Genomic DNA, 72089 nt, shown 5'->3' with positions numbered 1-72089 from the left:
AACACAGACAATATTTATTCAATTAAAGTGAAATGCTGATGAAAGTGTTTTGTGGTTTGACTACCTTGGCTGCTTTTTGAATGTGGGTCCCTGTATAGGTTTCCATTTGCACTTTCAGCAGATCAGCGCAGTACCACTTAACATCCCCCAGTACATTATGGAAACAGCTAACTAGCAGGTTTAACACATATACATATATAGTACCTGAAAAACTTTAGGGCAACGCACTGTTGAATCAAGAAATATTTCATAACAACCTTACTGAGTCATCAAATTCATGACTGACTAGCGAAAATCAAATGTGAATAACATATTACTTGGTAGACTTCACCAGGAATGTTCCAGACTGCCTTTTATAAGTAAGACATGCTATTTACAGATAACAGTCATAGTACGGTAGTGAAATATTAGCAAAAAAATTACATAAATATTTTACATTAAACCTTTGGATAGTTTCAAATTGACAGGTAGCAGCTCACGTCTAGTCAAGTCCTACAACATTTGTGTCCATGACATAAGTTGACACATTTCTTTGTATGGGATTGGGCTATTACTCTCAAGGCTGTATTAGGCAGAATTACAAATTAATAGTTGTGAATTTTTTGCTGCTAAGAGTTCAGGCACATAATGTAACTATCAAGCTATTTGTGCATCATCATCATCAGCCCCCATTTTCCATTTTCTACATTGGGTAGGAGTATTGTGTTAACTGTCACCACCTCTCTTGACTCAGTGCCACACTCCTGCTTTCTTCGACACTCATGCCTGACTGTCACAGATCTTTCACGTCTATATCAGAAGATTGAATACTAAAAATAGCGAACGGTCTTTCATCAAACTTAAAAATGCGAAACCTTAAAACATCGAAGGAACAAATCAACAAATTTTTTCCCAGGGATCCAAAAGAAAAAACAATATATAGGCAAAATAAAGTGGGGGGGCTTCATCCCCCACACTCCCCCAACTTAAATATACCAACTCTGAAATTGTACTACAGTGGAGAAAACAGCAAAGTCCAGAGAATGGCCCATCGATTTTTTTTTTTCCCTGGGGAAAAAAATCAATGTTCCGTGCTGAGCATCCAAGTGCTCCAGATTATGCAGAACACTCCGCATTTAATGAAGAGTGAAGCCACTGTTCCACTGTTCTGCTTTGAACAGCTGTGGCTCCGCTACAAAGCTTCTGATTGGCTTGTATACCGCAATTACTGCCAATCAGCACTGCAGTATACAAACCAATGTATAGCTTTGCTACCCTTTCGCATTGGCTGTGCTCTGCAGTTTTTGATTGGCTCGTAGACCGCATTTATGACCAATCGTGAACTCGGTCTACGAGCCAATCAAGTAGAGAGTCTGAGGAGGATGGGAGCCAATGAGAGCTCCGAAATACAGGCCAATCATGTTCCTAGAAGCCTTTTCACTCCAAAATAATGGCTTGAAAAAGGCTTCCAGGAATCAGGGATTTTACTTTTTAGGTTCGACTGACTAGATGAAAACACTTGGCTGGAAGAAGGAAGGAAGGAGCAGCCGGCTGCAGACAAAGACATTGGGGGAGAAGACGGGAGTCGGAAGTGGAAGTTAGCCTGCCTGCCAGGAGAGGCGACTCGGCGAGAGGAGCCTGTTTGCTGTGTCAGAACAGAAGGGCTGAGGTTTATCTTTCTGCTACGCTGCTCGACAACCGGGAGGAATATCAACTTTGTGACATGGTGGAATTGGATTATTTGTGCTTGAATTGTATTGCTGAAGTGGAACCGTGTATATAGGCAGAGCAGAGGTAAGTGTTTTAGTCTTTTAGCTGTAATGGTTGAAAATATTTCCCTTTGTATGCTAGTACAGATCCTGTTATTTTAGCAACTTTCTAAGTGTGTAAGTCACATTTAGTCTCAGTATTTTTGTGCTGCTTGTCCCTAGTATGTCTCTGAAGTGATAGATAGTAATGTTGTATCCCAACACAGATCCTGTTATTTTAGCAACTTTCTAAGTGTGTAACATTTAGTCTCAGTATTTTTGTGCTGCTTGTCCCTAGTATGTCTCTGAAGTAATAGATAGTAATGCTGTATGCCAACACAGATCCTGTTATTCTAGCATCTTTCTAAGTGTGTAAGTAACATTTAGCCTCAATATTTTTGTGCTGCTTGTCCCTAGTATGTCTCTGAAGTGATAGATAGTAATGTTGTATGCCAACACAGATCCTGTTATTTTAGCAACTTTCTAAGTGTGTAAGTAACATTTAGTCTCAGTATTTTTGTGCTGCTTGTCCCTAGTATGTCTCTGAAGTGTGATAGATAGTAATGTTGTATGCCAACACAGATCCTGTTATTCTAGCAACTTTCTAAGTGTGTAAGTAACATTTAGTCTCAGTATTTTTGTGCTGCTTGTCCCTAGTATGTCTCTGAAGTGTGATAGATAGTAATGTTGTATGCCAACACAGATCCTGTTATTCTAGCAACTTTCTAAGTGTGTAAGTAACATTTAGCCTCAGTATTTTTGTGCTGCTTGTCCCTAGTATGTCTCTGAAGTGATAGATAGTAATGTTGTATCCCAAAACAGATCCTGTTATTTTAGCAACTTTCTAAGTGTGTAACATTTAGTCTCAGTATTTTTGTGCTGCTTGTCCCTAGTATGTCTCTGAAGTAATAGATAGTAATGTTGTATGCCAACACAGATCCTGTTATTCTAGCAACTTAAGTAACATTTAGTCTCAGTATTTTTGTGCTGCTTGTCCCTAGTATGTCTCTGAAGTAATAGATAGTAATTTTGTATGCCAACACAGATCCTGTTATTCTAGCATTTTTCTAAGTTTAAAACAACAATATTTAAAGTGTCTGTTTCTACTGATTGTCCCCCTAGTGCGTCTACTTTTTTGGGGGGAGAAACTGTATACCAAGACAGGTCCTTGTTCTAACAACCTTCTAGGTTTATAAGAGCAGTTTTTAAAGTGTTTATATGTTTCCTCTGCTTGTCCACTAGTACGTCTCTGAGAGGGATTGTCTTTTTTTTTTTGAGAAACTATGCCAAGACAGGTCCTGTTCTAGCAACTTTCTAGGTTTATAAGAGCAATATTTAAAGTGTTTGTATGTTTCTGCTGCTTGTCCCCCTAGTACATCTCTGAAAGTAATTGCCTTTTTTTTTGAGAAACTGTATGCAACTTCGTGTGAATTGCAATATGTCTGTTTAGAAAATGTAGTAAATGTGATTTTTATTTTTGCAAAGTGCTGTTTCATTTACTTATGGTGTGGTTATGGTATTGTAGATTATCAAATAAATGTTTTTAGATCTGAGAAGTGTGTGTTATTGAATTTTACAGTTCTACCATGCTCCATGGCAATGGCACGATTCACGCAGTGCGAAAATAGGGTGTCCAATGTTTTGACCATTTATTACACATTGTTAGGGTCTGTGTTCCACACTGGCCACTTAAAAGGTTGAGACCAATGGTTCCATGCCTTCGACATTTTCAGGTTTCGCGTTTTAAAGTTCAATATAAGAGCGTTCACTAATTTAAGCATTTGCTCCTCTGATATGAATCCCTTCTTTCACACAATCCATCCACCTCTTTGCCGGACTTCCTTGTTTCCGCTTACCTTCTTCATGTCTGTCCCAAATCTTCTTCACCAAATTGTCTTCTGCTTTTCTGAATGTGCATAAACTGTATGTGCATGATATTCTGTGTCAAATGCACTGCTACTCTGAAAAGGGGATTCATAAATGAAACCATGTACAGGTGGACAGCATGCTCACCAAGACGCTCAGAAGAATGTTATACCATATAAGTTACTGCTCATAAATAATCATGTTTGTTCTTTTATAATATACTGAGGCAGTGAATCAGATATTTATTTGCAAGATAACTTATTGGTATGCTATCTGTACTGTTATGTTACTTGAAGTAATAAACCCAGGAAAACGTGACTTGTTGACACACAAGACAATGTCACTCATTTGATTATTTTCCTTCTTCAATGGAACTATTGTTGGTTTTAACAAACCTACAGCCAGCTTTCTTTCTTTCTTTCTTTCTTTCTTTCTTTCTTTCTTTCTTTCTTTCTTTCACTGGTTACATTTTTATAAATAAATACTAACATAGCATTTATTTCTCATACAGCAAGGAGATTCATAGTTTGGCATACCATCAGATAATGCCTCCATGTGCTTGATAAAAATGTACTGATTTCATAATGTAGAGGGCAAGTGCATTCGCGAGTCCTGTACAGAAGAGCAGCAATGCACCCCTGAGAGATTTATAAATTATTCGCATTCTTAAATGGCTAAGATGCATTACGCAAACTGCCATTTTCAGGGGTATCACTGGAGGTTGGTTTAGTTGAGTGACTTATCAGTGGCTAAGCAGTTTGAGCAGAAAGATCTCAGTTCTATCCCCACAGACCAAGCACTTGGATTTATGCTCCAGTTGTAACACTGCAGCATAGCATTAGGTGCATGCCTGAGGAATTGTTGTTTTAGGATGATGTATTAAACCAAAGTTCCACCTGTCTGTGATAGTGGTATCTTAGGCTGCTGCTAAAGATCCTATGGCAGTTATCAAAAATAGTAGGGTTCATGTCTTTATAATAGTAAAAATGTATCTTATACAGAACCGAAAACCTAAATTAACTTGTTGACAGAGGAAAGCACAAGACTGGACATACTAGAAGTTCCAACAAAGACAAAACATCCAAACCAGTCCTTACTTTAAGGAATGCGAGGTCAAGGCATTCTTTTGTAGTGCTGGTAATCTATGGCTGACAAGTGACTTGAGGGTGCTTGTGGAACCACTTGGGTGGGATAGGCTGAAACAGATGACAATGTAAACTCCACGCCTCGCCAGTACGGTATGCCCGGCCAAACCACAATCGAAAAAAACACCAGAGGCCAGCAAATGCAGCTATAAACTGTTTAATTGAAAATAACTATAATTCAGGCATGAAATGCCAGTAAATACATAGTAATCCTGTTCAAACCGGTTTTGGCATTGCAGCCTTCCTCAGTGAAAAAGCATTTCTCATGCATAAAACACTCATGAATATTTATACATACCACCAACCAATGGAAAGATGGCATGGTCCAACCCTAAGGCTGGTGTTTCAATCCTAATAATATATAATATATATGTATATACATAAGTATCATCATCAAAGTTATGTAAACCTCCATTGACAATATATATTAACATATATGGTAAATAAAATACAAGAAACATAAAACAAAATGAAAAAGAGTATAAATGTAAATAGTATACATAAATAGTAACTCACAAATATAAAAATAAAAATGAGCTATAAATATTGTACTGTACTGGGGACATACTGAGACAAACCATAAAGTCCCCAGTAACATAGAAATGAGTATAATATAATACCAATAACAAGTAATTCACAAAAACAGGAATGTAATACATACAGTTGATCTACAGAATAAAATAATATAATCTTGCAGAATATTGTAAAAACATGTGCTGTGGGCAACACAAAATCCTGAATAATATAATTGGGATAATAAATATGTAACCTAATCTTGATGCACCATATACCTTCTAAATAGTGTATATGAATACAGGGAGTATAACTGACTTCCACTAGATTTGAACACACAATTATTCTAATAAACTGGAATATGAACCCGTTTTTATAAAAAAATATATAAGAATAAACACCTATACTGGCAATGATATGTTGATAAACGAAAAAACAAAAAAAGGGTTAATGACATGTAACTGGACAATGTAGCCTATGGTAATGTAAAAGTGCATAGCTTGGGCTATTAATTTATTTGGATTCATAGTTCATAAACCAATGTAATCCCCACGTCTATAGGCTGGTTCCAGTATTTACAATCAATCCCAATTATAAATGGTCGTTAAGGCCAGGGGGGAAAAGAGCCCCAAGGTGAATAATCCAATATTTCTCATAGGTTCATAAGTAGGTACTAGGCTATCTGCCCTAGGGCATTTATAAGCCTAGCCAGAATGTGTTGGCTTTCACCACCCTTTTAGACTAGATTCCTGAGCCTCTGTCCAGCATGGCCACAGAAGTGATCCCAGGAGTAAATTTATGATTTCCCATCCACTCATCAAGATTTCTCTTGAAGAGGGTCAGCGAGGGGGCTCTGCCTAACATGAACTGGGATTCTATTCCAGACCGAGGGAAGCCTCTGGGATATGAATCTATCCCTCCAGCATGTCCTATTTATTGTTGTGCTGAGGTTTAAATCCATGGAGCATGTAGCTCTAATGGAGTTGTCTTTCTTGAGGTGGAGCATGTCCATCAATTCCGGGTTAGACATGGCCTTGTATGCCAGTCAGAGATCACCTCTGAGTAGGCGCTAAGCAACTGAGTAGAGCTGGAGTTTCTTTAGTCGAGTAGCATAGGGCATCTGTTTGAGGCCCACGATCTTCTTGGTGAGGTACTTTTGAGGTCTCTCCAGCTGTTGCAGGTGTCGGGTACGATACATCCCAAATGGGGTGTTGTATTCAATTAAGGGCCTGATGAGCGATGAGTAGAGGGGCCCAATGGCCTCGCTTGATCTAGATGTGAACCCTTTTGTGATTAGGTGAGCTATATAGAAGGTTTTTCTAACCACTTTGGCAATGTGGTTGTCAAAGGAAAGGCTACTGTCTACTTGGGTCCCCAGATCCCTAATTACTTCTTCCGTACTTAGTGGATTACCTCCTATGTGGTAGTTTGTGGGCACTCTGTTTTTCCCAAAAGGGATGACTATGCACTTCTTGGCATTCAGCTTAAGGCCATGGTTTTGACACCAGGTATCCATCTCTGTAAGACCCTTTTGGAGGATGCTTGAGTCAGCTGGAGAGTTGATTATGGCTCCCAGCTTGCAATCATCTGTGAACTTGGTCAGCCGCAGTCCTCCTGTGCTTGCCAGTACATCAGAGAAGTATATACCAAACAAGAGGGGTCCCAGGACTGAACCCTGTGGGACATCATTTGTAACCAGTTTAGAGATGGACATGGCACCCCCAACTCTGACCATGTGAGTTCTATCCCTGAGCCAGTTTGCAACCCATCTTGTGACATATGGGTTGATATGTAAGCTGGTAAGCTTATTTATGATGCCAGAGTGGGGTATTGCATCAAAGGCCTTTGCGAGGTCCAGGTAGGCTGTGTGGACTACCTTTCCCTCATCTATGGCTTTGGTAGCTATTTCAAAAAAGTCAACTAGGTTTAGGAGGCAAGATCTACCTTTAACAAAGCCGAATTGGATAGGGCCCAGTGTCTGGAGGTTCCCAATGTCTTTGTTTATGAGATCCATGATGATGCGCTCCATAGCCTTCCAGACCAGGCTAGTCAGGCTTATGGGGTGATAGTTTCCGGGATCCATTGTGGCGCCACCTTTGTAGAGTGGGATAACTGTTGCTGTATGCCATTCTTTGGGTACATAACCTGCGGTAAGGCTGAGTTGAACAGTGAGTTTATGTGAGGGTTTAGTTCTTTTTGGAGCTCGTGTAAGACGCAGCCTGGGATACCATCCGATCCCATTGATGCTGTGTTTTTTACTTTGGAAAGAGCTGCTTTTACCTGTGTGTCTGTGATGACTGGAGGACTGCATTCTTCTGGGATAGACACAGACCCTTTTAGGGGGGAAGGGGGGGTAAAGTTTGCACTGAACCTGTCCGCCAGGATGTTGGCAATGTCCATGGATTCAGTGTATTTTGTACCATTTTGCACCAGCTCAGAGCAGATCTGAGAGTTGCCACCCAGATTCTTGACGTAGCTAAAGAACGCCTTGTGATTATCTTTAGAGTCTTTGGTGGTTTTTCTTTCAAAGTTAGCCTTCTATGATTTTATGATTGAGTGAAGTTTCTTGCTAATACTGATCAGGGATGCCTTCCCTTTTTGGGATTTTGCCCTATCATGTAATAGTTTTCTCCTTCTGTTGTATAGCTTATTTATGGACGGGGTCCACCAGACTGGTCTCCTGTTTTTGGAGGAGTGAGTCTTGGTTTTGCTTGGGATGGCACAATCAATGCATTCCTGTAGGTGCCCATAGAGTGCATTTGTAAAGGATTCTGCGGTTTGGATAGCATTTTCCATTTGCCCAGGGGCTTTGCAACTTTCCACCTTGGTCTTAAGAAGTGTGAAGTTTGCTTTTGAGAGATTTTTCACAGTGGTTTCCTTGGCTGGGGGTGGGGTCGGGATGTGGAAGGCCATTGTGATTAGTTTGTGGTCTGACGAGGGGTTTACCTCTGGTGTGGAACAATGATCCCCCATGTTGGTGAAGACCAGGTCCAATATGTTGTCCCCTCTTGTGGGAGTGGTGACCAGTTGTTCCATGGTGTTTGAGTTTATAAACTCCAGGAACCGTTGGGCAAAGGAGTTGAGACTTGAGTAGTTTTCCCAGTCAATGTTTGGGTAGTTGAAATCCCCTAATATCATAGTGTTTGATTGGACCTTCATATTCTCCAATGTTCTCAGGAATGCCAAGTGGGGATCCTGAGACAAGGTGGGTGATCTGTAGCAGGCTACAAACTGAAAAGCAGTTTTGCCCACTGTTAGTTGCACAGGGATGGTCTCCAATGCCTCATGCAGTGACACTAACTTGGAGATGTGGGTATCCTTGATGAAGATGGATACTCCCCCGCCTTTAGTATTTCGGTCCGAGTTCTGGGGCTGAAAAGTATAGTGTGAGTTGAATCCTGTTAGTGCTGGGGTGCTCTCTGGAGCCTGGAACCAGGTTTCTGTTACTGCACAGATATCGATTTTCTCCATACTGAGGAGTGCCTCGAGTGCATGCATCTTAAGGTGTAGCTACTTAATTAACTGTTTATACAGTCACAAAATGTACCTACTCATTGTAGCCACTTTAACTGTTATACAGCCACAATATGTATCTACTCATTGTAGCCACTTAACTATTATACAGCCACAATGTGTATCTGCTCATTATAGCCACTTAACTATTACACAGCCACAATATGTACCTACTCATTGTAGCCACTTAAACTGTTATACAGCCATATGTACATACTCACTGTAGCCACTTAAGTATTATACAACTAGAACGTATACCTACATCTTGTAGCCACTTAACTGTTATACAGCCACAATATCTACTTACTCATTGTAGCCACATAACTATTATCCAACCGCAATATGTACCTACTCATTGTAGCAACTTAACTAACTATTATACAACCACAATGTGCACCGACACATTATAGCCGCTTAACTATTATGCAGGCACAATATGCACCTACTCATTGAAGCCACTTTAACTATTATACAGCCACATTATGTACCTATTCATTGTAGCCACTTAACTAACTGCTAAACAGCCACAATATGTACCTACTCATTGTAGCCACTTAACTGACAAGTATACAGCCACAATATGTACCTATTCATTGTAGCCACTTAACTAACTGTGATACAGCCACAATATGTACCTACTCATTGCAGCCACTTAACTGTTATGTAGCCACAATATGTACCTACCCATTGTATCCACTTAACTAACTGGTATACAGCCACAATATGTACATATTCATTGTAGCCACTTAACTGTAATATAGCCACAATATGGACCTACTCATTGTAGCCACTTAAGTAACTGTTTTACAGTCACAATATATACTTACTCATTGTAACCACTTAACTACTATACAGCCACAATATGTGCCTACTCTTTGTAGCCACTTAACTAACTGCAATACAGCCACAATATGTACCTCCTCATTGTAGCCACTTAACTATTATACAGCCACAATATACACCTACTTGTTGTAGCCACGTAACTGTAATACAGCCACAATATGTACCTACTCATTGTGGCCACTTAACTAACTGTTATGCAGCCACAATATGTACCTACTCATTGTAGCCACTTAACTATTATACAGCTACAATATGTACCTACTCATTGTAGTCACTTAACTAACTGTTATACAGCCACAATATGTACATACTCATTGTATCCACTTCACTGTAATACAGCCACAATATGTACCTACTCATTGTAGCCACTTATCTAACAGTTATACAGCCACAATATGTACCTACTCATTGTAGCCACTTAACTAACTGTTATACAGTCACAATATGTACCTACTCATTGCAACCACTTAACTATTATACAGCCACAATATGTACATACTCATTGTAGCCATTTAACTAACTGGTATACAGCCACAATAGGTACCTACTCATTGTAGCCACTTAACTAAGTATTATACAGCCACAATATATACCTACTTGTTGTAGCCACTTAACTAACTATTATACAGCCACAATATGTAGTTACTCATTGCAGCCACTTATCTAACTATTATACAGCCACAATATGTACCTACTCATTGTAGCCACTTAACTATTATACAGCCACAATATGTACCTACTCATTGTAGCCACTTAACTAACTGTAATACAGCCACAATATGTACCTACTTATTATAGCCACCTAACTGTTATCCAGCCACAATATGTACCTACTCATTGTAGCCACTTAACTAATTGTTATACAGCCACAATGTGTACCTACTCTTTTTAGCCACTTAACTATTATACAATCACAATATGTACCTACTCATTGTATCCACTTAACTAAATGTTATACAGCGAAATATGTATCTACTCATTGTAGTCACTTAACTCTTATGCAAGGCAGATGTCTGACTTGCCATCACCAAGGCCAGCCTTAAGTGATATTGAGTTTAGACAAAGTACTCCATGGGCCCCCCTATTGCACCATATTCCCCCTTGCATTTCAACAGTGTCCTTCTCACATTTCCTGCACATCATGGCCATGCATCATCCAGATATATTACTTTTTTCTTGTATTTTAATACTTTTTCTCCCCCGTGCTTTTAACAAGGCCTAACTGGCCATAGCTGAGTTAAGGTGGGGTGCCGAATCCAGTAGGCCTCCAGAAGTCATAGGGTACTAGATTTTTTGAAGTGCATCTTAGAGCCTTTTAACAAACTTTTGATTTAATGATAACCTAAAAAAATCAGACATATTTTTCCTTTCAAAGAAAAATAAGCTATGTCTAAAGTTTAATGTTAAAAGGTTAAATAAACAGTAGTTCCCCAATAAACTGAGAAGACAAATTTAGAGTATATAAGTCATACCTTTGAATAGTCTCTGCCTTCCTGACCCTCTAAAAAGGCATAGTTACCTTATGTATCCCTCTCTGGTGTTAGATTGGGATGAAAGCAAAAGAACAAATGGCCAGACGCATAAATTATACAGCTGACAGTCTGGGAGAAGAAACAAAAGCAGATGGATAAAACCCAGACAGAGACAGTGAGTGCATTCAGACTCCACTCAAATGGAACAGCAGACAAAAACTCCACCAGAGAACCAAGTGCTACTAGATGGCAACACTAATCAATGTGGATTCACTAATGTCAGAATAAATGTGCAACACATTGCAATGCTTCCCTCCCCACACACATATATGTCAAACCTCTTATCTCACAAAATCAAGGAAAAAGCTAAAAAGTAATGGCAGATAAAATACCAAAATCAGTGAAAGCTACTGCCTTTATATACTTAGAAACTTGCTAGAATAGCAGGCTTTGAATTAGAATTCCTTTTTGAAGACTGTTAAGTCTGAAACTCAAATGTCTGTCATCTCAATGTAGTGACTGCAATCCTCACTGATTTGCCAACAAAATCAAAGACATTAAGAGGAATAGATCAAAATATGACTCCACAAAATCAAAGAAATTTTACAAAATAAACCACAATTGAAAGTATCTGTATCCCCCACACACCTGTGACCACACACACACACACACACACACACACACACACACACACACACACACACACACACACACACACACACACACACACACACACACTTTAAGTGCATATCTTCCTACATGCTGGCCGTATCAGGCAGCATTCCTGTAATACAAAATACTTTAAAAAAGTAGTTGAAAAAATATTCACACACTGATTTCTCTGCATTCATGCAACTTATAATCACTTCCCTTTACACTTAGGCTGTCTCAGTCACCTGAGGTAGCCTGAGCCAATAGGAAGGGCTCCACGCTGCTTCCTACTGAAGCCCGATGAGCTGCTTTTTATGATGTTTCTGTCTTCTGTAGAAAGCAGGAAGACCTGTCATAAGATGTAATTGGCTTATTCCTGGTGTGGAGTAGATGGCATGCTGGGCTGTTTTTAAAGCAGCCCACCAAACTAAGTTTCAGGACAACTCTAATCACTGTATTGGTACTGGTAAAATTAATTTTTAAAGGAAAGAAATGAAATTTAAAAATATGCTTTTTGTATGGGTGGGGAGCTGTAGCCCACTAACCAGTATCACAGGCTGCCACTGCTGTAGAACCTTATAATCAGGAAAATACACATAAATTCATGCTTACATTTAAAGCTAGTGTTGCTTTAACTAAGAGTTTGTCATTGTTCAATGTGTGAAGTTAAAAAGTCTGACAGAAAAATCAGCACAATGACTGGGTGTTATTTTTTCAAGCAGATAAGTCTTGAAATAGGACTTTCACTTAGTCTTACCTTCCCCAAGGTACCCCCTATATTAAAAGCCGGAACACTTCAGAACACTAAACCATATGACCTGGTTGTAATAAAGACAGAGAAAGTCCACAAACTCATACTACATAAACTGCTAAACACTAAATAATGAATTCTTAATAAACCATGGTGTCATATATGGGCTTGTTCTTGCTTTCCAGGAAGTGTCACTTTACTGTCATTCCTATTATGAAGGATAGAAAATTTGTAACATGTATTATCTCACACAATCCCCATATGGCAAGTTATGAAACCATCTAACATAATAATATTGTGTACAAATAAAAACAAGTGAACCTAATGTCTGCCCCAGCTGATGCCTCCAAACAAAGAATATGCCTTGCATTTTGATTTAAACTTTTTCACCAAATGGCTTGAACAATAATAATAAAACCTCCTTCTGAGGTGATGGTAACAAGTATACCTTCCCCACATAAATTAAAAAGGGTAACAGAGAACATTTTATCAGGAACACTTTTTACTATGTCATTTAGAGATATCCAGCTCTTAACAGACCTTTTCTCTTTTACAGGATAATGTTCCAATTTACCGCAACCATGTCCGAATCGAGTTCATAGTATCCAGTCTCAGGAATCTGAAAACTGTATACCAAGCAAAGATGCATCATCACCCTCTGGCCTGCAACCTAAAATCCCATTCTTATTCACAACACCACAATGCTTATTTTCATATCTTAATAAAATGATAAAGCTCATACCTACAACAATGCTCCCTTGTATATTCTTGCCCTTGAATGGTGTTGGGAGGGTGGCCTAATGGCTAAGGTGTTTGCCTTGCAAACACAAGGTGCAGGGTTTGGATCTCACAAGGGATAATTGGCTCAGCTTGCAAGGGCAGTTAGCTTAGTACTAACCTATGAACCTAATTCATGTATGAATTTACATATGTTCTTGAGGTCATATATTAAGTCATGATGTCACCTAATACAAGAAGCAGAAAACCATCATAAAAATAAAGGTGAACTTTTTAAAACAAATATAATTCTGTCATTTTGGGACTGTTAGTGGTATACCCTGATAAGATCAATAATCCAACATTTTCCCCAACCCTGGACCATGATTCCACAAAGTATTGCAAGAGATCAAAATCTTACTAATGCAAGTAAATGGACCAAAAGTGGTCCAGAAAATCTGATGTTTCAAAATTCACATCATATACATATTCATGTAATATGCAGATGAGCACATTTATACATACCTCTCAACGTCTTTGTTCAAGAATTCTAGATAAAGTTCTAAGTAATGGCAGGCAGGGGACAAAGACTCAAAATCAAGAAAAAAATTAAATATCACTCTAATTCACTTAAAAGTTAATAGAAGAACAGATTTTGCATTAATATGCATTTTCTGAATAGTGAAAAGTATGAAACTCTAATATCTGGCATTACTGACTGATTGTAATCTTTAGTGATTTACTAGAAAATTAGAACATTTGCAAGGGAAAGAGCAAAATTATGAAGTAAAATCAGTGACATTCTGTGAAATTAGGTGCACCTTTATATCCTGTGTCCTAAACCACAAATTACTAAAATAAATGGATTTACAGATCTGTCATTCATGTTGTTAATGCAGCTGTTCCTTTATAACAAAGATGAACCTCACCATATCTGTGAATGTGTACACCATTATTACCATTGGCAGCATACTAACTACTTATAATCTGTGCCTTACACTTCTGGCACAGCACCTCCTACTGTAACAGAAGAATAATGCAGAGGTAATAGGCCTTATATTTTTGTCACAGTAGGATGCAGTATGCAGCTTGTGTCTGACTTTCATCTTCCCAAAGCTGTTTTTCTGCTGATACTCTGATGCAGTGATTTAATGGTCCCAAGAGCAGGAATGGAGTCAGTTCCAACCATAGGTGTCTGGAGTGGCTCATTACAATTGGTCTTTTCCATTGCATCTGACTATTGGATGAGGTAAGGTCTCTAAAAGCAGAACTTGGCAATCAAATAGAAGCCACTGCAGTGACTGATCACTAAAATTTAGCAGCTTTTGGGTCACTCTACAACTCCAAGCTCACCACCACCATTATCTGTTATTTCCCTCCCAGAAATGAAAAGAGTAAGGACATTTTCTTGATGATAATTTTACTCATTTGCATATATAAAAAAATTGCATCGCTCCCTGAACATAGGCCACAGACCTCAGAGGACTAAGACAGTCAACCAAAAGTAAATAAATAAATAACTAAATAAATAAATAGAGTCACACAGTTTGCAGTCAGAGATCAAAAAGTCAAACAGAAGTTATCATAATAACTGTTTTTGAACTCTTTTTGAATCTCCTGCTTCATCATTATGTGGCCTTCTACCCCATCCATCAATGGATCTACCAGCTGTCCTTAACTCCCCTGGCCTATCCTGATTAAGCTGAGATGGGTCAAGGAACCTAAGGATGGCCAGGTTGATCTGACTGTCACCTTCTGTCGTTTTTTTTTTTCAAATCATTTGACCAATCTATTTTTCCCTTCCCATTAGGGTTTGTGTGGGTGTGTCTGAGGCGTTGGGCTCAATGGGGATGTGCATCGCTTTTCCCTGCCTCTACAGCAGCTCAGCCATGTCCCTATACCACCCATGACCCCATACTACTCCACTCTTTGGGCTACACCAATAATGTCATAATTTCTCGCCTCCATCAGATATCAGTGAGGTGAATATTCATATAGCTCCTCTACCCTCTAGATGGCCACACCTATCCTTCCATGTTGCTCTGTCTGTCACCTGAGCCAGTAATCAACCTGGGTCAGCTGGGACATAGTCTGGGCTTAGTCCATCTATACCGCCTGTGGCATAACTGTTTATTAGTAGTTCAGTTCATTAAATGCAGAGAAAAAAACAAAGAAAATACTGACAGAATACTTATCTCACCTGTAATATGCAATGGCCTTTCTTTTTTAAAACCTCTTACTGGTTTAAACAACTTTTTTCATAGATACAATTTATAACTAACTCGTTAAGAATTAAGTTTCCACCTCTATATGCTGTCTGGGCTGAGGCTGAAGTTGATCCAGTTGGATCAGTGCTCTACCTCAGTTGGCAATTGTATAAATAAATAAATAAAATATATTTCTAAGAACATAATTCCTTCATGATATGCATGCAAACTATACATACCAGCTTTATTTACTCACACAGAAAACAAAGGTTAACAGACTATTAAAGGTAGTGTGAACTTAGCAAAATAATGACATGGTACCACCTTTCCTTCCCATTCTTACTACAAAGTACAATTGCTACTTTTAAAATTGAAGTGTAGCTGTGATGTAGCTCCTTTTAACATTCAACGGTACAATTTGTTCATTTTTAGCACCCGTAGGCGCTATAAATGTCAACAGATATTGTTCACACCAAAACAGAAAGCATAGTCTGTGTCTTCACAAGTAAGTGCTGGATCTCATAATGTGCAAGAGTGGAGAGGAAAAAACCACTAATTCTGCTATTTGACATTGTTTTCTCACTTAATTAATCATAAAGGAAAACAAGGGTGACATTGCTAAAAACAAATCACTCCTAGAATTTTTTACAGCAAGCTCTGACCTTGAAGTTTGCCAAAGACAATGCCAGGCATTAAGTAACATAGTACAATCTACAACAAGTCCTTATCAGTCAGGAAACTTTTAAACACCTTTTTGTTGGGGCAACCGCATTCACTCCACCAGGAAGCTGCATCCTGCACTTATAATCAACTCCCAGGTCACTACGCACTGAGACTAAAGCAATGTCTTGTATTGCTATGACACCTTTCAAGGATGACAGATTATCATTCACAGAAAACACTCCGCAATACACATAGGACTTTCCCCAGGTAACTAATTTCACTCCACAATACACATAGTACTTCCCCCCAGGTAACCAATCTCACTCCACAATACAAATAGGACTTCCCCGAGGTAACTAATCTCACTCCACAATACATACAGGACTTTCCTCAGGTACCTAATCTCACTCGACAATACACATAGGACTTTCCCAGGTAACTAATCTCACTCCACAATACACAGAGGACTTCCAACAGGTAACTAATCTCACTCCACAATACACATAGGACTTCCAACAGGTAAATAATCTCACTCCAAAATACACATAGGACTTCCCCAAGTAACTAATCTAACTCCACAATACACATAGGACTTCCACAGGTAACTAATCTCACTCCACAATGCACATAGGACTTCCACAGGTAACTAATCTCATTCCACAATACACATAGGACTTCCCCGCCTAACTAATCTCACTACACAATGCACATACGACTTCGCCAAGTAACTAAACTCACTCCACAATACACATAGGACTTCCCCCAGGTAACTAATCTCACCCCATAATACATATAGAACTTCACCCAGGTAACTAATCTCACTACCCAGTACACATAGGACTTCCCTCAGGTAACTAATCTTACTCCAACACACACATAGGAATTCCCCAGGTAAGTAATCTCAATCCACAATACACACAGGACTTCCCCAGGTAACGAATCCCACTCCACAATACACATAGGACTTCCCCAGGTAATTAAACTCACTCCACAATACACATAGGACTCCCCCCAGGTAACTAATCTCACTCCACAATACACATAGGACTTCCCCAGGTAACTAATGTCACTCCACAATACACATAGGACGTTCAACAGGTAACTAATCTCACTCCACAATACACATAGGACTTCCAACAGGTAACTAATCTCACTCCACAATACACATAGGACTTTCCTAGGTAAATAATCTCACTCCACAATACACATAGGACTTCCCCAGGTAACTAATCTCACTCCGCAATACACATAGGACTTCCCCAGGTAACTAATCTCACTCCACAATACACATAGGACTTCCCCAGGTAACTAATCTCACTCCGCAATACACATAGGACTTCCCCAGGTAACTAATCTCACTCCACAATACACATAGGACTTCCAACAGGTAACTAATCTCACTCCACAATACACATAGGACTTTACCAGTAACTACTCTTCACTCCACAATATAACTTCCCTGAGTAACTAACTAATCTACCCTCTTATACACACAGGACTTCCCCCAGGTAACTAATCTCACTCCACAATACACATAGGGCTTCCCCTGGTAACTAATCTCATTCCACCTCCAGAATAACATAGTACTTTCCTCAGGCAACTAATCTCACTCAAGAATACAAATAGGACTTTCCCAGGTACCACAATACACATAGGACTTCCCAGGTAACTAATCTCACTCCACAATACATATAGGACTTTCCCAGGTAACTAATCTCACTCTACAATATACATAGGACTTAGGTAACTAATCTCACATGACAATACAAATAGGACTTTCCCCATGTAACTAATCTCATTCCACGATACATACAGGACTTCCCAGGTAACTAATCTCACTCCACAATACACATAGGACTTCCCCAGGTAACTAATCTCACTCCACAATACATATAAGACTTCCCCAGATAACTAATTTCACTCAACATTACATGTAGGACTATCCCCAGGTAACTAATCTCACTCCACAATACAAATAGGACTTCCACAGGTAAATAATCTCACTCAACAATACACAAGGTAAATAATCTCACTCCACAATACACATAGGAATTTCCCCAGGTAACTAATCTCACTCCACAATACAAATAAGACTTCCCAGGTAACTAATCTCACTCCACAATACACATAGGACTTCCCCCAGGTAACTAATCTCACTCCACAACACATATAGGACTTACCCCCAGGTATCCAATCTGTCTCCACAATACACATAGGGCTTCCCCAGGTAACTAATGTCACTCCACAATACACATAGGATGTTCAACAGGTAACTAATCTCACTCCACAATACATAGGACTTCCAACAGGTAACTAATCTCACTCCACAATACACATAGGACTTTCCTAGGTAAATGATCTCACACCACAATACACATAGGACTTCTCCAGATAAATAATCTCACTCATAATGCACATAGGACTTCCCCAGGTAACTAATCTCACTCCACAATACACACAGGACTTCTCCAGGTAACTAATCTCACTCCACAATATACATAGAGCTTCCCTCAGGTAAGTAATCTCACTCGGCAATACAAATAGGACTTTCCCCAGGTAACTAATCTCACTCCACAATACACATAGGACTTCCCCCAGGTAACTAATCTTACTCCACGATACATACAGGACTTCCCCAAATAACTAATCTCACTCCACAATATACATAGTACTTTCCCCAGGTAACTTATCTCACTCCACAATACAAATAGGACTTCCCTCAGGTATCTAATCTCTGCGGCAATACAAATAGGACTTCTCCAGGTAAATAATATCACTCCACAATACACATATGACTTCACCAGGTGACTAACATCACTCCATAATACACATAGGACTTCCCCCAGGTAACTAAAATCGCTCCATAATCCATATAGAACGTCCCCCAGGTAACTAATCTCACTCCACAGTACACATAGGACATCTCCCAGGTAACTAATCTCACTCCACAATACAAATGGCACTTCCCCCAGGTAAGTAATCTCACTCCACAATGCACATAGGACTTCCCCCAGGTAACTAATCTCACTCCACAATACATATAAGACTTCTCCAGATAACTAATCTCACTTGACAATACATATAGGACTTTCCCTGGGTAACTAATCTCACTCCACAATACACATAGGACTTCCACCAGGTAACTAATCTCACTCCAAAATACAAATAGCACTTCCCTCAGGTAACAAATTTCACTCCACAATACACATAAGACTTCCCCAGGTAACTAATACCACTCCACAATACACACAGGACATCCAACAGGTAACTAATCTCTTTCCGCAATACACATAGGACTTCCAACAGGTAACTAATCTCACTCCACAATACACATAGCACTTTCCCAGGTAAATAATCTCAATCCACAATACATATAGGACTTCCCCAAGTAACTAATCTCACTCCAAAATACACATAGGACTTCCATAGGTAAATAATATCACTCCACAATACACATAGGACTTTCCCAGGTAAATAGTCTCACTCCACAATATGCATAGGACTTCCCAGGTAACTAATCTCACTCCACAATACACAGAGGACTTCCCCAGGTAACTAATCTCACTCCACAATACACATAGGACTTCCTCAGGTAACTAATCTCACTCCGCAATACACATAGGACTTCCCCCAGCTAAATAATCTCACTCCACAATACACATAGGACTTCCCCAAGTAACTAATCTCACTCCACAATACACATAGGACTTCCCCCTGGTAACTAATCTCACTCCACAATACATATAGGACTTCCCCCAGGTATCGAATCTCACTCCACAATATACACAGGACTTCCCTCAGGTAACTAATCTCACTCAACAATACAAATAGGACTTTCCCCAGGTAACTAATCTCACTCCACGATGCATACAGGACTTCCCCAGGTAAATAATATCACTCCACAATACACATTGGACTTCCCCCAGGTAACGAATCTCACTCCACAATACAAATAGCACTTCCCCCAGGTAAGTAATCTCACTCCACAATACACATAGGACTTCCCCAAGGTAACTAATCTCACTCCACAAAACATATAAGACTTCCCCAGATAACTAATTTCACTCAACATTACATGTAGGACTTTCCCCAGGTAACTAATCTCACTCCACAATACAAATGGGACTCCCCCAGGTAACTAATCTCACTCAACAATACACATAGGACTTCCCCCATGTAACTAATCTCACTCCACAATACACATAGGACTTCTCCCAGGTAATTAATCTCACTCCAAAATACAAATAGCACTTCCCCCAGGTAACAAATTTCACTCCACAATACACATATGACTTCCCCAGTTAACTAATCTCACTCCACAATACACATAGGACATATAACAGGTAACTAATCTCTCTCCACAATACACATAGGAGTTCCAACAGGTAACTAATCTCACTCCACAATACACATAGGACTTACCCAGGTAAATAATCTCAATCCACAATACATATAGGACTTCCCCAGGTAACTAATCTCACTCCACAATACACATAGGACTTCCCCAGGTAACTAATCTCACTCCACAATACACATACTACTTCCCCAGGTAACTAATCTCACTCCACAATACACATAGGACTTCCCCCAGCTAAAACATCTCACTCCACAATACATATATGACTTCCCCTGGTAACTAATCTCGCTCCACAATACACATAGGACTTCCCCCAGGTAACTAATCTCACTCCACAATACACATAGGGCTTCCCCCTGGTAACTAATCTCATTCCACAATACATATAGGACTTCCACCAAGTAACTAATCTCACTCCAGAATATACATAGTACTTCCCTCAGGCAACTAATCTCACTCAAGAATACAAATAGGACTTTCCCAGGTAACTAATCTCACTCCGCAATACACACAGGACTTCCCCCAGCTAAATAATGTCACTCCACAATACACATAGGACTTCCCCAGGTAACTAATCTCACTCCACAATACACATAAGACTAATCTCACTACACCATACACATAGGACTACCACCTGGTAACTAATCTCACTCCACAATACATATAGGACTTTCCCCAGGTAACTAATCTCACTCTACAATATACATAGGACTTCCCTCAGGTAACTAATCTCACATGACAATACAAATAGGACTTTCCCCATGTAACTAATCTCATTCCACGATACATACAGGACTTCCCCAGGTAACTAATCTCACTCCACAATACACATAGGACTTCCCCCAGGTAACTAATCTCACTCCACAATACATATAAGACTTCCCCAGATAACTAATTTCACTCAACATTACATGTAGGACTATCCCCAGGTAACTAATCTCACTCCACAATACAAATAGGACTTCCACAGGTAAATAATCTCACTCAACAATACACATAGGAATTCCCCCCCATGTAACTAATCTCACTCCACAATAGACATAGGACGTCCCCCAGGTAAATAATCTCACTCCACAATACACATAGGAATTTCCCCAGGTAACTAATCTCACTCCACAATACAAATAAGACTTCCCAGGTAACTAATCTCACTCCACAATACACATAGGACTTCCCCCAGGTAACTAATCTCACTCCACAATACATATAGGACTTCCCCCCAGGTAACCAATCTGTCTCCACAATACACATAGGACTTCCCCAGGTAACTAATGTCACTCCACAATACACATAGGATGTTCAACAGGTAACTAATCTCACTCCACAATACACATAGGACTTCCAACAGGTAACTAATCTCACTCCACAATACACATAGGACTTTCCTAGGTAAATAATCTCACTCCACAATACACATAGGACTTTCCCAGATAACTAATCTCACTCCGCAATGCACATAGGACTTCCCCATGTAAATAATCTCACTCCACAATACACATATGACTTCCCCAGGTAACTAATCTCACTCCACAATACACATAGGACTTCCCCAGGTAACTAATATCACTCCACAATACACACAGGACTTCTCCAGGTAACTAATCTCACTCCACAATACACATAGGACTTCACCCAGGTAACTAATCTCACTCCACAATACATATAGGACTTCCCCCAGGTAAATAATCTCACTCCACAATATACATAGGACTTCCCCCAGGTAAATAATCTCACTCCACAATATACATAGGACTTCCCTCAGGTATCTAATCTCTCTCGGCAATACAAATAGAACTTCTCCAGGTAAATAATATCACTCCACAATACACATAGGACTTCCCCCAGGTGACTAACATCACTCCATAATACACATAGGACTTCCCCCAGGTAACTAACATCGCTCCATAATACATATAGAACTTCCCCCAGGTAACTAATCTTACTCCACAGTACACATAGGACTTCCCCCAGGTAACTAATCTCACTCCACAATACAAATGGCTCATCCCTCAGGTAAGTAATCTCACTCCACCATGCACATAGTACTTCCCCCAGGTAACTAATCTCACTCCAAAATACATATAAGACTTCCCTAGATAACTAATCTCACTTGACAATATATATAGGACTTTCCCCGGGTAACTAATCTCACTCCACAATACACATAGGACTTCCCCCAGGTAACTAATCTCACTCCAAAATACAAATAGCACTTCCCCCAGGTAACAAATTTCACTCCACAATACACATAAGACTTCCCCAGGTAACTAATACCACTCCACAATACACACAGGACATCCAACAGGTAATTAATCTCTTTCCGCAATACACATAGGACTTCCAACAGGTAACTAATCTCACTCCACAATACACATAGCACTTTCCCAGGTAAATAATCTCAATCCACAATACATATAGGACTTCCCCAAGTAACTAATCTCACTCCAAAATACACATAGGACTTCCATAGTTAAATAATATCACTCCACAATACACATAGGACTTTCCCAGGTAAATAGTCTCACTCCACAATATGCATAGGACTTCCCCAGGTAACTAATCTCACTCCACAATACACAGAGGACTTCCCCAGGTAACTAATCTCACTCCACAATACACATAGGACTTCCTCAGGTAACTAATCTCACTCCGCAATACACATAGGACTTCCCCCAGCTAAATAATCTCACTCCACAATACACATAGGACTTCCCCAAGTAACTAATCTCACTCCACAATACACATAGGACTTCCCCCTGGTAACTAATCTCACTCCACAATACATATAGGACTTCCCCCAGGTATCGAATCTCACTCCACAATATACACAGGACTTCCCTCAGGTAACTAATCTCACTCAACAATACAAATAGGACTTTCCCCAGGTAACTAATCTCACTCCACGATGCATACAGGACTTCCCCAGGTAAATAATATCACTCCACAATACACATTGGACTTCCCCCAGGTAACGAATCTCACTCCACAATACAAATAGCACTTCCCCCAGGTAAGTAATCTCACTCCACAATACACATAGGACTTCCCCAAGGTAACTAATCTCACTCCACAAAACATATAAGACTTCCCCAGATAACTAATTTCACTCAACATTACATGTAGGACTTTCCCCAGGTAACTAATCTCACTCCACAATACAAATGGGACTCCCCCAGGTAACTAATCTCACTCAACAATACACATAGGACTTCCCCCATGTAACTAATCTCACTCCACAATACACATAGGACTTCTCCCAGGTAATTAATCTCACTCCAAAATACAAATAGCACTTCCCCCAGGTAACAAATTTCACTCCACAATACACATATGACTTCCCCAGTTAACTAATCTCACTCCACAATACACATAGGACATATAACAGGTAACTAATCTCTCTCCACAATACACATAGGAGTTCCAACAGGTAACTAATCTCACTCCACAATACACATAGGACTTACCCAGGTAAATAATCTCAATCCACAATACATATAGGACTTCCCCAGGTAACTAATCTCCTCCACAATACACATAGGACTTCCCCAGGTAACTAATCTCACTCCACAATACACATACTACTTCCCCAGGTAACTAATCTCACTCCACAATACACATAGGACTTCCCCCAGCTAAAACATCTCACTCCACAATACATATATGACTTCCCCTGGTAACTAATCTCGCTCCACAATACACATAGGACTTCCCCCAGGTAACTAATCTCACTCCACAATACACATAGGGCTTCCCCCTGGTAACTAATCTCATTCCACAATACATATAGGACTTCCACCAAGTAACTAATCTCACTCCAGAATATACATAGTACTTCCCTCAGGCAACTAATCTCACTCAAGAATACAAATAGGACTTTCCCAGGTAACTAATCTCACTCCGCAATACACACAGGACTTCCCCCAGCTAAATAATGTCACTCCACAATACACATAGGACTTCCCCAGGTAACTAATCTCACTCCACAATACACATAAGACTAATCTCACTACACCATACACATAGGACTACCACCTGGTAACTAATCTCACTCCACAATACATATAGGACTTTCCCCAGGTAACTAATCTCACTCTACAATATACATAGGACTTCCCTCAGGTAACTAATCTCACATGACAATACAAATAGGACTTTCCCCATGTAACTAATCTCATTCCACGATACATACAGGACTTCCCCAGGTAACTAATCTCACTCCACAATACACATAGGACTTCCCCCAGGTAACTAATCTCACTCCACAATACATATAAGACTTCCCCAGATAACTAATTTCACTCAACATTACATGTAGGACTATCCCCAGGTAACTAATCTCACTCCACAATACAAATAGGACTTCCACAGGTAAATAATCTCACTCAACAATACACATAGGAATTCCCCCCCATGTAACTAATCTCACTCCACAATAGACATAGGACGTCCCCCAGGTAAATAATCTCACTCCACAATACACATAGGAATTTCCCCAGGTAACTAATCTCACTCCACAATACAAATAAGACTTCCCCAGGTAACTAATCTCACTCCACAATACACATAGGACTTCCCCCAGGTAACTAATCTCACTCCACAATACATATAGGACTTCCCCCCAGGTAACCAATCTGTCTCCACAATACACATAGGACTTCCCCAGGTAACTAATGTCACTCCACAATACACATAGGATGTTCAACAGGTAACTAATCTCACTCCACAATACACATAGGACTTCCAACAGGTAACTAATCTCACTCCACAATACACATAGGACTTTCCTAGGTAAATAATCTCACTCCACAATACACATAGGACTTTCCCAGATAACTAATCTCACTCCGCAATGCACATAGGACTTCCCCATGTAAATAATCTCACTCCACAATACACATATGACTTCCCCAGGTAACTAATCTCACTCCACAATACACATAGGACTTCCCCAGGTAACTAATATCACTCCACAATACACACAGGACTTCTCCAGGTAACTAATCTCACTCCACAATACACATAGGACTTCACCCAGGTAACTAATCTCACTCCACAATACATATAGGACTTCCCCCAGGTAAATAATCTCACTCCACAATATACATAGGACTTCCCCCAGGTAAATAATCTCACTCCACAATATACATAGGACTTCCCTCAGGTATCTAATCTCACACGGCAATACAAATAGAACTTCTCCAGGTAAATAATATCACTCCACAATACACATAGGACTTCCCCCAGGTGACTAACATCACTCCATAATACACATAGGACTTCCCCCAGGTAACTAACATCGCTCCATAATACATATAGAACTTCCCCCAGGTAACTAATCTTACTCCACAGTACACATAGGACTTCCCCCAGGTAACTAATCTCACTCCACAATACAAATGGCTCATCCCTCAGGTAAGTAATCTCACTCCACCATGCACATAGTACTTCCCCCAGGTAACTAATCTCACTCCAAAATACATATAAGACTTCCCTAGATAACTAATCTCATTTGACAATATATATAGGACTTTCCCCGGGTAACTAATCTCACTCCACAATACACATAGGACTTCCCCCAGGTAACTAATCTCACTCCAAAATACAAATAGCACTTCCCCCAGGTAACAAATTTCACTCCACAATACACATAAGACTTCCCCAGGTAACTAATCCCACTCCACAATACACATAGGATATCCAACAGGTAACTAATCTCTTTCCACAATACATATAGGACTTCCAACAGGTAACTAATCTCACTCCACAATACACATAGCACATTCCCAGGTAAATAATCTCAATCCACAATACATATAGGACTTCCCCAAGTAACTAATCTCACTCCACAATACACATAGGACTTCCCTAGGTAAATAATATCACTCCACAATACACATAGGACTTCCCCAGGTAACTAATCTCACTCCACAATGCACATAGGACTTCCACAGGTAACTAATCTCATTCCACAATACACACAGGACTTCCCCAGCTAACTAATTTCACTACACACTGCACATAGGACTTCCCCAGGTAACTAAACTCACTCCACAATACACATAGGACTTCCCCCAGGTAACTAATATCATTCCATAATACATATAGAACTTCACCCAGGTAACTAATCTCACTCCCCAGTACACATAAGACTTCCCCCAGGCAACTAATCTCACTCCACAATACAAATAGGACTTCCCACAGGTAACTAATCTCACTTCAAAATACACAAAGGACTTCCCTCAGGTAACTAATCTCACTCCACAATACATATAGGACTTCCCCCAGGTAAATAATCTCACTCCACAATATACATAGGACTTCCCCAGCTAACTAATTTCACTACACACTGCACATAGGACTTCCCCAGGTAACTAAACTCACTCCACAATACACATAGGACTTCCCCCAGGTAACTAATATCATTCCATAATACATATAGGTCTTCCACCAGGTAACTAATCTCACTCCACAATACACATAGGACTTCCCTAGGTAACTAATGTCACCCCACAATACACATGGGATGTTCAACAGGTAACTAATCTCACTCCACAATACACATAGGACTTCCAACAGGTAACTAATCTCACTCCACAATACACATAGGACTTTCCTAGGTAAATAATCTCACTCCACAATACACATAGGACTTTCCCAGATAACTAATCTCACTCCGCAATGCACATAGGACTTCCCCAGGTAAATAATCTCACTCCACAATACACATATGACTTCCCCAGGTAACTAATGTCACTCCACAATACACATAGGACTTCCGCAGGTAACTAATCTCACTCCACAATACACACAGGACTTCTCCAGGTAACTAATCTCACTCCACAATACACATAGGACTTCACCCAGGTAACTAATCTCACTCCACAAAACATATAGGACTTCCCCCAGGTAAATAATCTCACTCCACAATATACATAGGACTTCCCTCAGGTAACTAATCTCACTCGGCAATACAAATAGAACTTCTCCAGGTAAATAATATCACTCCACAATACACATAGGACTTCCCCCAGGTGACTAATATCACTCCATAATACACACAGGACTTCCCCCAGGTAACTAACATCGCTCCATAATACATATAGAACTTCCCCCAGGTAACTAATCTTACTCCACAGTACACATAGGACTTCCCCCAGGTAAATAATCTCACTCCACAATACAAATGGCTCATCCCTCAGGTAAGTAATCTCACTCCACCATGCACATAGTACTTCCCCCAGGTAACTAATCTCACTCCAAAATACATATAAGACTTCCCTAGATAACCAATCTCACTTGACAATATATATAGGACTTTCCCCGGGTAACTAATCTCACTCCACAATACACATAGGACTTCCCCCAGGTAACTAATCTCACTCCAAAATACAAATAGCACTTCCCCCAGGTAACAAATTTCACTCCACAATACACATAAGACTTTCCCAGGTAACTAATCCCACTCCACAATACACATAGGATATCCAACAGGTAACTAATCTCTTTCCACAATACATATAGGACTTCCAACAGGTAACTCATCTCACTCCACAATACACATAGCACATTCCCAGGTAAATAATCTCAATCCACAATACATATAGGACTTCCCCAAGTAACTAATCTCACTCCACAATACACATAGGACTTCCCTAGGTAAATAATATCACTCCACAATACACATAGGACTTCCCCAGGTAACTAATCTCACTCCACAATACACATATGACTTCCCCAGGTAACTAATCTCACTCCACAATACACAGAGGACTTCACCAGGTAACTAATCTCACTCCACAATACACATAGGACTTCTTCAGGTAACTAATCTCACTCCGCAATACACATAGGACTTCCCCCAGCTAAATAATCTCACTCCACAATACACATAGGACTTCCCCAGGTAACTAATCTCACTCCACAATACACATAGGACTTCCCCCAAGTAACTAATCTCACTCCACAATACACATGACTTCCCCCTGGTAACTAATCTCACTCCACAATACATATAGGACTTCCCCCAGGAAACTAATCTCACTCCACAATATACATAGGACTTCCCTCAGATAACTAATCTCCTCGACAATACAAATAGGACTTTCCCAGGTAACTAATCTCACTCCACGATATATACAGGACTTGCCCAGGTAAATAATCTCACTCCACAATACACATTGGACTTCCCCAAGGTAACTAATCTCACTCCACAATACAAATAGCACTTCCCCCAGGTAAGTAATCTCACTCCACAATACACATAGGACTTCCCCAAGGTAACTAATCTCACTCCACAAAACATATAAGACTTCCCCTGATAACTAATTTCACTCAACATTACATGTAGGACTTTCCCCAGGTAACTAATCTCACTCCACAATACAAATGGGACTGGCCCAGGTAACTATTCTCACTCAACAATATACATAGGACTTCCCCCATGTAACTAATCTCACTCCACAATACACATAGGACTTCCCCCAGGTAAGTAATCTCACTCCAAAATACAAATAGCACTTCCCCCAGGAAACAAATTTCACTCCACAATACACATAGGACTTCCCCAGGTAACTAATCTCACTCCACAATACACATAGGACATCCAACAGGTAACTAATCTCTCTCCACAATACACATAGGACTTCCAACAGGTAACTAATCTCACTCCAGAATACACATAGGACTTCCCCGGGTAAATAATCTCAATCCACAATACATATAGGACTTCCCCAGGTAACTAATCTCACTCCACAATACACATAGGACTTCCCCAGGTAACTAATCTCACTCCACAATACACATACTACTTCCCCAGGTAACTAATCTCACTCCACAATGCACATAGGACTTCCCCCAGCTAAAACATCTCACTCCACAATACATATATGACTTCCCCTGGTAACTAATCTCGCTCCACAATACACATAGGACTTCCCCCAGGTAACTAATCTCATTCCACAATACATATAGGACTTTCACCAGGTAACTAATCTCACTCCAGAATATACATAGTACTTCCCTCAGGCAACTAATCTCACTCAACAATACAAATAGGACTTTCCCAGGTAACTAATCTCACTCCGCAATACACACAGAACTTCCCCCAGCTAAATAATGTCACTCCACAATACACATAGGACTTCCCCAGGTAACTAATCTCACTCCACAATACACATAAGACTAATCTCACTACACCATACACATAGGACTACCACCTGGTAACTAATCTCACTCCACAATACATATAGGACTTTCCCCAGGTAACTAATCTCACTCTACAATATAAATAGGACTTCCCTCAGGTAACTAATCTCACATGACAATACAAATAGGACTTTCCCCATGTAACTAATCTCATTCCACGATACATACAGGACTTCCCCAGGTAACTAATCTCACTCCACAATACACATAGGACTTCCCCCAGGTAACTAATCTCACTCCACAATACATATAAGACTTCCCCAGATAACTAATTTCACTCAACATTACATGTAGGACTATCCCCAGGTAACTAATCTCACTCCACAATACAAATAGGACTTCCCTCAGGTAAATAATCTCACTCAACAATACACATAGGAATTTCCCCAGGTAACTAATCTCACTCTACAATACAAATAAGACTTCCCCAGGTAACTAATCTCACTCCACAATACACATAGGACTTCCCCCAGGTAACTAATCTCACTCCACAATACATATAGGACTTCCCCCCAGGTAACCAATCTGTCTCCACAATACACATAGGACTTCCCCAGGTAACTAATGTCACTCCACAATACACATAGGATGTCCAACAGGTAAATAATCTCACTCCACAATACACATAGGACTTCCAACAGGTAACTAATCTCACTCCACAATACACATAGGACTTTCCTAGGTAAATAATCTCACTCCACAATACACATAGGACTTTCCCAGATAACTAATCTCACTCCGCAATGCACATAGGACTTCCCCAGGTAAATAATCTCACTCCACAATACACATATGACTTCCCCAGGTAACTAATCTCACTCCACAATACACATAGGACTTCCCCAGGTAACTAATATCACTCCACAATACACACAGGACTTCTCCAGGTAACTAATCTCACTCCACAATACACATAGGACTTCCCCCAGGTAACTAATCTCACTCCACAATACATATAGGACTTCCCCCAGGTAAATAATCTCACTCCACAATATACATAGGACTTCCCTCAGGTATCTAATCTCACTCGGCAATACAAATAGAACTTCTCCAGGTAAATAATATCACTCCACAATATACATAGGACTTCCCCCAGGTGACTAACATCACTCCATAATACACATAGGACTTCCCCCAGGTAACTAACATCGCTCCATAATACATATAGAACTTCCCCCAGGTAACTAATCTTACTCCACAGTACACATAGGACTTCCCCCAGGTAACTAATCTCACTCCACAATACAAATGGCTCATCCCTCAGGTAAGTAATCTCACTCCACCATGCACATAGTACTTCCCCCAGGTAACTAATCTCACTCCAAAATACATATAAGACTTACCTAGATAACTAATCTCACTTGACAATATACATAGGACTTTCCCCGGGTAACTAATCTCACTCCACAATACACATAGGACTTCCCCCAGGTAACTAATCTCACTCCAAAATACAAATAGCACTTCCCCCAGGTAACAAATTTCACTCCACAATACACATAAGACTTCCCCAGGTAACTAATCCCACTCCACAATACACATAGGATATCCAACAGGTAACTAATCTCTTTCCACAATACATATAGGACTTCCAACAGGTAACTAATCTCACTCCACAATACACATAGCACATTCCCAGGTAAATAATCTCAATCCACAATACATATAGGACTTCCCCAAGTAACTAATCTCACTCCACAATACACATAGGACTTCCCTAGGTAAATAATATCACTCCACAATACACATAGGACTTCCCCAGGTAACTAATCTCACTCCACAATACACATATGACTTCCCCAGGTAACTAATCTCACTCCACAATACACAGAGAACTTCACCAGGTAACTAATCTCACTCCACAATACACATAGGACTTCTTCAGGTAACTAATCTCACTCCGCAATACACATAGGACTTCCCCCAGCTAAATAATCTCACTCCACAATACACATAGGACTTCCCCAGGTAACTAATCTCACTCCACAGTACATATAGGACTTCCCCCAAGTAACTAATCTCACTCCACAATACACATATGACTTCCCCCTGGTAACTAATCTCACTCCACAATACATATAGGACTTCCCCCAGGAAACTAATCTCACTCCACAATATACATAGGACTTCCCTCAGATAACTAATCTCACTCGACAATACAAATAGGACTTTCCCCAGGTAACTAATCTCACTCCACGATATATACAGGACTTGCCCAGGTAAATAATCTCACTCCACAATACACATTGGACTTCCCCAAGGTAACTAATCTCACTCCACAATACAAATAGCACTTCCCCCAGGTAAGTAATCTCACTCCACAATACACATAGGACTTCCCCAAAGTAACTAATCTCACTCCACAAAACATATAAGACTTCCCCTGATAACTAATTTCACTCAACATTACATGTAGGACTTTCCCCAGGTAACTAATCTCACTCCACAATACAAATGGGACTGGCCCAGGTAACTATTCTCACTCAACAATATACATAGGACTTCCCCCATGTAACTAATCTCACTCCACAATACACATAGGACTTCCCCCAGGTAAGTAATCTCACTCCAAAATACAAATAGCACTTCCCCCAGGAAACAAATTTCACTCCACAATACACATAGGACTTCCCCAGGTAACTAATCTCACTCCACAATACACATAGGACATCCAACAGGTAACTAATCTCTCTCCACAATACTCATAGGACTTCCAACAGGTAACTAATCTCACTCCAGAATACACATAGGACTTCCCCAGGTAAATAATCTCAATCCACAATACATATAGGAATTCCCCAGGTAACTAAACTCACTCCACAATACACATAGGACTTCCCCAGGTAACTAATCTCACTCCACAATACACATACTACTCCCCCAGGTAACTAATATCACTCCACAATACACATAGGACTTCCCCCAGCTAAATAATCTCACTCCACAATACATATAGGACTTCCCCTTGTAACTAATCTCACTCCACATTACACATAGGACTTCCCCCAGGTAACTAATCTCACTCCACAATACACATAGGAATTTCCCCAGGTAACTAATCTCACTCCACAATACAAATAAGACTTCCCCAGGTAACTAATCTCACTCCACAATACACATAGGACTTCCCCCAGGTAACTAATCTCACTCCACAATACATATAGGACTTCCCCCCAAGTAACCAATCTGTCTCCACAATACACATAGGACTTCCCCCAGGTAACTAATCTTACTCCACAATACACATAGGACTTCCAACAGGTAACTAATCTCACTCCACAATACACATAGAACTTCCACCAGGTAACTAATCTCACTCCACAATACTCATTGGACTTCCCTCAGGTAACTAATATCACTCCACAATACAAATAGCACTTCCCCCAGGTAAGTAATCTCACTCCACAATACACATAGGACTTCCCCAAGGTAACTAATCTCACTCCACAAAGCATATAAGACCTCCCCAGATAACTAATTTCACTCAACATTACATGTAGGACTTTCCCCAGGTACCTAATCTCACTCCACAATACAAATGGGACTCCGCCAGGTAACTAATCTCACTCAACAATACACATAGGACTTTCCCCATGTAACTAATCTCACTCCACAATACACATAGGACTTCCCCCAGGTAACTAATATCACTCCACAATACACATAGGACTTCCAACAGGTAACTAATCTCTCTCCACAATACACATAGGACTTCCCCCAGGTAACTAATCTCACTCCACAATACATATAAGACTTCCCCAGATAACTAATTTCTCTCGACAGTACATGTAAGACTTTCTGCAGGTAACTAATCTCACTCCACAATACACATAGGACTTCCCCCAGGTAACTAATCTCACTCCACAATACATATAGGACTTCCCCCCAAGTAACCAATCTGTCTCCACAATACACATAGGACTTCCCCCAGGTAACTAATCTTACTCCACAATACACATAGGACTTCCAACAGGTAACTAATCTCACTCCACAATACACATAGGACTTCCACCAGGTAACTAATCTCACTCCACAATACTCATTGGACTTCCCTCAGGTAACTAATATCACTCCACAATACAAATAGCACTTCCCCCAGGTAAGTAATCTCACTCCACAATACACATAGGACTTCCCCAAGGTAACTAATCTCACTCCACAAAGCATATAAGACTTCCCCAGATAACTAATTTCACTCAACATTACATGTAGGACTTTCCCCAGGTACCTAATCTCACTCCACAATACAAATGGGACTCCGCCAGGTAACTAATCTCACTCAACAATACACATAGGACTTCCCCCATGTAACTAATCTCACTCCACAATACACATAGGTCTTTCCCCAGGTAACTAATTTCACTCCACAATACAAATAGGACTTCCCCCAGGTAACTAATCTCACTCCACAATACATATAGGACTTCCCCAGGTAAATAATCTCACTCCACAATAAACATAGGACTTTCCCCAAGTAACTAATCTTACTCCACAATACAAATAGGACTTCCCCAGGTAACTAATCTCATGCCACAATACACAGAGGACTTCCCCCAGGTAACTAATCTCACTCGACAATACATATAGGACTTCCCCCAGGTAACTAATCTCACTCCACAGTACACATAGGACTTCCCCCAGGTAACTAATCTCACTCCACAGTACACATAGGACTTCCAACAGGTAACTAATCTCACTCCACAACACATATAGGACTTCCCCAGGTAAATAATCTCACTCCACAATACACATAGGACTTTGCCCAGATACCTAATCTCACTCCACAATACAAATAAGACTTCCCTAGGTAACTAATCTCACTCCACAATACACATAGGACTTCCCCAAGTAACTAATCTAACTCCACAATACACATAGGAATTCCCCAGGTAACTAATCTCACTCCACAATGCACATAGGACTTCCACAGGTAACTAATCTCATTCCACAATACACACAGGACTTCCCCAGCTAACTAATTTCACTACACAATGCACATAGGACTTCCCCAGGTAACTAAACTCACTCCACAATACACATAGGACTTCCCCCAGGTAACTAATATCACTCCATAATACATATAGAACTTCACCCAGGTAACTAATCTCACTTCCCAGTACACATAAGACTTCCCCCAGGCAACTAATCTCACTCCACAATACAAATAGGACTTCCCACAGGTAACTAATCTCACTTCAAAATAAAAAAAAGGACTTCCCTCAGGTAACTAATCTTACTCCACAACACACATAGGACTTCCCCAGGTAACTAATCTCACTCCACAATACACACAAGACTTCCCCAGGTAACTAATCCCACTCCATAATACACATAGGACTTCCCCAGGTAAATAAACTCACTCCACAATACACATAGGTCTTCCACCAGGTAACTAATCTCACTCCACAATACACATAGGACTTCCCCAGGTAACTAATGTCACTCCACAATACACATAGGATGTTCAACAGGTAACTAATCTCACTCCACAATACACATAGGATTTCCAACAGGTAACTAATCTCACTCCACAATACACATAGGACTTTCCTAGGTAAATAATCTCACTCCACAATACACATAGGACTTTCCCAGATAACTAATCTCACTCCGCAATGCACATAGGACTTCCCCAGGTAAATAATCTCACTCCACAATACACATATGACTTCCCCAGGTAACTAATGTCACTCCACAATACACATAGGACTTCCCCAGGTAACTAATATCACTCCACAATACACACAGGACTTCTCCAGGTAACTAATCTCACTCCACAATACACATAGGACTTCCCCCAGGTAACTAATCTCACTCCACAATACATATAGGACTTCCCCCAGGTAAATAATCTCACACCACAATATACATAGGACTTCCCTCAGGTAACTAATCTCACTCGGCAATACAAATAGAACTTCTCCAGGTAAATAATATCACTCCACAATACACATAGGACTTCCCCCAGGTGACTAACATCAGTCCATAATACACATAGGACTTCCCCCAGGTAACTAACATCGCTCCATAATACATATAGAACTTCCCCCAGGTAACTAATCTTACTCCACAGTACACATAGGACTTCCCCCAGGTAACTAATCTCACTCCACAATACAAATGGCTCATCCCTCAGGTAAGTAACCTCACTCCACCATGCACATAGTACTTCCCCCAGGTAACTAATCTCACTCCAAAATACATATAAAACTTCCCTAGATAACTAATCTCACTTGACAATATATATAGGACTTTCCCCAGGTAACTAATCTCACTCCACAATACACATAGGACTTCCCCCAGGTAACTAATCTCACTCCAAAATACAAATTGCACTTCCCCCAGTTAACAAATTTCACTCCACAATACACATAAGACTTCCCCAGGTAACTAATCCCACTCCACAATACACATAGGATATCCAACAGGTAACTAATCTCTTTCCACAATACATATAGGACTTCCAACAGGTAACTAATCTCACTCCACAATACACATAGCACATTCCCAGGTAAATAATCTCAATCCACAATACATATAGGACTTCCCCAAGTAACTAATCTCACTCCACAATACACATAGGACTTCCCTAGGTAAATAATATCACTCCACAATACACATAGGACTTCCCCAGGTAACTAATCTCACTCCACAATACACATATGACTTCCGCAGGTAACTAATCTCACTCCACAATACACAGAGGACTTCACCAAGTAACTAATCTCACTCCACAATACACATAGGACTTCTTCAGGTAACTAATCTCACTCCGCAATACACATAGGACTTCCTCCAGCTAAATAATCTCACTCCACAATACACATAGGACTTCCCCAGGTAACTAATCTCACTCCACAATACACATAGGACTTTCCCCAAGTAACTAATCTCACTCCACAATACACATATGACTTCCCCCTGGTAACTAATCTCACTCCACAATACATATAGGACTTCCCCCAGGAAACTAATCTCACTCCACAATATACATAGGACTTCCCTCAGGTAACTAATCTCACTCGACAATACAAATAGGACTTTCCCCAGGTAACTAATCTCACTCCACGATACATACAGGACTTGCCCAGGTAAATAATCTCACTCCACAATACACATTGGACTTCCCCAAGGTAACTAATCTCACTCCACAATACAAATAGCACTTCCCCCAGGTAAGTAATCTCACTCCACAATACACATAGGACTTCCCCAAGGTAACTAATCTCACTCCACAAAACATATAAGACTTCCCCAGATAACTAATTTCACTCAACATTACATGTAGGACTTTCCCCAGGTAACTAATCTCACTCCACGATACAAATGGGACTCTCCCAGGTAACTATTCTCACTCAACAATATACATAGGACTTCCCCCATGTAACTAATCTCACTCCACAATACACATAGGACTTCCCCCAGGTAACTAATCTCACTGCAAAATACAAATAGCACTTCCCCCAGGAAACAAATTTCACTCCACAATACACATAGGACTTCCCCAGGTAATTAATTTCACTCCACAATACACATAGGACATCCAACAGGTAACTAATCTCTCTCCACAATACACATAGGACTTCCAACAAGTAACTAATCTCACTCCAGAATACACATAGGACTTCCCCAGGTAAATAATCTCAATCCACAATACATATAGGACTTCCCCAGGTAACTAAACTCACTCCACAATATACATAGGACTTCCCCAGGTAACTAATCTCACTCCACAATACACATACTACTTCCCCAGGTAACTAATATCACTCCACAATACACATAGGACTACCCCCAGCTAAATAATCTCACTCCACAATACATATAGGACTTTCCCTGGTAACTAATCTCGCTCCACATTACACATAGGACTTCCCCCAGGTAACTAATCTCACTCCACAATACACATAGGACTTCCCCCTGGTAACTAATCTCATTCCACAATACATATAGGACTTCCGCCAGGTAAGTAATCTCAGTCCACAGTATACATAGTACTTCCCTCAGGCAACTAATCTCACTCAACAGTACAAATAGGACTTCCCCCAGGTAACTAACCTCACTCCGCAATACAGATAGGACTTCCAACAGGTAACTAATCTCTCTCCACAATACACATAGGACTTCCCCCAGGTAACTAATCTCACTCCACAATACATATAAGACTTCCCCAGATAACTAATTTCTCTCGACAGTACATTTAAGACTTTCTGCAGGTAACTAATCTCACCCCACAATACAAATAGGACTTCTCCAGGTAAATAAAAATGCTCAACAATACACATAGGACTTCCCCCATGTAACTAATCTCACTCCACAATACACATAGGACTTTCCCCAGATAACTAATCTCACTCCACAATACAAATAGGACTTCCCCCAGGTAACTAATCTCACTCCACAATACATATAGGACTTCCCCAGGTAAATAATCTCACTCCACAATACACATAGGACTTTCCCCAAGTAACTAATCTTACTCCACAATACAAATAGGACTTCCCCAGGTAACTAATCTCACTCCACAATACACACAGGACTTTCCCCAGGTAACTAATCTCACTCGACAATACATATAGGACTTCCCCCAGGTAACTAATCTCACTCCACAGTACACATAGGACTTCCCCCAGGTAACTAATCTCACTCCACAACACATATAGGACTTCCCCAGGTAAATAATCTCACTCCACAATACACATAGGACTTTGCCCAGGTAACTAATCTCACTCCACTATACAAATAAGACTTCCCTAGGTAACTAATCTCACTCCACAATACACATAGGACTTCCCCAAGTAACTAATCTAACTCCACAATACACGTAGGAATTCCCCAGGTAACTAATCTCACTCCACAATGCACATAGGACTTCCACAGGTAACTAATCTCATTCCATAATACACACAGGACATCCCCAGCTAACTAATTTCACTACACAATGCACATAGGACTTCCCCAGGTAACTAAACTCACTCCACAATACACATAGGACTTCCCCCAGGTAACTAATCTCACTCCATAATACATATAGAACTTCACCCAGGTAACTAATCTCACTCCCCAGTACACATAAGACTTCCCCCAGGCAACTAATCTCACTCCACAATACAAATAGGACTTCCCACACGTAACTAATCTCACTTCAAAATACACAACGGACTTCCCTCAGGTAACTAATCTTACTCCACAACACACATAGGACTTCCCCAGGTAACTAATCTCACTCCACAATACACACAAGACGTCCCCAGGTAACTAACCCCACTCCATAATACACATAGGACTTCCCCAGGTAAATAAACTCACTCCACAATACACATAGGTCTTCCACCAGGTAACTAATCTCACTCCACAATACACATAGGACTTCCCCAGGTAACTAATGTCACCCCACAATACACATAGGATGTTCAACAGGTAACTAATCTCACTCCACAATACACATAGGACTTCCAACAGGTAACTAATCTCACTCCACAATACACATAGGACTTTCCTAGGTAAATAATCTCACTCCACAATACACATAGGACTTTCCCAGATAACTAATCTCACTCCGCAATGCACATAGGACTTCCCCAGGTAAATAATCTCACTCCACAATACACATATGACTTCCCCAGGTAACTAATGTCACTCCACAATACACATAGGACTTCCCCAGGTAACTAATCTCACTCCACAATACACACAGGACTTCTCCAGGTAACTAATCTCACTCCACAATACACATAGGACTTCACCCAGGTAACTAATCTCACTCCACAATACATATAGGACTTCCCCCAGGTAAATAATCTCACTCCACAATATACATAGGACTTCCCTCAGGTAACTAATCTCACTCGGCAATACAAATAGAACTTCTCCAGGTAAATAATATCACTCCACAATACACATAGGACTTCCCCCAGGTGACTAATATCACTCCATAATACACACAGGACTTCCCCCAGGTAACTAACATCGCTCCATAATACATATAGAACTTCCCCCAGGTAACTAATCTTACTCCACAGTACACATAGGACTTCCCCCAGGTAAATAATCTCACTCCACAATACAAATGGCTCATCCCTCAGGTAAGTAATCTCACTCCACCATGCACATAGTACTTCCCCCAGGTAACTAATCTCACTCCAAAATACATATAAGACTTCTCTAGATAACCAATCTCACTTGACAATATATATAGGACTTTCCCCGGGTAACTAATCTCACTCCACAATACACATAGGACTTCCCCCAGGTAACTAATCTCACTCCAAAATACAAATAGCACTTCCCCCAGGTAACAAATTTCACTCCACAATACACATAAGACTTCCCCAGGTAACTAATCCCACTCCACAATACACATAGGATATCCAACAGGTAACTAATCTCTTTCCACAATACATATAGGACTTCCAACAGGTAACTCATCTCACTCCACAATACACATAGCACATTCCCAGGTAAATAGTCTCAATCCACAATACATATAGGACTTCCCCAAGTAACTAATCTCACTCCACAATACACGTAGGACTTCCCTAGGTAAATAATATCACTCCACAATACACATAGGACTTCCCCAGGTAACTAATCTCACTCCACAATACACATATGACTTCCCCAGGTAACTAATCTCACTCCACAATACACAGAGGACTTCACCAGGTAACTAATCTCACTCCACAATACACATAGGACTTCTTCAGGTAACTAATCTCACTCCGCAATACACATAGGACTTCCCCCAGCTAAATAATCTCACTCCACAATACACATAGGACTTCCCCAGGTAACTAATCTCACTCCACAATACACATAGGACTTCCCCCAAGTAACTAATCTCACTCCACAATACACATATGACTTCCCCCTGGTAACTAATCTCACTCCACAATACATATAGGACTTCCCCCAGGAAACTAATCTCACTCCACAATATACATAGGACTTCCCTCAGATAACTAATCTCACTCGACAATACAAATAGGACTTTCCCCAGGTAACTAATCTCACTCCACGATATATACAGGACTTGCCCAGGTAAATAATCTCACTCCACAATACACATTGGACTTCCCCAAGGTAACTAATCTCACTCCACAATACAAATAGCACTTCCCCCAGGTAAGTAATCTCACTCCACAATACACATAGGACTTCCCCAAGGTAACTAATCTCACTCCACAAAACATATAAGACTTCCCCTGATAACTAATTTCACTCAACATTACATGTAGGACTTTCCCCAGGTAACTAATCTCACTCCACAATACAAATGGGACTCCCCCAGGTAACTATTCTCACTCAACAATATACATAGGACTTCCCCCATGTAACTAATCTCACTCCACAATACACATAGGACTTCCCCCAGGTAAGTAATCTCACTCCAAAATACAAATAGCACTTCCCCCAGGAAACAAATTTCACTCCACAATACACATAGGACTTCCCCAGGTAACTAATCTCACTCCACAATACACATAGGACATCCAACAGGTAACTAATCTCTCTCCACAATACACATAGGACTTCCAACAGGTAACTAATCTCACTCCAGAATACACATAGGACTTCCCCAGGTAAATAATCTCAATCCACAATACATATAGGAATTCCCCAGGTAACTAAACTCACTCCACAATACACATAGGACTTCCCCAGGTAACTAATCTCACTCCACAATACACATACTACTTCCCCAGGTAACTAATATCACTCCACAATACACATAGGACTTCCCCCAGCTAAATAATCTCACTCCACAATACATATAGGACTTCCCCTGGTAACTAATCTCGCTCCACATTACACATAGGACTTCCCCCAGGTAACTAATCTCACTCCACAATACACATAGGACTTCCCCCTGGTAACTAATCTCCTTCCACAATACATATAGGACTTCCGCCAGGTAAGTAATCTCACTCCACAATATACATAGTACTTCCCTCAGGCAACTAATCTCACTCAACAATACAAATAGGACTTTCCCCAGGTAACTAATCTCACTCCGCAATACACATAGGACTTCCCCCAGCTAAATAATCTCACTCCACAATGCACATAGGACTTCCCCAGGTAACTAATCTCACTCCACAATACACATAAGACTTCCCCCAGGTAAGTAATCTCACTACACAATACACATAGGACTTCCACCTGGAAACTAATCTCACTCCACAATACATATGACTTTCCCCAGGTAACTAATCTCACTCCACAATATACATAGGACTTCCCTCAGGTAACTAATCTCACATGACAATACACATAGGACTTTCCCCATGTAACTAATCTCACTCCACAATACACACATGACTTCCCCCAGGTAACTAATGTCAATCCACAATACAAATAGCACTTCCCCTAGGTAAGTAATCTCACTACACAATACACATAGGACTTCCCGCAGGTAACTAATCTCACTCCACAATACATATAAGACTTCCCCAGATACCTAATTTCACTCAACATTACATGTAGGACTTTCCCCAGGTAACTAATCTCACTCCACAATACAAATAGGACTTCCCCAGGTAACTAATCTCACTCAACAATACACATAGGACTTTCCCCCATGTAACTAATCTCACTCCACAATACACATAGGACTTCCCGCAGGTAACTAATCTCACTCCACAATACAAATAGGACTTCCCCCAGGTAACTAATCTCACTCCAAAATACACATAGGACTTCCCCCAGGTAACTAATCTCACTCCACAATACATATAGGACTTCCCTAGGTAAATAATCTCACTCCACAATACACATAGGACTTTCCCCAGGTAACTAATCTCACTCCACAATACAAATAAGACTTCCCCAGGTAACTAATCTCACTCCACAATACACATAGGACTTCCCCCAGGTAACTAATCTCACTCCACATTATATATAGGACTTCCCCCAGGTAACTAATCTCTCTCCACAATACACATAGGACTTCCCCCAGGTAACTAATCTTACTCCACAATACACATAGGACTTCCAACAGGTAACTAATCTCACTCCACAATACATATAAGGTTTCTCCAGATAACTAATTTCTCTCGACAATACATGTGGGACTTTCCGCAGTTCATTCAACAGTAGTACTGTACATGAAAAAAAGTACTTCCAGACAGCTTCTCAGAGTCACCCTTCCATGAATTTCAAATTGTGCTGATATGTACTATTGTGCTCTGCAGTTCCTTTTTTAGAGCATATTTATACTGATTCTTTCACCTGTTCCTCATAAGGTCTGTGATTCAGACCTTGTACCATTTTGTCTCCCTTCCTCTCATCTAATTCAGCCCATGTATTTCCTTGCAGAGCTACTGCACATAACATTTGAATTGGATCTTACCAGTTATTTGCACAGATGGATAATGACTTCCTTCTTTCTAATTCTATATTATACACCATTCTTATTACTTTCCATTCCTTTCTTGTACTCTTTGCATAGTGATTTAATCTTTGTCAGTCATTTGTTATGACTGCCTCAAAGTCCTTTTCTAATTATATTGTTGAAGAAACTTCAATTTGTAACTGCTTTGTCTGTTTCTGGGTAATTTTCCTAAGATCCATTACATTGTATTACATCTAAGCTGATATATACTCACCCACTCCTGTAGTTCTCTCAAGACCTGACGATTCAGATTATACCACCTTCTGTGTCTTCTTTAAGATCGTTTTTCAACGCCAGATATACTCTTGACATTTTTATTTCTGTCCCACTGTGACCATTCAGCCCTCCCTGATAAAACTATTTCTCATCCCTCTAATATTCTCACTATTAATGGGGTCAGAGAAGGAGAATAGCTGTGGTGCATGCTATTGTCTGCAGAGTTAGGGTCTTTCCTCTCATAACTGTACCATTACTGCTATGGTAGTGACCAGGTGCACTGCTAAAATAGAGCTCAGAATGTTAACTCACCTGGTATGTACATGTTTCCATATGGTCTTGGTGCACTATCATTACCTGCCTGAAGGTGATAGTATTGTTGTAGGACAGTGTCACATCCCTTACTTACACTGCTCACTCCCAACCTCAGATTTCTCCAGCACCTGAGACAGCTAGTGAAACAGATTGCTGGGGCTGTAGTCTGAGCTTTATCTATTTATATCATGCAAATGGGAACAAGTCATACTTTGCCATCCAGTTCCCCTGCAGTATCACTACACAGTAACCATACAGTTTGTCTTAGTATATCTGCTCAAGTCATGCAATTTAAAATGAATACAACATGTCAAATGTGGATTTAATTTCTATAATGAATGGAATCACCAACTAGGGTTCTTTCATTTCCAGAAGCTGCAGTATAAAATTAGGAGACAACAAGGGACAACACTGGTATGGGGACTGTGTTGGGGAGGTTGACCACACATTCATAGGAATGGGTAGGGTGTATTTTTCGATGGATGTTTGTTGAAAAAACAGATTGTATGCCTGGACAAAAGCCTCACATGATTCTATTAGTAACATCCCTTTCCTCAGTGTAGTTACCTTTAGCATTACTCTCTCTGATTTGTTATGAAACCAGATTTTTCTTAGGCAGTCCTTTTACCCTACATGAAGGCTGCCCAGCTTCTGTAGTAATCATTTATGTGACATCATAGCAAATATCTTGATCTAGATAAATCATATCTGCATCGTCACCTCAAATTACTATATCATTTACACAGTCAAAAGTATTCATATGCATCTGATGCGATCTTCTCAATGGGAATCAATGTTGCATTGTGTCCTGCCCACTACTCCCTGAAGATATTGAAAAAGTCATTCTTTCAGAAGGGATTCTGTCATTTCTTTTCTATAGAAATCAGGTATACTGACTTATTTTTTTAAAATGGAATCATATCTGCACTATTCTAATTCTAGCAGACCCTCACTTTCCTATACCTCGTTAAAATGTTTTTTGACTGGTTTCACCAGTTCTGATCTTACTTCCTCTAGAGCTCTGGAGTGAATCTTGTCTGGTGATCAGTGCTCCATTTAAATTTACTTTTAAAAATTATTCCATGACTTTTCCTGTGTAACAAAAAAAAAAAAAGATCTTAGATCAAATTTCCAAACAGACTGTCATTTTTATTTGCAGTGTAATATACCTGCGACGTGTTCTTTATCCTCCTTAATTATATTTACCTTTCATAACGGCACTCGCTATTCTTTTCTCAGTTTGAGCTTTTAATCTTAAGACTGTTTTCCCACTATCTTTTGTTTTGTCTTGTTCTTGACATATTTCTTTATGCTTTTTCTTTTCCTTCACTCCATAGGGGCTACTTTTCCTGCACCCTAATGGCTCTTTCATTCCATGTGGCAAGAGGCAGACATCCCCGGGCTAGACAAGAGCCCTACAGCCTGTTTGTTTCTGTCTGGGTTGCTTACTCAGTTCATTCAATGCAACAGCAAGGGTCATATGCTAGGAAGCAGGTCAGCTTGCCCTGTCTCTCCCTAGTTGGGCATCCCCCCACCCATAGAAGCTCACTGAGCTGTGCGCTCCCTACCACAGGAAGCATACCACTGCAGTCCTGCTCAGCTACCTGAAAATATGCAGTGACAACACATGTTCATAGGCTCATACTCCATGCGAGCATGCATTCACTGCCCTGACTAGGATTCACCCAAGTAGCAAGCCAGAGCAACCGCTCTCACACCTGAATGGATAAACAGGCATTGTGGCTGCTCATTGCCATCTTTTCCAGCCAGCTCTGTTGATTGCCCCAGCTGATAATCAGTCTTGGGGTGCCTAGTCTGTAGTCTGATATGGTATTTTTTTATGTTTCTTAAAGTTCATTATCCTAATCCACTGTTCCTCTTTGTTTCAGAACTGTAGTAGTTTTCCTTAATTCCTCTTACTATGTTGCCACACAGAAGAAGGTATTAAAAATCATCACTGAAGTGCTGTAGAATATGTGTGAACCTAAATTAGAAACAGCGGAACTGTTTTTTGATGATGGTCACAGATAATATTCTAAATGATGGGTTTTTAGTACATATGAGTCACAAAATGGTTATTACTTTAGGACAGAATCCACTTGAAATAAACGTATTATTTTACGATAGTTTAGATGACATCATAACTTTGTAACTAAGTTCAATAAATGATACTTCATGGCTAACCCCATGTTATAAATTAATCAAAAATATATAACGCTAAAGCAAACTGCAGGTGGCATAGTGGCGCTGTGTGTAGCATTACACCCTCACATTAAGGGTTGCCTGGTTCAAGTCTCAGCTATGATGTTTTCTGTCCAGAATCTGTATGTTGTCCTTGCATCCATGTAGTTTTTTTCCTAGTGCTCTAGTTTCTTCCCACTTCCCAAACACATGCAGTAGGTGAAGTTGCCTTCTCCAAATTGTCTGTAGATGTGTGGGTATGCTTGCATGTGTGCATGGATTCTGAGATACACCTGCACCTTGCCCAGATAGCAATGCTTTGTACCCTCTAGCTAATGGCATAGGCTCTGGCTTCCTTGTGGCCTTGTAACAGGAATAGATGGAGGAAATGAGCTGCGTTTTTCCTTTCCATCTGTTTCACAGGCATGGCACAAAACTTTGGTTATTATGTCACATCTGAGATGCAGTTGGAATAGATGGGAGTTATCCACAGATAACACTGCTTTTCTGACTGGAGATGTAGAACATGAGATTTGAATAATAAATACCGATCCCAAAAGCAGTAAGCTTTACCAGAAACTCAAATGTTATCAGTTATACACCTTCTGGATGATAATACTATGCAATAGGCATGGAGGCAACTGTTTCAAAGTAGATTAATGGAGGCTCATTATGAAATAAAAAGTCAGATGTTTTCAGGTGTAAACCATTCTAATGCATTCACAAGCAACAGTATGAAAAGCTTGTTTTAGGGCTCAGGGGCATTTCTTAGGTTTTATAGTAATAATTTGCCAAAATATCCATCTTACATGCATGAATTGCTTTCATTAAGATTTTTTACTTTTATTGCTCTTTCCATGACAACAGAATGCATGCCACAAGCACAGCAAACATGAGACAGGTGAGGCAGTCACTGCTTTATAATGCAAACAAATAAATTCAAAACTATCAGTATGAATTGCTTGATTGATGCAATCTATAGCCACTAGACATGCAATTTATTTTTTTATTGGCAGGGTATGCTCTTTAAATTGTTCAGAGTATTAGAAGACCAGAAATGGTAGCAAATGCACACTATATGTATCCGCCTAGTCTGTTTTTATGCCACCACCCAAGAGAATCATCATTGTAATCCAAATGACATTCAAAAGTGGATATCAATTAAAATATCCAGTGTATGGACTTACGTGTAATGCACATGTCTAGCTAGTGCTGCTGGAGGCAGAGCTTTAAAACATTCATTTTTGTATACTTCTTTTAACTTCTAACAACTTAACAGGATGTATGACATTGATGTTAACTACAGATTTCCTTTTATCTAAATAAACACCAGGAAAACCAATCTGTATGTACCAAAACCAAGCGTCTAAGCTGTGGTTGAAATGGCTCCTTGTATATCATTTCATTAACTTTGTTTACAGCTGTCATTAAATAACTAAACTAAACTAACTAACTAAACAAATTAACAAACTATTTTGTACTTTCCTGACTATGGTATATGGTACCTAAAAAAGGGTTTGTGTTGAAAGAACTATTTAAAATAATCTGAGCAAGAATTCAAGCTGCACACTGCAAGAGTGGTATTCCTTAGGCCAGGGTTCAATATTCATTGGTTTATACTTTATCATCTCAACAAAAGTCATAATTAAGAATTACTTAGCAGTTATTATCTTCTATTTTGATGGAACTAAACATAAGGTTGTTTGTATTTGGCTATTCCTATCTACAAGGTAAGTGTTACCCAATAAGATATATGGTGTGAGAAGGCATCAGCATCCACCCACTTTTTTTTCATTTTATACATGGGGTTGAGGTGTTATATCAATAGTAGTACTCAACTAGAGCCAATTTTCTCACTGCCAGGTAGCTATAGAAGATTTAGATTAAAAGCTCTCTCTCTATAATATAACTCTATGTCTGTGCATGTGTGTGTGTGTGTGTGTGTGTGTGTGTGTGTGTGTGTGTGTGTGTGTGTGTGTGTGTGTGTGTGTGTGTGTGTGTGAGTGTGTGTGTGTGTGTGTATGTGTGTCGATATTTATCTAGCTATCTATATATATATATATATATACACACACACACACACACACACACACACACACACACACACACACACACACACACACACACACACACACCTATATATGCCTATATGTCTCACTCTCTCACTCTCTCTCTGTATATATATATATATATATATATATATATATATATATGTGTGTGTGTGTGTATATATATATATATATATATATATATATATATATATATATATATATATATATATAGTTGCTCTATCTTTCATCAATGTGCCTTTTCACTGATGAGTGAAAAAGCCAGTACAGCAGATCGAAAATCAGCTGATTAAAAATTAATGACTTTTTCACTATGAGATCACAGTACAATTTAGAATTACTTTCATAGAATGGGAAATATGCTCTTTCTCCACCATAGTGTGATCTCAGAGTTGGCATACATAATTAGTAGGAGTATGAGGGGTCAACTTGTTTTAACTTTTTTTTAATCCTTTGCGAATCTATGTTTCTTGCCTTGACCATTTGCTTTCAATCACTTGTTGATTATTATTTAAGGTATTCAAGGAAGAGTTAGGCTCCTATGTATATGTGTGTATATATATCCAGAGCTGAATGATAAGATAATCCTCTGTAGGCTTGGGTTTAATTCATAATATGACATACAGTTGTTTTTCTTGCACAAAAGATGCTTTTAATCTGAAGGAATAGAGGAAAGGCTGGCACATACTTCTTAGAGTGACTTACTGGCCCTTGCTACAAGGGTAATCATAGTATGCCAGTTAAGACTAGTTTGAGGAATTGGCATCAGGATGTAATTATGAAGGCAAGCAGGGCAGAACTGAAGGCCCATTATTGCTAACTGAACATTTTAAAACACAATCAAATATAAAATGTGGCATTTTACGCCATTGATTTAGGAAATCTCTCAGCATACACTAATCCAAAACTAGGTTAGGAAAACAGCCAAAATCTTAATGAAGTTGAAAAATGATCAAAGGTAAATTACTAACTGCAGTGGTTTGCATGTCATGATATATGCTTTTACTGCTGTTTTTTTCATAGACAAGTATAATATCATAGCTCCATTGATGCCACTATTGGAATGAGACTGCCACTGACAGTGGATCAAGGAATGAAATAACTTATCATTGCATCATGATTTTGAACTACTCTTCCTTCATTCTCTGGTCCCCAGTTCCTATACATGTCAGCAGTAATTCTGATCCCGCACTTTATAATTTTATTTTATTTATTTTATTTTACATTTGTTTACTGGAAAAGTCCGACTGGACACATGTCCTTTTTCAGCGGAAAAACATAACATACACATCAACAGAAATTTATAGCAGTTAATATATACTGGTTTATAATACACATGGTGTAACAGATTTTGGTACAAGTGTTTATACTTTAATACTGAAATTTGCTGGGAGTGCCCATAAGCACTTAGTTCTCAAAAAAATAATGAACACTTTATCTTAAATGTGCAAAACTGTGTTCAGAAGGCTGAAAATGGGCATTCATCTGAAATTAGCACTTTGTGTGGGGAGCAAGACCCCACATCCCCTGCGACTTACTATGTTGCCATTATTCAGTGACAAGGAAATGTTCAGTTTATGAACAAAAAAACAAATCAGATATTAACCTGTCTGCTTTCATCAGCAAGTTTGAAGAAAAGCTTCCTTGTCACATTGCAGTGCCTGAGTTTAGCTAGTTTGAGTACCTGTGTTGTAGCAGGAAGGTTTCCTGCCCAGATACTCAGTCATACGTTTATACTATTTCTAATAGAGTACTGCAGCTGCACACAACTGGCATTATTACTCACATCTTTCTGCTCCTTATGACCCACATCATGCATTCCAATCTGGCACATCCTTATGCACCTCTACTGCCACAGAACTTCATGTGGAAAGCCTCTATTGGCTGGAAGCAGAGGAGATGACAGGGAGACCATCATCAGTGGTGAGGAAAATGGGTTTGTTTTTTCTACTAACTTTCCTAACCCAGTCCCAGATTTATGCAGCATCCAGGACTAATGAGGCACATGCTGACATTCAAACATGAGATGATTCACAATATTATCCTGCTGGCAGTATTTTGCTACATGCCTCTACCCCCAACCAAGTGCTGAAACTTTTTCTCAACCCTCTGTCTGACATACTTTAGCCAAACCACATTCAGCAATACCACAGTCAGGTGTTTGCGTCTCAGCATCAACTGTCATGATAACTACTTCTCCCTGTGGTTCTTCTAGGCCAGAGGTCCTGGGTGCTAACTTGCTTAACTCGGCTCTGGGCTTGAAATCTCACAGTAAAAAGCCACCACACTTTTCAAACTTTCTTACAGCCAGAAATTCCACAGCATATGTCTTTTAAGCTAGCACCTCATGTATGTAAAGTTCACTTGTGTTTCTGCTACTTCCCTTAGCTAATAAACTATCAGAGAGGGACTGCTCTCGTAGGAAGTTAAAATGTAGTTTGTTTCTGTCTAGTATTATGAATGTTTCTCTATTCAGCAGTAAGGAAAACAATCCATTTGCAAGGTGGAATGTCAACAATTTATAGTAAATGCTCCTTTCTGCTTTTCCTCGGATTGTAATTTGTACTGGGGAACATACTAGGCCTTCATTTCTTATGGGTTGTTCACATGACAGAAACACATTCATCTAACTCATTCTACTGGCAAGTTGCTTGAAAAGAAAAATATATTTGCTGCTCTGTGACTCCAAAAGAAGATTCCATTAGACTCAAATAGCTTTACCTGCTTCAGGCAGTAAGGAAGGCGAAAGGTAGGCAAAATAACAGTTTTCATTAGCAGGCCAGATGACAACTAAACATTTATGATGAAAATTAGTTTACTTTAAAAGAATGATTTGGTGCTAACAGAGTGTTGTCATCATCATCAGGTAAATTAGGAAAATGATTTTTAATTTCATGCTCTGTAATCCATTATCGTGAAACATATTTGTTCAGAAGCAAGATTTTTATTTTTAAATCATTTATTAATAAAATATTGTTTGAAACAAGATATTTTTCAGTTTTTCTTTTTCTTTACTTTACCCTTGTATCAAAAGTAACTGAAGAAAATTATATTTCTAAGGAGCCAAAAAAAGGAATACACTGCAATATCTACAGGCAATATAAAAGGTCACTCTTCTGACCCTGCTACTTTGTTGCTTGCACTTTTTTATTTCTAGACAGCATGGCTTTTGAGATTACCTGATCTCTAGTTCAACGTCTTCTGCCTGGCAAGATCATTTTACTATTTTCCTTGTTCCAGATGATCTTGCAGCTGTAAGTCTGTGTGTCTGCTGTCCTCAGCTATCCATATAGCAATGAGAATGTGAAAAAGGTTGAGGCCTGAAAGCATTAAGATCATTAAGAGTTCCTGCTGTATCTGTCATGCAGGCTGCATAACATTAGTTGTTAACTTGCTTTACTTCATTATAGCACAACAGCCATGCTCATGCCTTGGAGCAGTCAAGAACCTCACTACTGCATACCGTATTCTTACACCCGAAAAGCTAACTTTCCTTAGACTGTCTATAAAAGCTTTGATACTGAAGAAGTGGCCTGATGACTGTTAATGACTGGGATAGATTGTTGCCCTCATCCATTTTGATTACTCACTACTGTTTGTCAGCATGAATAATTTATTCCCACACTGACTAGCAGCATGGGAATGTAGTACGGTGGTCACTAAGTTGTATTTAAACTGCCTTTTGAGATGTGCAACACTTTTAAACCACATGTTGCAGTGAGATGGACATGACTACATTGTCCCAAACTAAATACAGTGTGTGTAACTTTGAAATAAACAGTGAATTGTTATAAAAAAATTAAGCACACCTTGTAGATGCAAATACCATTTTTATGTAGTAATTTGTATTAGTAATTATAACTCTGATATTCTGACGCAGAATAGCTCAATCAAAATGCACAGACATCTATGCAATGGAAATAAAAAAAATAAACATTTATAAAAAGTAATAACATTGTTATAAGGAATAAACTAGCATTCCAGCATTGTTACAAATTCATTTGTAAAGCCCAAAAGAAAATCTAGAATACTGTCAAAAGAACAAAGGACTAAGGCAGAAAGATGAAAAGCACAAAAACTGTAACAAAACACAGATCCATGATATAAAATTTAATAATGGAAAATAACACGGTCTATGTGTTTCATTTTGATCAGCATAACAAACTAAATAAAGAGGCATGAATTATTTAATAAGAATGATGTGATTTTGACTTACTGTGAAAATGCCATTTGTAATAAAGATTTAATTACATGAAATAAAAGAAAGCTGGAGCAGTCTTACATGTCTCAGATGTAAGAATGATGTACCAGCTCAGGTACTTCGCAGGATCATTATTAGTGGCACAGGGCTGCCGTAAAACCTAATACTGACATAAACTGCAATGTTTTGTGACTAAAACAACATCAGACACAGTCTATGCAACACTGTGCAGCTGGCCCTAAAGTAAGCAACATCTTTTACTTCAAACAGCTATAGTTTGGAAAATTAATCAATGCTGCCCGACCAACACCGGGAATGTATGGCTCTGTCTATAGCTGCCTCTTTGAAAAAAACATTCTAAGACAGAATGTACTTTCTTTATACAGGCTTGGAGGGAATGGGTCTTGTCATAAACCTGGTACGCATGAGACAGAATACATTTTAGTTCACAATAATCCAGTTCTTAAGTGCTATTTTTACAATGTATTATAACTGCACTCTGATGTGTTCTGTTGCAGTAATAAGTAGTTTCTGTAGTAAAACATAGAATTGTTGCAGCCAACACTGGAAAGTTCAAAAGCTCTTTTTGGTTTTTCTATATTACACTTTTGTAGTTTATTTAAATTATTTATTTATATGTATTTTACTTTTGTTTAGTGGGATAGTCTGACTGGGTCACGTGACCCGTTTTCTGCAGAGGCCTGGGGATAAAAGTTCCAACAGTTAAATCAACAATTAATCATAAGATACATTACTAAAATAGACATATATATATAGCATAGTAGGTTAACAACTTGTACATAATTCAAAAATTCAGTTTGTAACAAAGATACGGCATATACAGATTTTTCTTTCTTTACAGCTTTCTTGACATACAACAGAAAATTAACATTTTACATAACTAAATTTACATGACTGGTAGTTATATTACCAGATATGGTATGGACATATCAACAGGCTAACTTAACAAGATAAAATCTGACTTTTCAAATGTGAGTAGGAGAATATAGGAGTAATAGTGCGATAGGGAGGGGTGACAGAAATTAGCCTGAGGGTAGACATGGGCATTGCCAAGAGCTGTACAGGTGTTCCTTTAGGGTGGCTTTAAAGAGTGGTAGTATAAGAGTTAACCTGATGTTGGAAGGGAGAGAGTTCCACAGTTTAGAGACTGAGTATGAGTATAATGCTTTGCCTGTTTTTTTGAAGGTTTTGATGGTTTTCAGTAGGTTTTAGTCAACTGATCTAAGTGGTCTGGTTGGCTTATATTTGATAAGATTTTCTAGGGCAAGGATAGACAGTGGGTTTATAGATTAGGTTATGTGTAATGGTTAGTTGAATATATTTGAGGTGGTTTGATAATTCAAGCCATTTGAGTTCTTGTAAAGGTTTACAGTGGTGTGTTTGGTATTTAGAATTGGTTGGAAACCTGGCTATTTTGTTATATCTTTGTGCTCTGTCATGGTTGAGTTTCATAGCTGAGTAAGTAAGCAAGAGCCATAGAGTAGGGAGGGGCGTAGGAACGTTTTTTCCAGGGTTGACTTTGTAGTGGTGATCAGGTATTTCTACAGAGATGTCCTAGTTTTTTATGTGTTTTCTTTATGTTTTCTTGGACATGCAGGTCAAAGGTGAGTTTGCTGTCAATAATTACTCCTAGTAGTTTAGCCTCTTGGACATTTTCAAGTATTGTTTTATCTTCAAAGAGGATGTTGAATAGGTTGGGGCTGGGTATGGTTTTGTTTGGTTAGAAGATGATAAGTTTAGGTATTTTTAGGATTCAGTAAGAGCTGAGCACATTTGAGCCACTATTCAATTGCAGTAAATGCAATCTGGCTTTTGTTTTGTAAATCTGGGAGAGTTTAGGAGATACAGATTGGTGTTGAGTCATCTGCATATTGGATCAACTTTCCATGGTGTGAGGCAGTATGTAGTTTGTTTATAAATATGTTAAATAGTAGTGGTCCCAAAATAGAGCCTTGGGGAACCTCTTTGGGATTGTGAAGGAAAGGGGATAGTTGGTTGGACTATTTAATGGCTTGTTTCCTGTCTTGTGGGTAGCTTTGGAACCATTGTATTGTGGGAGTGGTACAGCCTAGGTTGGCCAGACCATCCAGTAGTATTGGGTGAGAGACCATATCAAAGGGTTTTGACAGGTTGAGGAATACAGTGTATACGAAGTATCTCTTGTCTCTGGCCTTATTAACAGTATCAGCAAATGACAGTAGAGCTGATGATGTGTTGTGGCAGGGCCTGAAGCCATGCTGGACAGTGGCAAGTAGGTTATTTTGGAGAAGGAATTTCATAAGTTGTTGGTGGACACATCTTTCCAGGATTTTTGAGATGGGAGATAGTACTGATATTGAGAGAAAGCTGAATAGCTCGATGGAGTGTCCACCTTTATGTATTGATGCTATGTGGGACAATTTCTATATGGTAGGGGCAACAGATTCTGAGAGAGATCTGTTTATGAGGATGCTAATTGGATTAGAAACTGAGTTTGCTGTGAGTTTTAGGTATTGAGGTGTGAGATTGCCTGCAGATGTTGAGGAGGGCTTTAGTTCAAGCAGAAGATTTTTTACTTTTGAGATGAGTATGGATTGGAAGGAGAATAGGTTTTGGGGATGTTTGGTTTGATAGTTTATGGGGTTCTTCATATGATCAGATCTAGGTGGAGTAAGATTATTGGAGTTTGGGGTGGGGTATTGTCGGGTGTGGTTTGGGTTGATGTTTGTGGTTAGTAGGTTGGCTATGGATTTGATGAATTGTCTATTAAGTTTCTTTGCTGTTTGGGTTGGGGGTGCATCAGGTGATGGGGAGAGTAGTTTGTTTGCACCTGAGTTGAGGAGTGTAGATATTAAGTTCCAGAAATTCTGGGGGTTGTTTTTATGTTGTAACTGAAAATGTGAGTAGTAAGTTTTTTTTACTTTCATCAACTGGTTATGTTACACTGTTGCAGAGTGCTTTAAAGGCTTGGAGACTTTCAGGGGTTTTGCTGAGTTTCCATGTGTTCCATGCAGTATCTCTTTTTTTTTCTTCATTAGATCAATACATTCAGTGGTTATCCATTGGCAGGGTTGCCAGATGTCCCTATTTGAACGGGACTGTCCTGGGATCAGCAGCCCAATCCCGAGTCCTGCATTGCCGGTTAAAATCCTGGGGAAACAGCCTCCGCTTTGTGATTTATGATTGTCCCATATGCCAGTATGCGAGCCAATCATAAATCGCAAAGCAGAGCCACATCTGTTCAATGCAAAACAGTGAGCTGCTCCACATTGAACAGAAGAGGCTCCGCTGTGCAATTTTTTTATTGGCTCGCATACTGGCATACAGGACAATCATAAATCACAAAGCTGAGTCACTTCTGTTCAGTGCAGAACAGAAGGCTGTTCAGTATTGAACATAAGAGGCTCTGCTGTGTGAATTTTTAATTGGCTAGTATACTGGCATATGAGCCAAGCGGAGCCACTTCTGCTTAATGCAGAACTGCCTGCTGCATGAACGAAAGACTTTTTTTTTTTTCTTCACTTAGTGTGAAAGACTTTTTTCTGTCCCTACTTGGCCCTTCAAAAACCTGACAACCCTGTCCATGGGGTTGGGTGCTATTTTACTCTTTTTTTTTATTTGGCATTTCTTTACTGGTAAAGTCTGGTTGGGTCAAGAGGTATTCATTTTCAGTGGAGGCCCTGGGAGAAAAACTCCAGCTATGTATGGTTAACAGAAGGAAAAACTACACAGACATAATAAAGTCATACCATTCAAGCACAAATATGAAAACAACACATTAGTTTGTCAGAATAAGAATGTAACAGGCATAATAAAGTCATAACACTCAAGCACAAAATTTGAAAAACCGCACATTAGTTTGTAAGAATAAAAACTCAACAGACATAATAAAGTCATAGTGTTCAAATATAAATTATATGAAAGCGTGATAATAGGAAGATGCAGCATTATTTACATAATAGATGATTATCATAATGATTATTAATATTCCATCTAGAGGTTATGACATATGGCAAAAGGTTATCTTGGTGAAGGTGTAGGATATTATAAGTACAGAAGGGTAGGGTGTGATAGAGGGGATAGTAGGAACAGATTTGAAAAAGGTATGAGTATAACCTCAGGGGAGTATGTGTAGAGGGAGGGAGGGGAGGGGAAGTTAGTAGTGGGGATATATAGAGAGAGTAAAGGTAGAAAAGGTATAAGAGTACCTCAGCCTGGGCTATACAGGAACAAATCCAAGCTTTGTTGAAGTATTCTTTTATAGAGGTTTTGAAGGAGTGCAGGTTAGTAGCAGTTTTTATAGTTATAGGAAGGCAGTTCCATAGTTTTGCCACAGATCAGTAGCAAAGGCTTAGGCCTGGTGTTTTGTTAAGTTTATAAATTGTGAGGAGATATTTGTCTTCTGATCTGAAATGTTTATTCGGGATATAAAAGTTGATTAATGGGCTAAGAGCAGGGCAAGCTAGTGAGTTGTGGATGATTTTGTATACCATAGTGAGTTGTATGTATTGGAGTGAAGAGAGAGTTCAAGCCATCTTAGGGAGTGTAGGGCTTTACAATAATGAGTTAAAGGGCTTGCGTTTATGGCAAATGTGGCAGGTTGTTATAGCAGCTTTCTAGTTTTTTTTCCCTTAGGGAGGTCTGTAAGTCAGTTAGAATTGAGGCCCCATATAACAGTGAGGGCAAGAGGTAGGTTTTGGCCAGGGCAATTTTGGTAGCTGTATGAGGGAGTTTTTATTCCTGTATAGCATGCATAGTTTTTGGTGTTTTTTTTATATGTTTTGTATGTGTAGGTCAAACTTGAGATTATTGTCAGTTTTGACACTGAGTAGTTTGGTATGGTGTACCTATTCTATTTCAGTATTGTTGGCTGAAATGATCTTGAAGTTTGTTGTTGTAATGCTATGGATTTGTAGGTGAAGAGAAGGACCTTTATTTATTTATTTTTTTGGTTCAGTAGGATTTCAGCATTGGAGAGCCATGTTTCTATGGATGAGAAAGCTTGTTATGTTATGTGTCATGAGTGAGTTAATGTGTCTGATACCCAGATGATAGTATATTCATCTGCATATTGGATTAGAGTGCCTTCACATGAGTATGTATGTAAGTTATTGATGAAGACATTAAATTGTAAAGGGGCAAGGATGGATCCTTGAGGTACACCTGTGGGAGTGAGGTGATATGGGGAGATAGAGCCCTGACATTTTACTGCTTGCTGCCTGTCAGCTAAGTAGCTAGAATCCACTGAAGTGCAGAGGAGGCTAGACTAATGCTGGAAAGTTCTTTAAGGAATTTGGGGTGAGATACCATGTCAAATGTTTTTGACAAATGTAGAAATACTGCAGATACTAGTCTGCCAGTGTCACAGGCTTTGCTGACAGAGTCCATGAAAGATAATAAGGCGGTTGAGGTACTGTGTGCAGGTCTAAAGTCATGCTGAGTGTGTGAAAGTAGGTTGTTGTGTGTGAGATGGTGGAGACGTTGTAGGTGCACACATTTTTCTAGAATCTTAGAGAGGGGGAACAAGATTGCAATAGGACAAAAGGCAAATGTTTGTGATGTCAGTGGAGTTGCATCCCTTATATAAAGGATTAATGTGTGACCATTTCCATAGGTTAGGGACATGATTCAGCTATGGATCTAAAGTTAAAATGCTAACAGGGAATGCTATTGACTCTGTGCAAGCTTTAGGTATTCCGGTGGGAGGTTGTCTGCTGAAGTTGAGCAATGTTTCAGTTTTTGTAGTTTTTTTTTAACTTAAGATAAAGGGATGGGCTGAAAAAATATGCTGGAAATAGTTTGTTTTTTTGTTATGAGTGAGGGGTTGATTGTGTGTGTGTAATATGTGGGGTTTGGGGTATGTAGATGTTAGTACTGGGGGCATTAGCAGAAGTAGCGAGTTGGAGTGAGTGAATTGAGTTTACTTTTAGCTTGGATATGGACTCTATAAAGTATGTGCTGAATTTGGTGTCTGATTGAAAATGTGGTATATTGGGGTATAGATTAGGATTATTTTTATTTCCTGGGTTGAGTAGTCACATTACAGAGGACCAGAATTTAGTATTAGAATTTTACATAATTTGGTGAGCCATGGGACATGGCTATTTTTCATTCCTTTTGTTCGCTGAGGGGCTAGGGAGTTAAGAATGCTTAGGAAGGTGCTGCTGACTCAACTGCATCATTAAGGGGAAGTCTTTTTAGGATGGACCAGTCTATAGCTTTTAGGGATTCATTAACTACCTCTTTGCTGAATTTGTGTAGGCTGCATATAGTTTTGAATTTATGTTGCTTTGTGAGTTGAGTAATAGTCCTGTGAGTATAGGCTGGTAGGTGGTCACTTAAGGAGTTTGGGGAGTGTGCCTGAGGATGTAAAGTTAGAAGGGTTCGATACTAGTATCCACTCCAGGGTGAAGTGTTGGATGTTAGTTTTGCTAACTATCATAACAGTGTTTATAAACTGAGTAAAGCCACAGAGGTTTATACTGTTGGGTCGTATGAGGTTAGTCTCTGCTAGTCAATGTTAACATCACCTACGGTAATGGCTTCGTTCGGTATTGTTTCAGATATCCGGAACAGAATATTTTCTAGAATGGGAATGTTTTGCCCAGGAGGGATGTATAAAACAACTATGTAGATGTTGTTACATGGGTTAAGTTTTAGAAATATTACAAGGATTTTGGCTGTGCAGAATTTTGGCATAGTGTCTACTCTGATAATCTAAACAGGGCAAAGAATTTCAGTGTCTTTTATTTCTGGTTTTAGCAAAGTCTCTGTAATAGCAAGGATGTCTGGGTCAGAGTGTGTTAACCAGGCATGAAAGGGTGTCAGTTTATTGCACATGCTCCTGATATCAACAGTGATATGGTTTAGTTTTTTTGTCTGTGTAGGATTAATGGGACCCGAGTTGGGGTGAATGTCCTTGCACAAGTTTAAGGCCATGAAAGAACGTCTAGTTGTTTAGGAGTTTTATGTAATTTAGGTATTTCTATTAGTTTTAGGTTGTAGTGTAGTTCATTCTTAATTAACTATTCACATTTAACACAGCCATACTGTCCTCACCTTTATGATCCATTTCTTTCCCAATGGCTTGGCTAAAGTCACACTAACAGCTGAGGCAGGAATTGCGCCAAGGTAAACTGTCATCTCGGTAGCACAGATCTATGTTTCTGTTTTATACCCTATACCTTCACACTTTCTCCCAGTCTATACACAACACTTTGTCCCATGCATACATCACAACCTCTTAGTGCAAGAAATTTTTACCAGAAAATTTTACCAGAAAGGCTCATCCAGACTCTGCTACACTTTGCTGTGAAGGAAAGGTTAGTTTGCTGTTATTTTTTGTATTTCTGTATTGCCTTTCTATATTTTGAATACTGTAGTTTGTTTTCTTTACCTTGTGTTTTGCTTGCATTCTGTTTTAACAGCATATTAAAACTTCAAAAGAGACCACAGCTCTCTCTGTTCTGAGTCAGGCAGAATTTTTCTGTATTGCCTTTCTATATTTTGAATACTGTAGTTTGTTTTCTTTACCTTGTGTTTTGCTTGCATTCTGTTTTAACAGCATATTAAAACTTCAAAAGAGACCACAGCTCTCTCTGTTCTGAGTCAGGCAGAATTTTTTCTCTCCCTCCCACCCATTTAAGTTGTCTTGTTAAATACCACTATCTTTCTAGTTGCCCGCCTCTTATGTTAATCTGACCATATATCTCATTTCTCTCTACTTCACTGGCTTATGTGAGTAATCACAAAACCATCACTTTTGAAATCCCACCCCTTCAATTATTTAAATTTATTGGCCATCCTACAGTATTTCATAGTACCAAAATACAAAAGTAACCACCCCTTTCAGTCCATCTTGCTGTTTTAAAAATAGTAACTCTCCACTAAACCTTAACTTTTTAAACAGGTAAAACTCAAGTTACCTACTTTCATATCTAACTTCTCTAGTGCACACTGCAGAGTGCATTCTTTTCAATCTTACCTTTAAGCATCCCTGTTACTAGCACTTTCTCTAATACCTAAAAAGATCATCTCTACTTGACTCCAAGTAGACTTTTATCTATCTGTTAAACCTAGCACTTGCTCCTACAGTACTTATTACCTTGATATGGCACTCTTATAGATAGCACCCCAAAAAAGCAAACCCCCATTTCTCGGTCACCCACGTCCCCCGGAATCTCTTTTAAAGTTTTTGTCTAGTCCTTCTAGCATGTCGAGGGATCAGTTGCTAGTGTCCTCTCCTGCTCAGCTGGTGAACCTGGGAATATTGAGGCAACCCTCTCCTCCTCCCACAAAACACAAATACATGCGAGAGATGCAACTATACGGCCAAACTGGAGGCTGAGCTCTCTCAACATAGGACTGGCAAGACCAGTCAGGAGGAGAAGGTTACCACACACACTATAGACCCAGTCTCACATAGTACCATCACAACCTCAAATCATACACATAAACACACAAAGACATACTCGGCGGCTCTGATCAAAAATCTACCAAAACAGCAGAGGCCACCAAAGCAGACACCCAAACAACCACCACCTCAGAACACAACACCTGCAACACATAGACCTCACAGTCAGAGTGTCAAACAGTCACAGCCCTTAAGGCCAAACACAATGCCAGACACACTAGTCATTGGTGACTCCATAGTCAGACACACTGACGTCCCGCTCACCAGACTGAGTAAGGAGAAGGTCACAGTAAGCTGCCTGTTGGGCTAGAATCCACCACATAACGCAAGCACTCAGGTCTCTCAACAGCAGGTACAAATACGACACAGTCATTGTCCACGCTGGTGTAAATGACCTGAGACGTACCTCCTTGGACTACATGAAAAGAGACATTGAGGAGCACTCTGATTATGTAGCCCAGGCAGGTATGACCCTGACCTTGAGCAGTATCCTACCTTCACCAAGAATGATGCCACAATACAGAGATAAGATGATCAGCTTTAACAATTGGCTTAAACTCTGGTGTCATTCAAAGGGGATCCAATGTCTGTCTGCCTGGGATGACATGCTGGACAAGCCACGCTGCTTCGAGGGACGGCTTGCACCTGTCACCCTGGGATTCCGGATATTGGCAAAGGCTCTTGCCACCCCATAGTGCCTTTTTAGGCAAGGCTCAAATTCTAAACCTACCACCCTAGAACAAAAAATGAAAAAAACTAAGGGTAATGCTGCTCAATGCCAGAAGTCTAAATCTCAAAATGCATGCACTCAAGGCCCTTCTCAGTATGGAGAACATCGATGTCTGTGCAGTGACAGAAACATGGTTCAAGGCTCCTGAGAGCACCCCAGCACTATCAGGTTTTACCTCTTATCATGCGTTCCGGCCCCAAAATCCGGACAATACCAAGAAAGGAGGGGGGGTATCCATATTCATCAAGGACACCCACACCTCAAGACTGGTGGCAACGCACGATGCATCGGAGACCATCCAGGTGCAATTAACCATAGGCAAGACTGCTCTGCAAATTGTAGCATGTTACAGGCCACCCTCACAAACTCAGGAACCTCACATGGCCTTCCTGAAAACACTAGAGGGGATAAATGTATCACCAAACACCATCATACTAGGTGACTTCAATTACCCTAATATAGACTGGGAACACTACTCAAGCCCAAACACCCTAGCTCAAAAGTTCCTGGAATTCATAAACTCAAATGCCATGGAACAACTAGTCACCATCCCCACAAGAGGAGAAAACATACTTGATCTCATCATCACGAACATGGGAGCACAATGTTCAACACCGGAAGTATACCCCTCACTGGTGAGATCAGATCACAAACTAATCTCGCTGGAGGTCCTCATCCCACCCCACCTGAAATAAAAAGACGACAGTAACGAACTTCTCGAAAGCCGACTTCACACTTCTAAAGACTAGTCTGGGCCCCTTGAAGGCCCCGAGCCGGCGGAAAACAGTACTCAAGCCGCTGAATCACTTACAAATGCCTTCTACCAGCACCTGCAGGACTGCATGGATAAGGCAATCCCAAGCAAAACAAAGACTCTTTGTACCAAAGGCAAGCGTCCAGTCTGGTGGACCCCAGCCATAAACAAACTCTACAACAAAAGGAGGAAGCTACTACAAGATAGAGCAAAATCCTTAAAAGGTAAGACACCCTTGATCACTATAAGTAAAAACTAAGAGCTCTCATAAAATCATCCAAAGCAAATTTTGAGAGAAAAATAGCTAAAGACTCAAAAGACAATCATAAGGCCTTCTTTAGCTATGTTAGAAACCTGGGAGGAAACTCCAAGATATGCTCAGAACTAGTTCAAAATGATGTGAAGATTACTGATCCTACAGACATTGCCAACATACTGGCTGACAGGTTCAGTGCAAACTTCTCCCCCCCCCCAAAAGGAGAGATATCTATACCAAGCGATTGCAGCCCCCCAAACATCTCCAACGCCCAAGTGAGAACTGCTCTCTCCAAAGCAAAAAACACAGCATCCATGGGACCTGATGGTGTCCCCGGCTGTGTGCTCCACGAACTCAATGAGGAATTAAACCAACAGCTAGGACAGCTGTTTAATCATAGTCTTACCTCTGGATACGTACCCAGGGAGTGGCGCACTGCAACTGTGGTCCCACTTCACAAAGGCGGTGCCTCCACCGACCCTGGAAATTACCGGCCCATTAGCTTGACAAGCCTTATCTGCAAAGCCATGGAGAGGATCATAATGGACCTCATAAATAAAGACATAGGGAATTTGCAGACTTTGGATCCATCCCAGTTTGGCTTTGTCAAAGGCAGATCATGCCTTCTAAACTTGGTTGACTTTTGAAACAGTCACCAAAGCCATTGATGAGGGAAAGGCAGTCCATACAGCCTACCTCGATCTGGCGAAGGCCTTGATACAATACCCCACTCGGGTATCATTGAAAAACTCATCAGCTTAAATGTTAACCCATACATCACAAGATGGGTTGCAAACTGGCTGAGTGACAGAACCCACAGGGTCAGAGTTGCTGGCGCCATGTCAGACTCAAAGCCTGTCACAAGTGGTGTACCACAGGGCTCAGTCCTGGGCCCACTCTTGTTTGGCATCTACTTTTCCAAGTACAAGCAAACACAGGAGGGTTATGGCTGACAAAGTTTGCAGATGACTGCAAACTGGGCGCCATAGTAGAAAACACATCTGACACAGATATCCTTCAGAAGGGTCTCACAGAAACGGATAACTGGTGCCAGAGCCATGGCCTAAAGTTAAATGCCAAAAATGCATAGTCATACCCTTCGGGAAAAACAAGGTTACCCCTAGCTACCAAATAGGTGGCAATCCACTGAGCACAGAAGAAGTTATCAGGGACCTGGGGACCCAGGTTGATAGTAGTCTGTCATTCGACACCCATGTAGCTAAAGTAGTTAGGAAGACCTTCTACATTGCCCACCTTATCATGAAGGGATTCTCATCTAGATCAAGGGAGGTCATAGTCTCCCTATACTCATCACTCATCAGACCAATGATTGAGTACAATGCCCCATTTGGAATGTATCTGACCCGACACTTGCAGCAGCTGGAGAGGCCACAAAAGTTCCTCACCAAAAGGATAAAGGGTCTCAAACATCTGTCCTATGCTGCCCGACTGAAAGAACTCCAGCTCTATTCAAGTCGCCTACCTCTTGCTCAGAGGTGACCTTTGCCTAACATACAAGGCCATGTCAAACCCAGATTTGATGAATATGCTTCACCTCAAAAAATCTAGATCCGTCAGAGCCACAAGGGCGGGAGACTTAAACCTCGACACGGCTATTAATAGGACGTGCTGGAGGGATAGATTCATCACCCAAAGACTCCCTATGCTGTGGAATAAAATCCCGGTATATGTGAGGCAGAGCACCTCGCTGGCCTTGTTCAAGAGAAATCTTGACCAATGGATGGGAGATCGCAGATATACCCCAGGGATTATCTCAGTGTCACTGCTCGACAGAGGCACAGCAAAATAATGGGTATAGTTCCCCATACTAAAGGTGTGGCGTAAGCCACAAAACTATGGGCTAGGCTTGTAAATGCCCTCGGGCAGATAGCCTAGTATGAACCTATGAACCTATGAACCTAAATATGGACAAAGCTTTACAAATTGGGGGGGGGGGAGGCCCCAAAATAAGGACAGATTTTAAATATCACTCCTATAAACTTAGAAAGTTGCTGGAGTAACAGGACATACATGTTTTGAAGAATTTCAAGTCTGAAACTCAAATGTATATCATTATTTGTTTACTTCAATCCTCAGATCATCCCAGTGATTTTCCAGAAAACCATAAATTTTATGAGGAACAGACCAAAAATATTATTTTTTTGAGGAAAAGAACAAAAATATCAGGCAAAATTCTGGACATTCTGCAAAAATCTGGACAGTTGAGAGGTATAGCCCCCATCCTGTGGCCAACATAAAAAGATAGCAATGTGAGTCTTTGTTGGCAGATGAACTGTCAGTTTGTTTTCCATTTTTTTGCAGAAGGGCTGAAGTTTCTACCCTACATAGCAGGGCACAGCTGTTCTGTCACCCCCCCCCCCCCCAGGGCAGCAAGGTAGCAAAATACTGTTTTTTTCCAAACTAAATTAACTTCTCTAGACTGGTTCTCCTTTACCATTTTCAAGACTCCATTCCTGTGCACCATGGAGCTGATGGTTCACTATTTCTTGGTTCAGAGTCAGTGAAAAGAAGATAGATTTATTTGCATACTTTGCTAATAAAGTTGTGCCAACACACTCTGCACTCCAGAAATGTTACTTTTAATTTTCTATGTGAACAAACAGCTGCAATACATACACACACACACACACACACACACACACACACACACACACACACACACACACACACACACACGTGTCTACATATGTGTGTGTGTGTGTGTGTGTGTGTGTGTGTACATATATATATATATATATATATATATATATATATATATATATATATACACACACACACAGATTTTATAAGCTTGAAATCCTAAAATATCGAATTTCAGAATCTCAAGCCTATAAAGTTGAATGGACGGAAATGGCGAACCTGGAAATGTCGAATCTGAGAATGTCGAACCCGTGGTATGGATAGTGCGTTAGGTGAGTGTTGTTTGTTTTAGGGTTTTGGGGAGAGATTGTGTGTTTGTGAGTGTGTTGGGATGTTTTATGTGTTGGCTTAGGGGAGGTAGGTCAGAGTCTGAGTGTGTTAGTGTTGGGAGTGATGGTGTTTGTATGTCTGTGATGTGTGTTTACGTGGGGTGGAGTGTGGAATGTGTGGTGCTGGGTTGTCTATGTTATGGAGTGTAGTGCGACCTCAGAGTTAGTATATATTAGTAGGGGGGTGCAGGGGGGCTTGCCCCCCTGCATATAGTAAGGGTAGATGTGTGTGTTTGTTTAGATGTGTGCGTGTGTGTTATATTGCTTTTTGTACAGTGTTGAGAGGTGTGTGTGTTTGTGTTTGCATATGTTGTGTAGTGTGTGCTGTGTCTTTTTGCGGTTTTGTGGTTTCGGGATTTTGGGTTTTGCGGTTTTGTGTTTTCAGTTATTTGGATTTTCGACTTCATGGTCTCGAGATACTGAAATTCGATATTTAGTATTTCAAGATTATGAAGTGAATATATATAAATATATATACATATGTATATATATATATATATATATATATATATATATATATATATATATATATATATATACACACTCCAGTATTTGCTGAGGCCGGTTGCGGATTCTGAGGGCATTCTGGGGGCTTGCCCATATGTGCTGCTGTATAGGAGCATTGTTTTTATATATCCTACCCACATTTCCCCTTCCCTGCTCTGCCCATGCTCATTGACTATGTCCAAGGGTGACTACCATCTTATGACCATGCCTCCCCTTAGGAAGCATCATTGGCAAGCACTCTCCCTCTTAGGACAGGTATGTCCATCCCTCCCTGCTGCTCCATCACCCAGTTGAGCCACTAATCAAACCTATGTTGGCTGGGCCATAGTCCGAGTTTTATCCTTCCATACCACTGGAGCAGCTTTATGGGGAATAATTAATTAATTCTAAAAACACTACTGATATCTAAGAACACAATTAAAGCTATAAACCAGTTTGCACTTCCTGTCCTAATTTACATCTTTGGAGTGACTGACTTGCCTCAAAAGTGTTGTATAGATTTGATAGGAAAACAAGAAGGATGCTTCATGCTCATCAAATGATTTATAAAAATCAGTGCATACCAAGATTATATATATTCCCCATTCTGAAGGTGGTATGGGCCTCTTTGAAATTGATTACATGTATAGATCTGCAATCATGCGACTACACACATATCTGCTGACTTCACAAGACCCAAACATAGTGAAAGTTTTGAAAATTGAGAATTAATCTAAGATGACTTCCTTGCTTAGTCTAGCAGATGCATATCAGCAATCGATCAGGAATGGAAATCAAACCAGAAGTAGATAAAAATCAGGCAACTGAATGGGCCAAAAGACAAAAGAAAGAATATAAGGTGAAGGATCAGATAAAAATGAAAGAAATGTGGAAAAAGCATAAATATAGTTGCAAATATAGAAAACATCTGGAAGAACCTCATGTTGATCAAGGATGAATGCAGGAGTGGTTAAGGATAGACGAATTCAAACCAAAAGTTGAAAAGGTAATATTGGCGGCCTAAGATAGTGGCTATGTACACATTGGTTTACATAGTTCGTTGAACATTTGGGAGAAACAGACAAATGTAGGTTTTGTAAAACAGAATTGGAAACAGTTGCACACCTTGTTGCTGGTTGTGACATACTAATAGCAAAAGGACTGTATACTGAAAGGCATAATAATGTCGCAAGACTGTTGCACTGGGGATTGTGAAAACATAAGGATATTAAAGTGGCTGAAAAACACTGGAAACATGCGCCATTAAGCCTTATAGAAAATTATGAAGTCTACATTACATGGGATCACCCATTACCAACAGTTCAAAAGACAATTGTGAGAAAACCAGATATAGTGGTCCATAAAAAGGAGACAAAAATAGCATTGATCACTGAAATCGCTACACCCAGTGACTATAGTATCTTGCATACAGAGAGGCACAAAGTAATAAAATATCAGGATTTGCAGGCAGAAACAAGAGCAATGTGGAAAAAAATGTAACCAGACATTTCTAATAGTAGTAGGTGCAACGAATCTTATAAAAAATAATCTACAATCATATTTAGATATGTTAACAACAGCACAGCAACAACAACCAATACATGTAATTTCATACGAAATGCAGAAGGAGTCATTACTGGGCACATTGCAGGTGCTCCAAAGAGCACTTTTGGCTAACATCAAAGACTGAAACAATACTAATTTCATGAACTTTAATCATACTCTGACTTAGGAATAGGGTCCATTCCTGTCATGGTATTAGAAACCCAAAAGACTTGGAGAAATTAAAAAAGGGAAGAAATATTGTTCCAAAAATTGTGCAATTGCTTTAATCATGATTGCTACTGGCCTATTAAATATTCCTAAGGGAATAAGTGCTGATAGAAATGGTATGATGAAATGATTCCTCTCAGTTGATAACTCTTGGACTAAAGAATAAGAATAGCAATTAGTGCAGTTCTATGATAATGTGCCCTGGATATGTTCGGCCTTTCTCCTTACTGTTGGCCTCTCTCCTTCAGTACTCTCATGTCAGTCATACTAGTTCCTCATTCCTTGTTCATGTGATAGAAAAGAGAGAAATCATGGAACCAAAAGAGTGAGAGAGAGAGAGAGCGAGAGTGAGGTTTTAAAGTTACAAAAGTGTATAATTACCTACACAGAAGGATCTGCAGCATTGGAAAATATAAGAGGTGTACTGTGCATGGAGGATGATTGCATCTATCAGTACTATCCTCTGCAGTAGAGTAGATGAACAATACTGTACATAGATCAGACTTTGTTGGTGCAAATACCTGCAAGTGTATGAAACCTGATATGTCCCAATATCAGATACAGATCTGGCTGTGAAAGCTGCCAAAAATGTGTTGGCTAATTCAATGCAGCAATGTCTCTGTAGAAAGCACAGATAGGATTAAAATGGCCCGGGGCAGCCATACACTGCACATCTGTGTGGTGTCTGCTGAATTAAGCCAAATTCATTTCTGTGCTAACAGAACTGTTCACTGTAGTTTGAGGATCCACTAACTACCACATCAATGACATTGATTGCATGTGTTTCATATTGAATGCAATCGTGACATAAAGTAATCATCTCTTCATGATCCTAATTATGCATTTATCATTACTAAAAGTTGTACATAGTGACAGTAGTTCCCAGCACCACCACTCACATACCACATTGTCCAGCTACTGAATTGCAGTTTTACATGCGCTCCAGGTATACGTATGTCAGTAGCTTGTCAGGGCAGTATGTGGAAACTTGTGTTCTCATTAGTTTTTACTACAGTTCAGACCAAAGGGTGCAGCAGCCAATCATGGTACTCTTAGTAACTCTGACCCTTGAACTATGACCCAGAAGAGAATCATAGCTAAGCCCTGAGCAGTGACCATAAGGAAAAAAAAATATAAATGTATTTATTCATTTATGTAGTCATTTGCCTTTGTTTACCAGGAAAGTCTGATTGGCCAAACGCCCATTTTCAGTGAAGGACCAGTGAGAAAAGCTTCACAAAGTTAACAGAAGTTACATAGAGTTATACTTAAGTTTAAAGACTTTCAAACAAACAGACATTTTTAAAAATATACATAAAGTAACACATATTTTTATATACCAATAGTACAAGGACCTTTTTTACATCAAGTGGCTGTAAGATCCACTGAACAGTTTTATATAGCAGTATATCCTGCAATGCTGTCTTAGTCAAGACTATTGCCTGTTTTTTATAGAAAATTGGGAAAAGGTAAATCATTAACCAAAGGTAATAGATTCTGAGGGTTGCTAAAGATAAGTTAGTAAAATTTGTAGTTTCAAGTTGAAGGAGAAAGGTGAGGAAGAGACACAGAAACCACAAATAAAATTAGGAAATAAAGCTCTAGAGGCAGATGAAAAGAGAAAAGTTCAAATAATATTTGTAAATAATCATGTACAGAGGAAGGAAAAAGACTATACGAGTGAAAGATTAGTTATGCTAAAAGCAAGGAAAGCAGTGTGATATCTGACTATGGTAATATAGTGAATAAAGGTGAAATAGTTAGAAGATACTTAGGGTTGAGTGTATCAGTTTTGTTGCTCGAAAGAGTGGACATACCAGGAGTGAAAAATATGGTAGAATTCCAGTTATTACATAGACCTAACCAGGAGTGGTACATTGTTTAGCTGGGCTTTGAAACTTGTCAGTTTGAGAACATAGGAGATTGGGGTCCAGAATTTGAGACATAGTTTGAATACAGTGAGTCACCTGCATTGTTGTTGGACTTAGTTTTTGGTATGATGGATGTGTCATTAAATCTAAGGTTTCTATTCCTGGAGTAGAACTGAAGTGTATTTTGAAGTGTGTGGCACTTTTCAGCTTATAGAAATGTTCATGAGCAGTGATAAGCTTGGAGTATAATAAGTAATAGAGATGTTCCAGCCAATTTACTTCTTTTTATTTGAAAGATGTTTGTGGTAAATTTGGAGATTTTATTGTAGCATATTTCATGTTTAGCACTATCACTTTTGTTTGAGATTGTTAGCACTTGTGAGGCATGCAGAAGAGATGAGAGTAGGTAAGTTCTGGCTATAGACTATCTAGTAGAGTCCATAAGATATGGTTTGGCTCTAAACTGGGATCCTAGTTTGATGTGTGCTTTTTTAATGACTTATATATGCTGGCTGAATTATTTGGTTTAAGAAACTGCTTCAATTTTGATGTTATTGGATGAATAAACCTGAAAGGAGGATTTTTGTTCAGTATATTTCTTGGGAGTAAAGAACATTTTTTTTATTTTTATTAGAATTCAGGAGTAGGTGAGAGTTGGATAGACAGAGGTCTACTGCAATGAAAGACAGGTGGGTCTTTTCTTGGAGTTTGTGAAGGTTAGGTACCGAGCCAATCAGAGTGGAGTAATCTGTGTATCACACAATGGTGACATGGGTTGCTGCAGAATATAGTTTATTTGCGAATATGTTGAATACTAGCGCTCCCAATATTGAACTCTGTTGGACTCCCACCATAACAGATGGAAGTGAAGAAAGTTTTTGGTGCCATTTTGGCAGCTTGTTAGCTAGATGATAAGTACCTATGGCACCAGGATAGGCATTGTGGACTGAGACCGAGGTCCAGAGAAGAATGTTTGATGGGAAACTGTATTGAAGGCTTTTGCAAGGTCCAAAAAGAGTAAGGATACTAAGTTGCGTTTGTGTCTATTTTGGTTGATATTGTTGGAGAAACTAAGGAAGATGTTTCTTGTGCTGTAAGTGGGACAGAATACATGTAGTGTTTTGGATAGAAGGTTATTGCTGGCTATGTTGTTAATGAGATGGGTATGTATGCATTTTTCTAGTGTTTTAGATAAGGGGGTTAAGATACCTTATTGGTTTGTAGTTAAAGAATTTTATCATTGTACCACCTTTGTGCAGAGGTATGATATATGAGATTTTCCATATGTCAGGGACATTTCTATTATACAGCAATTTATTAATAGAGAAATAAGTAAGGCCAGAGCATCTGCTGCTAGTTTTAGGTACTCAGCAGACAGACTGTAAGCTGCTACGTTATTTGGTTTTAAAGTGGATATCAGTTTTTTTATATAGTGGAAATGTGAAATATTTTAAACTCAAAACCTTTGATGCTACCACCTTGGGGAGGGAGGTTGTATGTGGTTTGCTTGATTATTGATAGGATTGAGTTTGTAAATAGGAATGGAATTGCATGACTATACTGTCATTGTTTCATATTGTTGTTATTAGACGTAGGTGAAGGGGTTAGGGATTAGCCAGGCTGGAAACGTTTTTATAGAGGACCAACATAATTTGAGATTATTTTGGTGTTATTGTTGGTGTTTAGAGTAATAGAGTTGTTTATCATTTTCAATCTGTTTTTTACAGGTTTCTAAGATGTCAGAAAGTCTGGAAAGATTGTTGGGTTTTATCCCTTTGTTGAAGTACTTGCCTGATTTCCCTTGACAACCAGGGTGTTGAGCTGATTTCATTCTCTTAAACTTGGGAGGTGCCACTTCATTGAGGATGGTTTGGAAGATGTTAAAGTGAGAGAGATAGCATCTTCTAAGTGCAGTGTTTTTTGAGTATGTTCTGGTCATATATACTAAGGGTGGAGATAAAGGTGTCATTGTTAAAATTTGTTAGGGTCTGTATTTGGTTATATGTTGCTGTCCTATCTATGTTAAGATGTCGTCTCAATATGTTGTTGGGAGATGATCACTTAAATTACCTGGAAGACATCCTGTCAATTTATAGCAGAGGGTTTATTAGTTTAGATCCAGTCAAGGATTGATTGCCTGGCCTGTTTGTTTTCTATTTAATATTGTTGCTGTGAGATTAATTTAGATAATCTATATAAGTTCAGGGAATTTGTTGAGCTATTTCTGTTGTAAGTGTGCCAGTCAATATTAAGGTCCTCCATTATGATTGTTTCTTGATATATAGTATGGGTTATGCAATGGAATATTTTGTCTGCTGTTGATATATTATTGCTGGAGGAATATAGATTCCCACTATGATTATGGACTTTTTGGAGTTTGCTTTGACTTTATGTTGAGTTTGAGTAAGGTCTTTTATGTAAGACTTGGAAAGGCAGAACTGTGAGGTTCTCATAAAAAAGGAAAGAGAATTATTTCACTTCTGCTTAAATATTTAACCTGCAGTGATAGTGACCTGTATGGTGGTAATTGTTTGTACTTTTCTGCTTTTTTTTCATATTTTAGCCAAAAAAGTTATCTGTTTGCATTTTTTAGTTTGTTCTTGGACCTTAGTGTTGTATTTTAATTTGCAGTTGTGGTAAGAGTGTGTTTCTACATTATTCTGCACTTCTATTTCTACAAGTAGAATTACTTGTAAATGCTGTCCATTTGTATTTTAACACCCTGTTGGGCCGTACTCTTGTGGTTTATATCACAGTTGTGGCAAGACTGTGTACTACTGCCAGATTTGAGCCTTAGTCATTTATTACTGCA

The sequence above is a fragment of the Protopterus annectens genome, chromosome 12.part0 (assembly GCF_019279795.1).
Source record: "Protopterus annectens isolate FY-2018-M chromosome 12.part0, PAN1.0, whole genome shotgun sequence".
Taxonomy (NCBI): Eukaryota; Metazoa; Chordata; order Ceratodontiformes; family Protopteridae; genus Protopterus; species Protopterus annectens.
The sequence above is the reverse complement of the archived record's forward strand: the minus strand, read 5'-3'. Positions refer to the sequence as shown.